The following is a 72089-nucleotide window of genomic DNA, read 5'->3' on the forward strand; positions in this document are numbered from 1 at the left end:
ATCATTAATCCATCAAGTACAACAGAGCTCCCTCTCCTAATTAGAGGGAGTTTAGCTACTCATAGCTTAGAGAAAAGTACAAGAGATGGAAGAAGATAAAGTGAAGTGTAAAAGTAAAACTAAACTATCAACCCAACTTTCTAACCTACTAGCCAACCCCCTTTTCAGTGCTCCTAGGGGATATTTATACTACTCCTAGCACTAGAAATTAAAAGTTACAAAAAGAAAAAGAAAATTACAATTGAAAATAAGAGGAAAAACTCATAAAATGAACCATGTGCCTGGCGTGTGAGCGGCGTGTCACACCCAGCTTCTCAACTTGGCTTGGCGTGCCAGGCCTGGCTTCCAAGTGGAATGCCCTTCTCATGAAACTAGCCTGGCATACCACGCCTTCGAGCTTAAGTGGCACGCCCATATAGCCTTCTTCTCTTCTTCCTCTCTGGATACTTGAACTGGCGTGGCACTCTCAGGTCTGACGTGCCATGCCCTCAATAAAGCATGATCATCTTCTTTTGGTAATTTGAACTAGTGTGGCACGCCCAAGTCTGGTGTGCCACGCCCTTAGTGAACTCTTCCACCTCTTCTCTGGAATGTTAAACTGGCATGCCACGCCCTTGATGAGGGCTTCATTCTCTTCTCTGGTCAACTATACTGGCATGCCATGCCTAGGTCCCAAGTGGCACGCCCTTGGTGAAAGTGATATTGGCGTGCCATGCCTCAATCATCAAGTGGCACACCCCTCTTCATGTTGCCTTGGCGTGCCATGCCTAAAGTCCAAAGTGGCACACCCAATCATCTTTTTCCATGGGGGCTTGTGCTGGCGTGTCACGCCTTCAATCTCAAGTGGCACGCCCCCTTGTAGAAGCTGCATTCTTCCTCTCTGGACTAATGAACTAGCATGCCACTCCTTCGATCTCTAGTGGCACGCCCATTATGAGGACGAGTTTCTTCAAGCTTTGGTGTGCCACGCCTAGAACCCAAGTGGCATGCCCATTCATTCTTGACTTGGCGTGCCACACCATAAGTCTCAAGTGGCACGCCCTTGTTGGTGCTTCCTCCATGCTCCTCTGCTCAAATGTATTGGCATGCCACGCCTTCGACCTCAAGTGGCACGCTCATTGTAGATGATGGAGTTGGCATGCCACGCCCAGCCTGGCGTGTCACGTCCCTTATGGACCTTCAAGAATGCTCTTTGGAATTTATGGTTGGCGTACCACGCCTGGCCTTGGCGTGCCACGCCCATACTAAAGCCCATTATCCCTTCTCTGGAGTTTATAACTGGCGTGCCACGCCTGGCCTTGGCGTGCCACGCCCATTGTGCGTCATCTCCCTGGCGTGCCACGCTTGGCCTTGGCCTGCCATGCCCATTGAAAGCTCCATGGACTTCTTCTCTAGATTTACTAACTAGCGTGTCACGCCCTTTGGCTGGCGTGCCACGCCCATACAATTTGGTGGCATTTGTACCAAGTGGCACGTCCTACTCACACGCCCAACTTCCCTTTCTTGCTTCCTTCTTCTTTTATTGCTCTTTTCACCTGTGATTCAACAGAAACTCATTTCAAATCAATGTACCATAATATTCACCATTTAACTCATGAAATTGCATTGATTGAACAAGATTACACTCTTTTTATGGTCCTTTTAGATAAGAGAAAGAGGTAGATGATGCAAGTCATCAATATCCATTTCCGATGTGAAGTTCTAGGATTGCCTTTGGCGTCCCGAAATGTTACATCTTATATATTGGGCACTGTTACCATACTGAGAACCTCCGGTTCTCATTCCATACTTTGTTGTTGTTTTTCAGATGCAGGTCATAACCCACCTCGGTGAGTTGTTTGATAATGATAGAGCGGAGGACTTTATTCCATTTTTGTTGCCATTTTGGGCACTTGACTAGTTCTCTCACTTTTGTGTTTATATTGCCTTAGAGGCTTACTTTGAGAGAGGTACTTTGTATAAGCTGCTTTACTTTTGAAAATTCTGTATGACTGTATATACTAGTCGGCTTAAACTCCGTGAGCTGCGGCTAGTTCCTTATAATTATTATACTCTTATATCTATGTATGTTCTATTCTCTTGCATCTATACCTTGTATCTTAAGCGTTAGCTTCGTGTGAACATTTTGCGCTTTTGTAATTCTATTTTTTAGCTTAATCCTTCATCGGTCTTCTAGAATATATTATTTCCTTCTATATAAATATGTATAAGCTTTAGAATTGTCGTAACCTTTGTTTAACCTTTGCTTTACGGCTAAAGGTAAGGCTTAGGATAATTAGGGTGTAACATATAGTGGTATTAGAGCGGTTTGTCCTCGTGAGCCTGAGGGATAGACCGATTGTGCTTTGTTGCACACTCTGGGTCGTTTTTCTTTCATGCTATTTAGGTTCTGCTTGATATGCATAGCATGCTTGTTTGTGAGTGCCTTTGGGGATAATTGAAGCACTGAGCTCAGAATATTGAGACTGATTACCTCAATATCGATTGTTTAGCTTGGGAAGACAACTCGAATGGCAACTCACAGATGAGGTCGATCACATTCACGGAGAGATAGTGAAGATGAATAACCTAGACAATGTGTTTCGAGCTCAACATGTTCAAGAGGACCAGTTCGTGGAGTTTACGGCATATCGGTTGATGGGTACGGCTTAGCACTAGTGGCAACGAAAGTAACGATTGATGCTTTTGTGGTTTTAACTATGATTTTCAGTTTCTAACTGGTATAGTCTTGAATCATGCTGAAAAAGTTTTTGAGGTTTAGAATGATTTTCAAATTTGGTTTGGACCTTTGGTTTAAATGATTTAGTTTTGAAACTAGGTCGGAACTTTTTGGTTAAATGATATGATTTAAAAGGGAAAGTAGGTTATATGATTTTGTTAACTTGTTGGTTTGTAATTTAACTTATCAAACCAAACGGGCGTTAATCTTAAAGGTTTTGGCCCAAAGTGGGCCAAATGGGCTAAAAATGCTAACGAGTTGGACTGGGCCTAAACCGGGCCCAAGGCCCAACATTTATATGCTATATTAATGAGCATTCAGCTCATTCTTGCCCTAATATGATGAGAAGGGCGCTAAAAGAAAGAAGAGAGGAAGAAGAGAGTGCACTATTCACCTCCTCCTTCTTTTGGCCATAACTTGAGCTACGGAGCTCCGATTGACGAGCTGTTTGTGGCCACGCGAAGCTCTCAATGAGCTCTTCATTTCTATTTAGGTTTTACTGGTAAGATTTCGAAACTCAAGCTCCAGTTTCCAGCCCTAAATTTCTGCGTTTTTGGGTTAGAGCTTTTGAGTATATTTTGTGATTTTGCTTGTTTAAGTGATCTCTAGTAGCGGGTAATTGTCGGGCTTTACCCCAATCACCATTGAATAAGGTAAGGAACCTCTATATCCTTGTAATTTGATGTAGTGTGAGCTTTAGTTGATAATGCATGGTTATGTTGTATGTATGAAGCTTGTTTTTGGAGTTGGTGGTGGCTTTTGGTTTGGCTTTGGTGGTTTGGAGCATGGTGTAAGCTTGTTGGATTCAAGTTTGGTCTTTGAGCATATTAGAAATTGGCCAAGGTATGATTTTGGTTTTCTTTATGTAATATTTAATGTTTCGTGAACCTTAGGCTAGTTGACCTTAAGATAGGATTGGATGTTTGGGTGTATGTCTAATTGTATGTAACTTTGATGTTTGAAGATAAGTTGTATGGTGGTGATGATGATATAGAGTTTTGAGATATGGAATATATTAATTTTGATGTTGATTGTTGGTATTTAATGACTATGAAGGTTGATGATGAATGTTGTGATTTATTATTGTTGATGTGGGTTTGTTGATATGGTTGATGATTAATGATGAATATTGATATTGTTGGTAATTGAAGGAGAGTGTTGATATTGTTGATAAATGATATGGATTATGAATTTTGGATGATGATAAATTGATGCTTGGTGTTGATAAGTATTGTTGGTGATTTTTTATATTGATGAATAATGAGGATTATAAGAATTCATGGTAATAAGTTAATGTCAAATATTTGTGATGGTTTGGATTAAAGGATATTGATGATTATGATGTGTTATGATATATGTTGACGATGATTTTGGATTTTAGGATCTTGTGGTTGATGTGGATATTAGATGGTGGTTGAGGAAATTTGATGTGAATTTAGGTTGAATTTTAAAGTTGGATGAGGTGAGTATTAAATGATTTAGATGATTGAATGGTTGATTTTTGAGAAATGAGTGGTAGGAACCTTTGTGTTGTTTTGGTATTGTTTGGACTATAAGTAGTTTGGTGTTGAATTGAGAGATTTAGTGAATTTGAGTTTTTAAGGTTTTTGGTAAAAATGAGTTTTGGGCTAACTTTGACGGATCATATCTTGAGCTACGATTTTCGAAATTGAATGATTTTTGTAACAAAATAAAGATAATGATTTTTGTAGAGAAATATATGATCATTGAAAGTTGGTGTCCAAAATTTGGTTTTTGTGCACGCACACTCTTGTGCGTCCGCACACATGGGGATATGGCTGCTGTTGGGAGCGCTAGCACGCTCTGTGTGTAACAACCCCAATTTTTGAGTACGCGATATCTTTTCTGAATGCACGAATTTCTCCTGAAGATCACTAAAGGGAACACCTCTGATATATTATCAATCATCTCAATCCTCATTATCATTATGTCATCCTTAAGCTAGAACCTCTCTTTTGAGGCAAGCTCGATGACATAGTCACGAAGAACTTAGTTTTTGAACCGTATCGTTTACGAGTTTTGATTCTAGTTTTCGTAAATAGTCTCTGTTTAACGAACCGGACTCGATTCATGAGAGAACAGAGATAATAGTATAATATTATCATTATATTAGTATTAGAAGATGGTTGAATGATATTATAAAGTTACCTGGTCTGTTTTAGTTAAAAACAGGAAATCGGTTTAACCGGGTTCACAGTTTACTGGTGCAGCTTAGCACCAACACTCTCTGATGACTTTAGCAATGCTAAGGCCTCATCATACATGTTCTATTCTCATATTAAATATGTTACTAGTGTCATTTATTCTAGTAGCTCAGAAAATAATTTTTAGAGATGTTTTTACAAGTGTTCCAATATATCTAGTTTTAGTAGTTATACACCTGAGATATTTTAATATTATTTTAACCCACCTCCAAGCCAACCAATCACAACTCACCCTACACCCCTAAAACCCCCAAGGCTGCCTCATTTGCTCATTGTGGCCAAAAGTCATCAAGAGAAAAAGGAGAGAAAGTTCTTAGTTCATAAAAATTGTAAGGAAGTAAATATTTTTTTTGTTTGGGGGTTATTTTGTAATTTCTGAAAGTTAGGGTGGTTAAAGTAGAAATATTAAAAGTTACGGGTGGTAAAAAGTGAATTTATATAACTTTTAGGGTAAGGAAAGGTAAATCTCGAAAATATATTAATAAAATAATAAAAAATAATAAAATATTAAATAATAATATTTAATTAAAAATAATATTATAATAAAAATAATAAAATAATGCGAAAAAAGCAGTTTTCTGTAAAAGCTTTAGAAAGACAACTTTAAGCGTAGAATCTCATAATTACCTTCATAAAACACTTAGGGAGTGGTAATAACATGATAGTGAGGTTTTAATGACAGAAACTAACAGAGACTAGTGAACGAACTAGGAGCAACATAGTTAGTTCTTGAGTTGCACCTAGGGTTAGGTATTATATGAAAAGTTAAACTGTTTCAGTATAGACTTAATGAACCTATACTTGGGACAGGCTAACTATTCATACCAAAATTTACATAAGCTTCAAATACATATGTTAAACAGAGTAATCAGAACAGAGTAAAGAGATACAGAGAAAAGAGTAACCAGAGCAGAGCAAAGAGGCAAAGAGAAAAGAGTAATATAAAAAAGAGAATAGAGGAAAAGAGTGTAAAAATAACGAGTTAAGCCTTGTGGCATAATATCCTATTATATATTCATCTGCTGCTTTTCTGTTGGCCCTAGAGGTCTTGTAGGCCCAAGTTCACCTACAGTGAATATCAATTGTGTATCTCAGGGTGTTGCTCTTGTAGGCCGAAGTTCACCTACAGAGAGTTGCTATTCCTGTAAGCCGAAGTTCACTTACGGGGTGCCATTTCTGTAAGCCGAAGTTCACTTACAGAGGTGCTATTTCTGTGGGCCGAAGTTCACCTACAGAAAGTTGTTGTGTTGTGTTTAGATTATTCCTGTAAGCCGAAGTTCTCTTACAGGGGTGCTATTTCTTTAGGCCGAAGTTCACCTACAGAGATAAAGCCATATCTAGGACTAGTTCCTGGGTAATGTCGGGATGCAGGGTGTAAACCGACACATGAGATCATGGCCTGCTTAGGACAGACATGCATCATACTTGGTTGCGCATTTCTTCTGTTATGATTGTTGTTTGAATGTATGCTTTCTTTGTTTGTATTCTATCCACTGTGTCTGTGTTTTATTTTCTTGTATTCTTCTGTTTGTGTTCTATTTTCTCTATTTTCTCTATTTATCTATATCTTCTATTTACTGCTTCTCCGTATTCTGCTATTTATCTGCTAAGCAACACAGAATTAATAAACTTAACTAATAACCCCGGCCCTACTAAGAACTCCCCAGTTCTTACCCCTTCTCCCTCTCTTTCCCCCTTCAGATGGAAGCATGAGTACCCCTCCATAGTTCGCTGACGATCATTCGCGAAAAGGATTCTGCTCTAGGTAGTCTTCTGAGTCTATGGTGAATCTCGTTCTCTATTTATATGTATATACTGTGAGACTAGCCAATGTCTGCACCCCGTATGTACGTGAACTTTAACCTAAATCCTGTGTACGAGACTTCTGTTGTGTGGCTACTTGATGAGGTACCAGAGAAATATCATTTGGCAATGTCTGATCGTGCAAAGGATTAGTAGATGATGTTCTACCTTTTGATGACGTTCCACCTGACTTGAGTTTTGAAGACTTAGAACGTACTTTCCTCGCTTTAGTAGTTTAGAGGGACTAGGTGAGTATAGAGTCTAGGCTAGCCTGGGCGCCAGCTTAGGGACTTCTTGAACAGGTCAAGGCCTGGGATGTTGTATATATATATATATATATATATATATATATATATATATATATATATATAGATATAGTTATTATCTAGCTATATCTTGGGGTGTTCTAACTAAAAGTCTATACTCTAATAAAGGCTGGATCACCGAATATTGTCAACTGCTTGTTATGTATTTATGTGTGGTTATTTATACCTGTTTTATCTGTTATTAATTTTGAATTGATTATGAATGATTCTATTTATTAATACAAATGTTTTAAAAAAAAGTACCTCGAAAAATAACTACGCCTTTAACAACGAACCAGGCTCATATAATAAATAATAGATAATAATTAGGAAGACAAGTTGGTAGCGCTCAGTTTCTAGTATGATCATGACGTACCAGAAATTGGGTCGTTAGACTGTGCGCGCACACAACCAATTAAGTTTTGCAAGCTGTGCGCACGCATAGCCTTGTGCGCACTCACACGTTGGAAGGTGCACTCTGTTGAGGGCGTTTGCACGCATTGTGCGAATGTGCAGAGTTGGAAATTTTTACTCCTGTTCATACTCACACCTCTATGCGTACGCACACTTAATGAAAATTCCTATGGGCGTGCGTGTGCACAACCTTATGCGTACGCACACTTACCTATTTTTCAACGAAAACCTTGTTTTTAACTGTTTTACCTTTCCGGCAAGCTTGCAAACTTCTGTAACACTTACTTAAAACCTTTTTAACAATTTTAGGCTTGGAATCAGGGGAGAAAATAATAAGTGAATAAAAAGAGGTATTTTAGTTATGAGTTTAGAAGACGGAGACTTAAGTTTCTGAAGTTGTGGGTAAACTAGCGAAGTGTTTTATTGGCAATGGCTTGAGAACTTATGAATGGATGGTAACTTGTGGAATTAAGAACTGATGATGGTTATTATGAGCTTGATGGATATCGAAGGAAAGTGTGCCAGGCACTATATCCTTGGAATGTTGAGAATTGTTAATTGAAAATGATTTGTGATGAGAAATGGTGATGACTGGTGATGATTTGAGGTCGATGGACTTGTTGGATGGGGATAATGTGCCAGGCACTATATCCTTGAAATGATAGTGTACCTATGATGAAATAGATGTTGTTGTTGTTTTCCTTCTCTTTCGCAAGAGTGTGCTAGGCACTATATCCTCAGAATGAATCCTTGGAATTTATTCATTTAAACAAGAGATGAAATTAGGCAAAGCAAACAAAACACATAGAAGATGCACATGATGAATGCCTGTCCTATTGGCTCGTGATATCACTTGTCGGTCTATAAATGCCAACCCGACACATCCTTTCGGATGTCGCCTTTCTGCCATGTCCGAGGGTATAGCGCCTGGCATGCTTTTATTCCAAGGATATAATGCCTGGCACACTATCGTTTTGAAGATATAGTGCCTGGCACATACACTTATTTCCTAGTTGTTTTACTTGCTATATATGTATATTACTTGTGTTTTACTTGCTTGTATTATCTGTGATTGTCTGGTGCTGAGGAGGTTAGGTAGGCAGTGGCGATGGGATCACACAGAGGTTAGGTTGGTGACGACTGTGGGATACAGCGGTGTGATTTAATATTAGTTAGAAATCCCCTAAAATAACCCTATTTATGATTTATGGTTTAAGTTATTTATTTTGTTAAGCATGAATATCCATTTTCGATGAGAAGTTCTAGGATTGCTGACGAACTGATTTTCTGCCAGTAAAGAATTTTATAAAAATAATCACGTTGTAAGTATAGTTTCTAAACCAACAAAGTTACAAAAACTTTGGTTGTCACAAGTAACAAAACCCAATAAAATTTATAACCGAAGTATTTAAACCTCGAGTCGTCTCTCATGGAATTGCAGGGAAGTATGATTTATTATAGGTTATGAAAAAGGATATATTTTTGGGTTTTTGAAATAGAGAACAGGAAAATAAATTGGCAAAAAATTAAATTAATAACTAGAAAAACTTTTGGCAAGGTATGAGAACTGGAAATCCCATCCTAGTTAACCTTATCAGGTGTGATGAGAATTGTTATCGCTCCCACTTAGTTAACCCTTACTAAATAAAGGAAAGTCAAGTGGACTAATTAACTTGATTTCCCAAGTCCTAGTCAACTCCTGTGGAAAGACTAGCTTTAGAGGGATCCAAATCAATCAGCAATTTCTAATTTTCAATCAATAGCTGAGTTTGACAACTCAAGTGTCACCAATTACTTAACCAAAGCCAAAAGGGGAAAAATCCAAATTATTTATATCATAAATAGAAGAAAGCAATCATAATTCTAAAATAACTCAAATTGCATTAAATAAAGAAATCAAATCTAACATGGAGAGTTCATAAATCAAATTGGGAAAATAAACAAACTAAAGTAATAGAACAAATAAAAGTAGAAGAGAAACTAAATTAAAGGAACATTGAACCTGGAATGAAGAAAACGAAGAAATCCTAATCCTAAACCTAAGAGATATCCTAAATCTAAAACCTAAGAGAGAGAAGAGAGCCTCTCCCTCTAGAAAACTACATCTAAAACCTAAAATTATGAATTATAAAAGTTGTATTGATAAATGAATTGATTCCCCCACTTTATAGCCTCTAATCTGTGTTTTTTGGGCCAAAAACTGGGTCAGAAACAGCCTAGAAATTGCCCCCAACGATTTCTGATACGTACAGGTCGCTGCAAAGTCACGCGTGAGCGTCATCCACGCGTGAGCGTCGTCCACGCGTGAGCGTGGATTAGATTTTTGCCAGGTCACGTGTGCTCGTGATCCACGTGTGTGCATCACCTATATTTGGAACAGCTACGGAAAATTATATATCATTGTGAAGCCCCGGATGTTAGCTTTTGAACACAATTGGAACCGCATAATTTGGACCTCTGTAGCTCAAGTTATGGTCGATTTAGTACCAGAAGGTAAGGCTGGACAGCTTTAGCAGTTCTTTCAGTTTCTTGTATTCCTTCCACTTTTGCATGCTTCCTTTCCATCCTCTAAGGCATTCCTGCCCTATAAACTCTGAAATTACTTAACACACATATCAAGTCATCGAATGGTAATAAGAGAGGATTTTTAATTAGCAATTTAAGGCCAAAGAAGCATGTTTTCAATCATAGCACAAAATCAAGAAGGAAAATGTAAAACATGCAATTTACATGAATAAGTGTGAGAATAATGGATAAAATCCACTAGATTAAGCATAGGATAAACCCTAAAAATGGGGTTTATCAACCTCCCCACACTTAAACATTAGCATGTCCTCATGTTAAGTTCAAGAGAACTAAAAGAGTGAAGAGGAATGGTAGATAGAGAGTATGAAATGCAACCTATCTATGTGAATGAGATAAGCTCAAGGATTGTTGTCGGTCTAGATTTTCTTCTTAGAGAAAGGAATTACTTCGTTGCAAGCATAGCTCCAAACCAACAAACAACTCTCGCATCAAATTAAGATATGGTTTTGTCACAAGTACAAACCCCAATAAAAATTTACCGAAGTATTTAGACTCCGGATCATCTCACGAGGATGGCAATGCGGTGGTCAATTATTGGCTTTGAGAATGCAAGGGGAGTTTGATTAATAAGAGGGCAAGAAATTAAATGAGCAAGAATTTAATTGACCAAACGTGTAAATCAAGCAAGTAATTAAGGGAAGCAAGATAACGGACTCTTGGCTGAGACGTAGGTAATTGAGATCACTATCCTGGTCAACAATTCAAATATTTATAATTATAAGGAACCGAGCTTATTAGGTCTACTCACTAAAGCCTTAAGTACGTAATGTCTACTCCTAGGCTTGGAGTACGTCAAATGGCTTGATCAACATCAATCCATAAGTCCCAACCTAGCTACTAATTGACTTAGTAGTAGGCTAGAGTCAACGGTTATCAAATTGATCCCCAAGGGTTCTAGAATTACCAATTCAATGAAGCCCAAGGACTCAAGATCACTCAATCCCCTTAGCCTCGGCCAAGGTTCAAGAGAACTACTCAAAAACTATAGGAAGCATTATATCAAACACCTAATGTGCAATAAAAGTAAACATCACAAAATGCTAAAATTAAATAGACCCATAACTTTCATAAGTGAGAAACCAATAATAACAAGCAAGATCAACATAAAAGAAACATAGAAACATGGAATTGCATTAAAATAAAATTGGATCTAACAATGTTCATCAACATACAAGAGAGCAAAATGAGAAATTAACATTACAACTAAGAAAATCAAGATGTAGACATGAGAAATTATAAAAGAAACAAGATGAAAGCAAGGAATTAAACAAGGATCTATGATAATTTAACCTAATCCTAACCTAATTCTAGAGAGAAGAGGGAGCTTCTCTCTCTAGAAAACTAACTAAAGGCTCATGTTGACTAACTAATTGCTCCCTCTTTGCTTGGACTTTAATTCTGCATGAAATACACTCAGAAACAAGTTGGAATTGGGCCTGGGCAGCTCAGAAATTGCCCCCAGGGTTTTGCCTTTAAGTGGGTCACGTGAGAGTATCGGCGCGTACGCGACATGTGCGCGTGCGCGTCAATTGGCTATTTCTTCACCCGTGCGTATGCGGCATGTGCGCGTGCGCGTCTCTATGCAAAATCACTTCTGCGCATGCGCGCCTTGTATGCGAGCGCGCCGATTGATGCATTTCTAATTTTTGTTTCTTCATGCATTCTCCACTTTGTATGCTTTTCTCCCCATTTCTTCCATCCAATACTTGCCTTATGAACCTGAAATCACTCAACAAACACATCAAGGCATCGAATGGAATTAAAGTAAATTAAAATCATCAATTTAAGGGCCTAAAAAGCATGTTTTTATACTTAAGTACAATTCAAGGGAGGATTACAAAACCATTCTATTTCATTTGAATAAATATGGGAAAAGGTGGTAAAATCCCTTAAAATAAGCACAAGATAAACCACGAAAAGACAATGGTCTTATTCTGACGCTAGCGGGAACCGACAGATGATTAGCCGTGCGGTGACAGCGCATATGGATTGTTTTCATCCGAGAGGATCATACAACTTGCCATGGAAGGAGGTAACGCATGATTGGAAGAACGCAGTAGGAAAGTAGACGTTCAGAAGCAACAAAGCATCTCCAAACACTTATCTGAAATTCCCACCAATGAATTACATAAGTAACTTTATCTTATTTTATATTTTATTTATATTTTAATTATCAAAACTTCATAACCATTTGAATCTGCCTGACTGAGATTTACAAGGATGACCATAGTTTGCTTCAAGCCGACAATCTCCGTGGGATCGACCCTTACTCACGTAAGGTTTATTACTTGAACGACCCAGTACACTTGCTGGTTTATTACTTGGACGACCCGGGGGATTGTTCGAGTTTGGACAACTGACGGTTCATCTTGTTGCTCAGATTAGGTAATTTTATTTTAATTTTAAGCTTTTTGTTTTTATTTTTTTATTTTCGAAAAAAATCATTCAAAAAAAAATAAATAAACTTTTTTTTCTGAAGAACAAAATAAAATATGTTTAGTTTTCAAAAAAAAATTCTTCAGAATTTTTAAGAATGAATTCTAGAGTTTCAGATGATGCTTTTTTCATCACAGGAGCTAGTTGATTCCCATCAATTTGGCTGTTGTATGTAATGTTCTACTGAAGCTTGGCTAGCCATGTCTAATCTTTTTTAGACTGAAGCTTTAGACTAACATTGCATGATTCCTGGAATTTCTATTAAAATTTTTGAATTTATTTATTCTCTCTTTTTCCAATTAATTTTCGAAAAATTAAAAAAAAAATTAATAAAATCATAAAAACAAAAAAAAATTTATGTTTCTTGTTTGAGTCTAGTGTCAAATTTTAAGTTTGGTGTCTTGCATGTTTTTCTTTTCTTAAAAATTTTCAAAAATAAGTTCTTGATGTTCATCATGATCTTCAAAGTGTTCTTGGTGTTCAACTTGACATTCAAAGTGTTCTTGCATGCATTATTAGTTTTGATCTTAATTTCTTGTGTTTTGCATCATTTTTTTATGTTTTTCTCTCTCCTCATAAAAATTCATGGATTTGGATCCTCTAAAGTTTGAATTTTACTTTAGAGAGTAAAGTGTGATCTTCTATCCTTGAATAGTTTTTCTTTCATATTTATTTTTGGTCCCACCTATGAAATCAATGGTGAGATATCACACTTTACTCTCTAAAGTGAAATCCAAACTTTAGAGGATCCAAATCCAAAATTCATAAATCAAAAAAATATCTTTCCCTTATTTCACTCATAAATTTCGAAAATTTGAATTGATTTAGTCATAAAATTTTAAAATTTAATTGTTTCTTATTAGTCAAGTCAAATTTTCAATTTAAAAATTCTATCTTTTCAAATATTTTAAAAAAATCAAATCTTTTTCAATTCCCTTCTTAATATTTTCGAAAATTTTAAAATTTGATTTTCAAAATCTTTTTCTTATTTTTATTTCATATTTTCGAAATTAATACTAACATTTAATATTTTGATTCCAAAATTTTTCAAGTTGTTACTTGCCTATTAAGAAAGGATCAATCTTAAAATTCTAAAATCATATCTTTTAGTTTCTTGTTAGTCAAGTAATCAAATTTAATTTCAAAAATCAAATCTTTTTAATTTCCTTTTCAAATCTTTTTCAAAATGATTTTTAATCATATCTTTTTCAAAATTTAATTTCAAAATCTTTTCTAACTTCTTATCTTTTCAAAATTGATTTTCAAATCTTTTTCAGTTAACTACTTGACTTTTTGTTTGATTTTAAAAGTTTTCTATTTCAATTATATATTTTCTCTAAAATTTGAAAACTAAATAAATTAATTACTATTTCTTATCTTTTTCAAATTTTATTTTATTTCTTCTCTTAATTTTCGAATACTAACCAATAATTAAAATAAAAACAAAAATATTTTCCTTTTATTTTAATTTAAAATTTGAATTCTCTCTCTCATCTCTTTCTATTTATTTATTTAATTACTAACACTTCTCTTCTTCATATAATTCAAACCCTCTCTCCCTCACTGTGTTCGAATTCTTTATCTTCTCTCTTCTTTATTCTACTCTTCTATTCTTCTACTCACATAAAGAAATCTCTATACTGTGATATAGAGGATTCCTGTTCTTTTCTATTCTCTTCTTTTTCATATGAGCAAGAGGAAGGATAAGAACATTCTTGTTGAACCTGATCCTGAACATGAAAGGACTCTAAAGAGGAAACTAAGAGAAGCTAAAGCACAACACTCTGGAGAGGACCTGGCAGAATTTTTCAAAAAAGAAGAAGAGATGACCGAACCCAACAACAATGGTGGAGATGCAAGGAAGATGCTTGGTGACTTTATTACACCCTCTTCTGACTTCTGTGGAAGGAGCATCTCAATCCCATCAATTGGAGCAAACAACTTTGAGCTTAAGCCTCAATTAGTTTCTCTGATGAAGAAGAATTGCAAGTTTCATGGACTTCAATTGGAAGATCCTTATCAGTTTTTAGCTGAATTCTTGTAAATCCGTGACACTGTTAAGACCAATGGGGTTAATCCTGAGGTTTACATACTTATGCTTTTCCCCTTTGCTGTAAGAGACAGAGCTAGGACACGGTTGGACTCACAACCTAAAGATAGCCTGAACTCTTGGGAAAAGTTGGTCAATGCCTTCTTGGCCAAATTCTTTCCACCTCAGAAGTTGAGCAAGCTTAGAGTGGAAGTCTAAACCTTCAGACTGAAGGAAGGTGAATCCCTTTATGAATATTGGGAATGATACAAGAAATTGATCAGAAGGTATCCTTCTGACATGTTTTCAGAATGGAGCATCATATGTATATTCTATGATGGTCTGTCTAAACTGTCCAAGATGTCATTGGACCACTCTGCTAGAGGATCTCTTCATCTGAAGAAGATGCCTGTAGAAGCCTAGGAACTCATTGAAATGGTTACAAATAACCAGTTCATGTATACTTCTGAAAGGAATCCTGTAAATAATGGGACAACTCAGAAGAAAAGAGTTCTTGAGATTGATACTCTGAATGCCATATTGGCTTAGAATAAAATATTGACTCAGCAAGTCAATATGATTTCTTAGAGTCTAACTGAAATGCAAGCTGCATCAGGCAGTACTAAAGAAGCCTCCCCTGAAGGAAAAGCTTATGATCCTGAGAATCCTGCAATGGAAGAGGTGAATTACATGGGAGAATTCTATGGAAACACCTATAATCCTTCATGGAGGAATCATCCTAATCTCTCATGGAAGGATCAACAGAAGCCTAATCAAGGCTTCAATAATAATAATGGTGGAAGAAATAGGTTTGGTAATAGCAAACCTTTTCCATCATCTTCTCAGCAACAGATAGAGAATTCTAAGCAGAGCCACTCTGACTTAGCAGCTATAGTCTCTGATCTATCTAAGACCACTCTCAATTTTATGACTGAAGTAAGGTCTTCCATTAGAAATTTGGAGGCACAAGTGGGTTAGCTGAGTAAGAAAGTTACTGAACTCCCTCCTAGTACTCTCCCAAGGAATACAGAAGAGAATCAAAAAAAGAGAGTGTAAGGCCATAAACATGTCCCACATGGCCGAACCTGTAGATGAGGGAAAGATAGTAATTTCCAATGAGGAAGACCTCAATGGATGTCCACTGGCCTCCAAGGAGTTCCCTAATGAGGAACCAAAGGAATCTGAGGCTCATATAGAGACCATAGAGATTCCACTAAACTTACTGTTGCCATTCATGAGCTCTGATGAGTATTCTTCCTCTAAAGAGGTTGAAGATACTGCTGAAGAGCAAGTTGCTCAATATCCAAGAGCAATCATGAAGCTGAATGCCAAGTTATTTGGTAATGAGACTTGGGAGGATGAACCCCCATTGCTCATCAATGAACTAAATGATCTGGTTCAACTGAAATTACCTCAGAAGAAACAGGATCCTGGAAAGTTCTTAATACCTTGTACCATAGGCACCATGACCTTTGAGAAGGCTCTGTGTGACCTGGGATCAGGGATAAACCTCATGCCCTTCTCTGTAATGGAGAAACTAGGGATCTTTGAGGTGCAAGATGCAAGAATCTCACTAGAGATGGCAGATAATTCAAGGAAACAGGCTTATGGACTTGTAGAGGATGTCTTGGTGGAGGTTGAAGGCTATTACATCACTGCTGATTTTATAATCCTAGAGGATCATACAGCTTGCCATGGAAGGAGGTAACGCATGATTGGAAGAAGGCAGTAGGAAAGCAGACATTCAGAAGCAACAAAGCATCTCCAAACGCTTATCTGAAATTCCCACCAATGAATTACATAAGTAACTTTATCTTATTTTATATTTTATTTATATTTTAATTATCAAAACTTCATAACCATTTGAATCTTCCTTACTGAGATTTACAAGGATGACCATAGCTTGCTTCAAGCCGACAATCTCCGTGGGATCGACCCTTACTCACGTAAGGTTTATTACTTGGACGACCCAGTGCACTTACTAGTTAGTTGTGCAAAGTTGTAAAAAAGATTTGAGATTACAATTGTGCGTACCAAGTTGTTGGCGCCATTGAAATTAGAATTTCGTGCACCACTCATGCACCTCACGTATAGGTCCTTGCAAGTCACGCATGGAGCCTTTGTGCTTCACGTGGCTGGCTCTGCGTCTCACTCATAGGCTTCCCTCCAAAGGCCCCACAACCAAACCTAAGTTTGGTGTGGCACATGCCCTCCTCACACACCTAAGCTCATGCATGCATGAATCCATTTAAGTTGTATGTGGTTGCATGCACCTTTTTCCCTTAGGTTTACAATGTTTCTATTTCTCATATATCTATTCTCCTTTTTGGTTAACTTGTTTGCTCTGCATGCTTTAATTACATATGGTTTCATTATTTGTGTGATTCTTGCATTCTTCGTCTCTATTCTCATGTTATTTTGCATGCATTCATACTAATTCTCTTTCGATATTCTTGCTTGCATTAATCTTATTTTATTTTGCTACACATTCATAATATTCTAGTTTTCATTTAGGATTATTTTATTTTGCATGCATTCTTCATATTTAGTTCTATTTGTTTGTTTTGCATGCATACATATACATTCTTACCATTTTTGCTATTTCATTTTCATTTTGCTTTCATATTTTTTTCCCTCCTAATGTTTGTTTGAATTTTGAAAAGTGATTCCCGTAATCACCCAAAGGAATCTCATTCCTGTTGACCCTTATCATGAATAAGTCTTTCAAAGCACTACTCAAGAGTCCTGATGAGCGGATATTTTATACGCTTTTTGGCATTGTTTCCTTAGTACTTTTATTACATTTGATTAAGTTTTATAATGTTTTAGTAGGTTTTAGTGCAAAAATCACTTTTTGGATGCTACTTTGAGTTTTTTTGGCTTTCTTATGATTTTAGGTGATTTTTGGGTGATTCTGGCAAGTTTTGGAAAAGCCTGATTCAGAGAGAAAGGATTGCAGATGCTGTCAAATTCTGACTACTGTGCATTCAAATGAGCATATCTGGAGCTACAGAGATCTAAATGATGCGCTCTCAATGGCATTGGAAAGCTAACATTCAGGGTTTTTCAGCAATATATAATGGTCCATACTTTTCGTTGGAATTGATGGCCCAAAACGGGGGTTGAACACTCATCTGACCCCCTGCCTGGTGTTTGGACGCCCCAAAAGGACCAAGATGGCGTTTGGATGCCCAAAAGGGAGAAAGCCTGGCGTCCAACGGCCCAAGAGGAGTCTAAGCACATGGATTCACCCAGAGCTTAGCCAAAACACTCACCAAGTGGGCCCAGAAGTGGATTTTCGCACCCATTAGCTTAGTTTATCACATTTTTTGTAATTTTTAATTAATAGTAACATCTTTTAGGTCTAGTATTTTGATTATAAATAAGAAACTTCTTTCCTCCTGAGGATCATGCCTTCCAGGAGGGGAGAAGCATAGACATATTACTACTATTGTTTTCTGTAAGCTGTGAGCAACTAAACCTCCTAGGTTAAGGTTAGGAGGTTGACAAACCCCAATTTGACGGTTTGTTTTGTATTGATTTTTGGGGATTTTATCACCTTTTACCCACATTTATTCAATGAAATAGCATGGTTTTATAACTTCTCCCTTAATTGTGCTTAAGAGTGAAAACATGCTTTTTAGGACTCAAAATAGCTAAATTTAATTCACCTTGATTCTATTAGATGCCTTGATATGTTTGTTAAGTGATTTAAGGTTTAGGAGGCAAAGATTGGATCAAGGGAATGAAGAAAGAAAGCATGAAAAGTTGGAGAACTCATGAAGAAATGAAAGAACCGGAAAGCTGTCAAGCCGACCTCTTTGCACTTAAACGACCATAACTTGAGCTACAGAGGTCCAATTGATGCGGTTCCAGTTGGGTTGGAAAGCTAACATCCGGGGCTTCGAAACGATATAAGATTTGCCATAGTTGCTACACGTATGGTGGCGCCCACGCGCAAAGTACGCGCATGCGCCGTTGCTGCCACCTAGTTCACTTAAAGCAAAACGTGGCCAACGAATTCTAAAGCCTTGTGGGCCCAATCCAACTCATTTCTGATGCTATTTAACCCAAGGAGTGAAGAGGGAAACATGTGTTAGTTACCAATTAGTTTAGTTTAGTAGTGAGAGTTAGTTTCTAGAGAGAGAAGCTCTCACTTCTCTCTAGAATTAGGATTAGGTTTAGTTCAATAACCTTAGATCTAGATTTTAATTCATGCTTTCATCTCCTTCTACCTTTCAATTCCTTGTTGTTACATTCATTCTTCTTCTATTCTTTTGTTGTAATTTCCTTTATGTTGTTCTTATGTTTTGTTGTAGATCTACTTTTGCTCCTTCTATTTTCTTTCAATTCAATTAGAGGTAATTCATAATAATTGTGTTCCTTTTGATTGTTGTTGTTAATTCATTGCCATAATTGTTGTTAGATTCTATTTTTGTTATCAATTTACTTTGCTTTTCTTTTATGCCTTCCAAGTGTTTGATAAAATGCTTGGTTGGATTTTAGTATAGATTTTGTTCCTCTTGGCTATGGTAGAGTAATTAGTGATGCTTGAGTTATCTAATGTCTTTGTTGATTGATAATTAGAAGTTGCTAATTGATTTAGATACCACTAAAGCTAGTCTTTCCCTTGGGAGTTGGCTAGGACTTGTGGAATCAAGTTGATTCATCCACTTGACTTTCCTCCATTATTAGAGGTTAACTAAGTGGTAGCAATGGACAATTGTGGTCACAATCGAGGAGGATAACTAGGATAGGACTTCTAATTCTCACAACCTTGCCAAGTCCTTTTTAGTTGTTAGTTTATTTTCATTGTCATTTACATTTCATGTCTCTTATCCCAAAACCCCAAAATACAATCCATAACCAATAACAAGACACTTCATTGTAATTCCTAGGGAGAACAACCCGAGGTTTGAATACTTCGGTTTATAAATTTTAGGGGTTTGTTTTAGTGACAAACAACTTTTTGTATGAAAGGATTAGTGATTGGTTTAGAAACTATACTTGCAACGAGATTTCAATTGTGAATTCTAAGCCACACAAAAATCCATTCGTCAAAATGGCGCCGTTGCCGGGGAATTGCAATGGTGTTATGTTATTGGTTATTGTACATATGTGAATAGTGTGAATATCTTGCTTTTTGCTTTAATTGCTAGTTGTAGAATTTTGTTTCTTTTGTTTTCTATTAGCTTTTGTTTTTATTTTATCTTTTCACCATGAATTCTCATTTTGGCTATGAGTGTGATTACAACTATGCTGTAGGTGATGGGAGCTACAATGAAGATGTGTGTCAAGGATGGGATAACCAAAGGTGGGAGGAGCCATATGCTTATGATCAATCCTCTTGGCAACAACCTCCACCAATGCACTATGAAGAAGAGCCATTCTATGATGCATATCAATCCAATGGCTATGGTGAATCTCCTTGTGACTTTCAAGAACCACCACCATATGCCTATGAGTCATATCCTCAACATGAACCTCAACCACACTCACAAGCCTATTTTCAACAAACACCTCCATATGACCATGATCCTTACCTACCATACCAACCTCCTTTTGAACCATATGAGCCATACATGGAACCACAATTCCAAGATTACTACTCCCAAGAACCACCTCAATACACACCACCACCTTACCAAGAAGAACCACCTTCCTATAATGAACTCTTTCTCCAAGACAATGAACCCTCTTATCCACCCCAATTCTCAATGGATGAAACCCTTAGCCTTATACTTCAAGGGCAAGGAGAAATGCAAAGGGAGACACTAGAATTTATGGCTACCTTGACCAAGGTAGTAAGCATTTTAGCCTCCCAATGCTTGAGCACTCAAAGCACTCCCATGGTCACATGTGGAGAACCAATTAAAGAGCATAGCATGAAGGAAAGATTGGAAACTCCGGTGGAAAAGGAGGAATGCTACTTTGTGTTAGAACAATTGGAGGAGCCTATGATTATTAAAGAAAAGGAAGAAGTGGTTGAAGACTTAGGAGATGCGGAACTTCCATGGGAAGCTAAAATCAAAGAAAATCCCTCCAAGAAGAGTAAATTTGATGTTGAGGAGGAATGTGCACAACCTCCGAGGCATATTCTATATGAAGACTTGGAGAGAATGAAGCAAGAATTGAGTTCCCTTGGTGATGAAGATCATGCACCCAATCTTCTTGGTGAAGAATCCTTTGAATTTGAAGAACCTTCTCCCAATGAATTTAAAAGTGATGTGGAGGTAGATTTCTCTCAACCTCCCATTTATGACTTGAGTGATGTTGAAGAGTTAGAGGAAGTTGATGAACAAAGGATTGAAAATGAAGAAGTTTATGAAGAGGTGGAGATTGACAAGGAAGCAAACAAGGGAGTAGAGCTTGCAAGCACATTGGAGATACCTCTCCCCAAGCCACCACCATCCATTCTCTCATTCAAGTGGGTAAATTCCTTATACTTAAGCTTTGTTATTCCCTTTGAATATGGTTTGCTTGAGACGGATGGTCAACTTAGAAAAATTAGTGGCTTTAGGAGTAAAAAGGAGATGGTTAGTGGTTGGAAGCATCCTTCTAGGTTCATTATGGTCACATGTCCAAAGCTTGATAGCAAAGGTTGGTGTATAACTAGAGTACATGGGTCTAGAAGGATGTTTAGTCACTTTGTTGAGAATTCACCTTGCTCACCACCCACATGGATTAATGATAATCAACTTGGAGATGGGTGTGAAGACAAAATATGGGATCCGGGAACACATGAGGATCAACATTGGGAGCCCATGGTTTGTGAAGAACTCCATCAAAGCTTGGAGATATTAATCTTGAATGATGGAGCTTATTGGAAGTCCAAGCATTGGTGGAAGTTCCAAGATGAGTACAAGCACAAGCCACCTTGAGAGAAGCTCCCCATAAGTCCAACTTAAGGATAATAAACAAAAGTGCTAGGTGGGAGACAACCCACCATGGTAAAATCCTTTCATTTTCTCTTTTGTATATATTGGTAGAATTAGCTTAATTTCATGTTTTGTTTAGTTAGTTGAGTATGTTTGGTAGTTTAAGTATGTTAAATAAGGTTTTATGGTGTTTTGGTAGCTGTTTGGAGGTTTGGAATGCTTGGATTGGTGCAAAAACATAGAAAAAATTTTGAAAAACAGAGCACCATCCACGCGTACGCGTACATGGCGCGTACGCGCACTTACAGCATTTTCGACCATCCACGCGCGCGCGCCATGCGTGCGTACGCGTGGATTGAGAAGTTCCACCATCCATGCATTTTTCCAGAGAGTTGTGCCTGCGCCGCGCCAACATTGTGCCTTTGGCACAAACCTATTTGCGCGCTCGCGCACATGACGCGTACGCGTCACTCTCGAAATAAGCCATCCGCGCGCGCGCGGCATGCGCGTGTACACGCGGATTTCCCTCCTTCACCACATTTCTTTTCTTCTCCTCTTTCTATTTCTTTCCTTCTCCTTTCTCCTACCCCTCATCCAACACTTCCAAACACCATTGATAACCATTTATTTTAGTTAGTTAATTAGTTAGTCGGTTAGTTAATTCGTTAGTTTTAGTTTAGTTTTCATTTTATTTTCTCTCTTTTCATCATAAGTGTTGGTGTATTGACTTTGTTTACTATACATTGCTATATCCCTTATTGCCTAAATGCTATTTTAGCATGAATGTTTTTAGATAATCTTTGTTGGATTCTATGATTGAGGTTATATTTTGTTACTTGGTTTTGAGTTCTTCATGCTTACCTTTTGAAAAAATACCAAGTGATGAGAATTGTCTTCGAGCTTATAACTCTTTTGAATTGCATGTTGTAGCTAGCCACCATGTGATTTGGATCCTTTTTCCTCGATTAGGCAATCTCTTGATGGATGATGTTGTGCATTTACCTTAATGCATTGTGTTCATGATTATATCCATCCATATGTTTGACTTGAATGCTTTCATGCTTCTCTAATGCTTGTCTTACCTTACAAGCTTACTTAAAGCATCTCAAGCACACTAGGATAAGTGAAGTGCATGCTTCTTTTGTGAAATAGCTTTTATGCTAATGTGTATTCTAAACCGCGCAATTTAGAATTCACACACCTAATATTTCTTAATGTCACACTAATTCACTCACCTCATTCTAGTGATTTACCTCATTCCAACAATGTATGCTTCCTTGCTTTTATATCTTCTCATCTTATGGTGTTATATTTTTGTTTTTCATAACGAATGCACCACAAGCAACCATGGAAGCGGAAGAAAGAACACATAGCAATCCGGAGAGTCGCCGTACCCCCTTGCTCATCTTTGAGTGCACCGAGGACGGTGCAAACTTTTAAGTGTGGGGAGGTCGTCCGACCGGTCGGCGATTTTGGGTGACAAATTTCTAATCCCAACACTTTTGCATTTCATTTTAGGTTTTTTGGATTCTTGTTGCATTTTCTTATTTTTGCATATATATACACAATAAGCTTAGTCAAAATAATGAAATTTTCCAAGGATTTCTATCTATAGGGCACCAATTGATTTGAGTGGAAAACTTTTCATAGAACTTGCTTGAATTATATATTTTGTGGAACATGATTTATGAGCTAAGAACACAAGCTTGTGAGATTTGAGCCCAACGGTGTGGTTACATCTTATAACCACTTATTTTTCCTTCTTGTGTGCATTATTCTCTTTCTATGATTGTAATCTTTGATTTGCTTGATTCTTTATGTCCATTATTTTGTGTATTCATGCATTTATGTGATTGAGGCCATCATTTCATTTAGCTCACTTACCCAAATAGCCTACCTTTTATCTTCCTTTGTTAGCCAAATTTGAGCCTACGCTTAACCCATTTATTCTTTAATTTAGCACATTACAAGCCTTAAAGCGAAAAACAATAAATGTCCTTAATTTGGATCTTTGATTAGCTTAGGCTAGTGTGTGTGAGTATCATTCAAGTGTGGGAACCTTGGGACATTGGGTGAATAAAAGGGTAGTTTTGTAATGTTATTGGAAATATTGGGAATTGGGTACATACTCATGTATTGATCAAATGTAAAACCTTATGCATTGAGGTTCTTGTATATAAAAAGAAAAAAATAAGAAAAACAAAAGAAAAAGAAATAAAAGTGAAAAAGAAAAATAATATGGAAAAGAAAAAAAAATAGAAAAAGAAAGAAAAAAAGAATAAAAATAATAAAAAGGGGGCAAAATGCCCCAAAGTGAAGCTCAATAAGATCAATGCATAAGTGCTGTGAAATGAAAAGAAAATGCATGAGTATGTGAAAAAGTGAGAAATGGGTAGTTAGGTTAGAACTTAATTGTATAGGATGTCATAGGTTAGGTGAGAAGTTTAAGCTTATCAAAGATTCAAATTTCAAGCTCACTTGACCAAATATGCATCCTACCTTGACCCTAGCCCCATTACAACCAATGAAAAGACCTCATGATACTTGTATGCATGCATGAAATAAATGTTAATTGTTAGAAGAAAAACAAATCTTGGAAAGCATGAAATAGAGGAGAATTGAGTGAATCAACCCTAAACACTTGAGCGAATAGAGTGCGAACACATCCGTTGAGGGTTCGATGCTCAATTACATGTTTTCACCTATGATCATCATTCTTCATGCAAGTTTGTAAAAATATTTAATAACTCAATTCAATTGTGGATTAGACTTGCTAGTCCTTAGCCCTTGTGCATATATGTTTCTTGGGAATTGATTTATTTTGACCAAGCACTTGCATTCATTTAGATAGTTGCATATAGGAAGATTGCATTTAGTTAGTTTCCATTGAATAAATGCCATACCCTTACTTCATTCTTGGTTTAAGCATGAGGACATGCTTGGTTTAAGTGTGGGGAGGTTGACAAACCCCAATTTGACGGTTTGTTTTGTATTGATTTTTGGGGATTTTATCACCTTTTACCCACATTTATTCAATGAAATAGCATGGTTTTATAACTTCTCCCTTAATTGTGCTTAAGAGTGAAAACATGCTTTTTAGGACTCAAAATAGCTAAATTTAATTCACCTTGATTCTATTAGATGCCTTGATATGTTTGTTAAGTGATTTAAGGTTTAGGAGGCAAAGATTGGATCAAGGGAATGAAGAAAGAAAGCATGAAAAGTTGGAGAACTCATGAAGAAATGAAAGAACCGGAAAGCTGTCAAGCCGACCTCTTTGCACTTAAACGACCATAACTTGAGCTACAGAGGTCCAATTGATGCGGTTCTAGTTGGGTTGGAAAGCTAACATCCGGGGCTTCGAAACGATATAAGATTTGCCATAGTTGCTACACGTATGGTGGCGCGCACGCGCCGTTGCTGCCACCTAGTTCACTTAAAGCAAAACGTGGCCAACGAATTCTAAAGCCTTGTGGGCCCAATCCAACTCATTTCTGATGGTATTTAACCCAAGGAGTGAAGAGGGAAACATGTGTTAGTTACCAATTAGTTTAGTTTAGTAGTGAGAGTTAGTTTCTAGAGAGAGAAGCTCTCACTTCTCTCTAGAATTAGGATTAGGTTTAGTTCAATAACCTTAGATCTAGATTTTAATTCATGCTTTCATCTCCTTCTACCTTTCAATTCCTTGTTGTTACATTCATTCTTCTTCTATTCTTTTGTTGTAATTTCCTTTATGTTGTTCTTATGTTTTGTTGTAGATCTACTTTTGCTCCTTCTATTTTCTTTCAATTCAATTAGAGGTAATTCATAATAATTGTGTTCCTTTTGATTGTTGTTGTTAATTCATTGCCATAATTGTTGTTAGATTCTATTTTTGTTATCAATTTACTTTGCTTTTCTTTTATGCCTTCCAAGTGTTTGATAAAATACTTGGTTGGATTTTAGTATAGATTTTGTTCCTCTTGGCTATGGTAGAGTAATTAGTGACGCTTGAGTTATCTAATGTCTTTGTTGATTGATAATTAGAAGTTGCTAATTGATTTAGATACCACTAAAGCTAGTCTTTCCCTTGGGAGTTGGCTAGGACTTGTGGAATCAAGTTGATTCATCCACTTGACTTTCCTCCATTATTAGAGGTTAACTAAGTGGTAGCAATGGACAATTGTGGTCACAATCGAGGAGGATAACTAGGATAGGACTTCTAATTCTCACAACCTTGCCAAGTGCTTTTTAGGTGTTAGTTTATTTTCATTGTCATTTACATTTCATGTCTCTTATCCCAAAACCCCAAAATACAATCCATAACCAATAACAAGACACTTCATTGTAATTCCTAGGGAGAACGACCCAAGGTTTGAATACTTCGGTTTATAAATTTTAGGGGTTTGTTTTAGTGACAAACAACTTTTTGTATGAAAGGATTAGTGATTGGTTTAGAAACTATACTTGCAACGAGATTTCAATTGTGAATTCTAAGCCACACAAAAATCCATTCGTCAGAGCTCTGCTAATTCTCATGGATTAATAATATTATTGTTTCGGCCATGGATTCCTTGCTCCTACATTTTTGTACCCCGTTTTTTTTTTTTGAAAAATTTATTAAATAGATATTGATCCCTTTAACTTTTGTTATTTACACTTTTTCCCTTTATCTTTTAGTTTCAGATTCAAAGAAGAAGAGAGGTATGCTAGGGTTTATAGAATTAATTTCAATCAACGCCATTTTCTCATCTTCTTCCTCTGCTCTATCTCTGGTTCGCCTACCTTTGCCGCCACAACACGCATCAGACGCCGCCGCTCCCTGCCTCCGCAGCCGCTCCCTGCGTCCGCCGCCGCTCCCTGCGTCTGCCGCCCCTCCCCACATTCTCGGAGGAACAAACTATCAGTATCACCACCCTGTTAAATTTCACAGAGAAAGAACGAGAACCAGAGCGACCCTTGATGACACTGAAATAGTACAACTTTCCTCAACCCCACTTCTTGTTGAGGACGACAAACCCAGCAAGGTATACTTTTTCCTCTACCTTCTTTTCAGTTTAGTTTGATTTTTTTAGAATAGTTAAGATGATGAATTTTGAATCCTTAGGGTAGCTTTTCAGGCAATGATTTTTGCCCTGCTTCGAGTGTCCTTGGTGTTTTGATTTGAATTATTATTATTATTATTATTATTATTATTATTATTATTATTATTATTATTACTAGATGGTTTTAAATTAATAATATAATTACATGGGACCTAAGTTTATTTACTACATGTCTCTTAATAGAAGGAAGTCAAATTCCATTATATTTAGGATAAAGTTATCATAGCTGGATGTCCTTGGCTTTTCCAAATGATGGTAGTAATTTAATCAATAGAAATTTCTAACAGAGATCTGGTTGTGCAGCTAATGGAGAGGTAGGGATATGGAGAAGAGTACATTAATCGTTATAAAATGATGACAAGGTTAGTATGCAATCTTTCTATTGGAGATAATTTTTGTTTCTACAACATGTACCTGTGTTAATATCATAGCTTCTTTTGATTGTTTGTTGATTCCTACTATGTGCTGAATGTACATCATATCTGTTTCATCGTATGTGTGTGTGTGTGGAAGAAAATTTACTTGATAATGCTTTTAAAAGATATGTAAAAACAAAAAAAGAAGACTCTTGAGGGTGATATTTTATAGTTCTAGTAATAATGAAGCATATTTCTGCTTTTATCTTCCTTTAAGGTTTCATCATCAAAGAGTTCCATTGGTAATCCTTTTTTGTGGAACTGCTTGTGTTGGGAAGTCTACTATTGCCACCCAGCTTGCGCAGAGGTTAAATCTACCAAATGTGTTGCAGGTAGCAATCGTGTCTATAACCCTGAATCTTCCTGTCATATAAAATAAGGACAGTTTTAGGCTTTCAATTGAGGGTAGCTGACTGGAATTATATACAACTGATTTTGACATTCCTTTTGTTGTTGACTCTAATAGACAGATATGGTTTACAAATTGTTGCGCACATCAACAGAGTATGTCCTGAATTTCTTTGTTTCATTCTTAAGCTGACTAGTATTTAGCTTTGATTTTAAGCTCCTGTTAGTCAAACCTAGTATTTGTTCATAATGATATCATAAGAGACCTGGTTAAGAGTAATCAAGTTAACATCAAAGAGGACCTAAACCCTATAAATTTGTATATCTTATCTGAATGATTATTTTCTTATGTTTGATAGTGCACCATTGGCGTCAACTCCTGTATGGACGCGAGACTTTAATTCATCGGAGGAGTTAATAACTGAATTTTGCAGAGAATGCAGAGTTGTTCGCAAAGGTTTTCTCAGTTCTTTGTAGCTTGAGATCTCATACATTTTTTAAATTCTCATCTTTCAAACTTATTTTAGGTTTGGCTGTTCATTTGAAAAAAGCAATGAAGGATAGAAACCCAATTATAATTGAGGTATGTATGGATATGTATTTTGGGGATGTTTCCCTGTATATGTTGTATTAGATAATTGAAGCTTTTATACTGGTCAATGTATATTTTATTGATATACAGCTTTTCAAGTTTACTGTGAAGTAATAAATGTTTCTCCTATGGACTTGTTGTGAGCTCATTTTCTTTGTTTTTATTTTGATGATGAAAGTGAATTCATTTGGACCCTAGCATTTATTTAGTAGACGATGAGAAATCACCTGCTTCTATACAAGCTGAAAATAAAAGGGATGAATTCAACATCTGCGGCACCAGACGATAGTGCTACAGTTCAAACGGAAAATTCTAATGAAGGTAGTCATGATGAGAATCATGGTGGTTCCAGGACTCTGAGTTCAAATGAAGGAATATCTATGGACCAAGTTGATGCAGTATCAAATAATGTCGCATCCATTAATCTAGCTGGAAGCACATCTGGGCATGAAGGTTGGTCTTTATTATTTGCAATACTTTGAAGCTGTTTAGTTCCTCTTGGAGTCACATGCACTGAGGAAGTTATAATATTTGCATGAGTAGGTATTGTGTTTTACTTGAATACTAAAGTGGGAAATTATATGTCTACCAAGTTTCTCATGCAGGTGCTGTTTCTCTCAAAGAAATAGAGGCAGACAAAAAAAATTGTTACTAAAAAGTCAGGTCCTAAGCCAATAATTGCGCCTATTGTTCTGAAGATGGCTGAATTTGATCATAAGGTTTGTCTCATTGTCCATAGCTTTTATGAAAGTAACAATTATCCTCATAATTGGTTATTTTCTTAGTTTGTAGTATGTATAACTTTGGGATTTTTTAGTCAAAGAGTTGACCTGCATGTATTTCTATGTTCCCAGTCATGCATGGTGGGAAGGTATTTTCATCATATTCCATTGTTTAGTCGTATAAATCGCATGAAATAATGTAGTGAGACTTCTTACCATATTTTTAGGCATTACTTGAGGAGTAGATCTGCTCTCGCACGTTTACCGAGAAATGCCCAGACAAGGTACTCTAACTTTTGAAAGAACTCAGATATATACACTTGGCACTCTTGAGGCAAAGGTGGTTAACCAACCATATTTCTCCTTGGAAAAAGAACCATAAGAGCAACCTACATCTGTTCAATTGGATTTTTATCTATCAGAGCTGGTTTCTGAATTTTGTTGTTCAATTTACAGGATAAAGATAAGCTTATAGAAAATTTGAAAACCATACGAGATTACCTGTGCTCTTTCACCTCACAAGTATGTCTATACTTTACATTTTTTGCGATGTTATTTATTTTATTGATTTCCATGGCCATTACAGTTTCTATGATCTATATATAGCAAATCGCTCCAATTCATTAACTAGTTAATATGAAGTTGATAGGAAAGCAGATTCACTGGTTGCAGTATATAAAACTTTTAACCATCTAAGTTTAATTATTATATGCTATGAATGCTTGTAAGATGTTTTCTGTTTCAGGGGTTGACTGTGGTGAATGTATCAGCAACAACATTTCCTAAAACATTGGATTGGCTCCATAATCACCTTCTTCAGGTATATAATTTGATCGTAAATATTTGCTTGCATATTTTTGTGTTTATCAATTCTGATCAATGCTTGATGAAAGAAGGTTTACAAGTGATGCAGAGAGAGGAATATATGACATCTTTGTTAACAGAATGAAACAATGAAAACAATCAGACATTTTTTTCTAGAAAAATGTATCATAGTTATTTTTTGAAAATGATAGCAAGGAAAGATCGAAAACTGGCCTGAATTTTACTACTCTTATTCTACTGAAAATATGCTACATTTTATCTTTGCTTAGTAAATTTTGTCTCTCTTTGACATTGCACAAGTTAGTCACTGATATTTCAAAAGTTTCTGAAAGCATTTCCTTGACATCATAAATTACTTGTTTTCCTTTTCATCAGTAAGGTCTTATAATTTGATGTCTTCCAATGTATTGAGCAAGGTACTTCATTAGGATCAATTGAACATGTTACACAAGCTGGTGCAGAATAGTTGTAATTATCCAATTCTGACAGGTATAATATTAAATATTAACTTCCTTTAAGCATTATATATATTTTTTTATCTAAAAATTTACAAATGTACTTTGAAAGTCAATGGCCAACAAGTTAATGGTTCATGTTTTTAGTTAGCCATGTGCTTTCAACACACTCTGTAGAACAATTTTTTGCCATAGTTCTTGGTTGGCCATGAATTGATCTTAATCTTCTGTTGGCATATAAATTAAGTATTCAGCACCAGGAGCTCCGCAACTTGCAAGGAAGGTAAGAGATCTACTTCAAAAATCTGGCTTCAGCGCGGTGGAAGAAGACAGAAGGACGGGGCTAGATCATGGTGCTTGGGTTCCATTGATGTTGGTGTACCATTGTTTTATTTAATTTAATTTATACAGTTCTTACCTAGTGAGATAAGATTTCGGTGTTGTTAACGTTATCTCATGTAAGTTTGATAAAGAAATCTTCTTATTTGTTTTCTTCTCCTTGTTATGTACTGTTGTTGATATTTTGACATGTATTTTCCTTTACTCATTCGAAGAAGCTAAATATAAGTTTTTCATTATTGCACAAATAATAATTCATTCCAATACATAAGGCTACCATAATGTTCAAAACCGAAGTCTCTTGGGTCATGTGACTGGTTTCATCGTTATTTACGGAAATATATAGGTTATGAATAATTTATATTAACCGATAAAGTAAAAGAAATTAGTAATATAGAATTGTAATATAATGAAGGATAAATTAGTGTAAAAATAAATGAAACATAGCTTAGTACTTTGTCTTTCAAAGAAACTATTAAAAATATCTAAAAAGATAATTCCTCATTCCCAATTGTCTTCATGCTTTGTTTCCACCTTGGTCCTATATTGCCAAGCATTTTCTTGTATTACGAGGCACAAATCATTGTACTCATCTAAAACCAGATCCACGGCAAGTCTCATTCATGTGGAGTCGTTAATCTGCTTAGAGCACCAACAATATAATTCTAATTAGAAGTGTGTTAGAAAAATTATGTTAAAAATACTTTCTTATAAATATGACCTGAATATTAAAGTCATCTTGTAAAGTACATTCTCTCATCTAACTGGTCACCCAAACTCTGCTATCATTCCTATGATAAAAAGCATTCAACAAATAGTTATTATATACATATAAGATATAATCCATTGAACGAGTTATGATATTTTAAAAAAAAAATTTAATATTAGACTTATAATCTATTTTTTGAGTGGGTAGGCCAAAAGGTGTCATAGGCCAAAAAGTGGAGCAATCTACAAATTTAGACTTATCATCATCAAAAATATGATCATCTAACATCACTTCTAAATAAGTTGCCTTTACAAGAGTGAATTCATGACAAAAAAAATTGTGAATTGTAAATGATTTAAATTGACTAAGAGTACTAGTTACAACAAATGGTTATTTAAATTGTTAAGTGTTTATAGATGATTGAGTACTGATTTAGAACAAATAATTACCACTTTAATTGCGTTCCTTTTGCTTTGTTGATGTTTTTCGACACAAGGCAGTGAATCCAATATAATTAGACGACGACTCGTAAAGTCAACAATAACCAGATACCAATGTAGTTCCTCACAGACAGGGATAAAAACCTGTAAAAAACCTTAAATCATTATAAACACTAAAAACAATTTAACAGTATATTAATGGGAATAAATTGGTCACTTGTACCCTAGCGACATGGCTAATTTTCAGTGAAATATATGCTCCAAGGAAATCAGTGATAACCTCAGCAGGTGTGTATTTGTCGCTTAAAGCATATCGCTGCATACAAAAAAAATTGTTAAATGAAAATATGTCTTCAATTTAACAGCTATTTTTGAATTGATAATTTAATTATACAAATTACTCGTGTGAGTACATAGCATGGTTTAGTCTAGAAAAAAGAACTTCCTTATAAATTAGTATATCCACTCAAACTATTAGCCACAAAAAATTAACTTATAATTTTGAGATATTATAGGGATAACTTTACTGCAAAATGTTCAGGCATGAACCAGCAAATCGGATCTTCATTCCTACGTCAAAATACACGTGTCATCATAAGTGCCACCAGATTTATAACCTACAATATGTTAAAATTATATGTAAAACATGTTTATAGGTAAATAGAGGCTTAAATATATAATTACAAGAAATTGTATAACATGCATTGACCTCTATACTTACTCATGATTCGACACATATCTCCGACACAAGACATCTAAATGTACTTCTATAACCTTTTTCATCTGAGATTACCAACTCTTCAGAACTGCCAAATTCATAAAGTGGTTAGCTGGGAGAATCATAGAATTTTTACACCATTACATTATACACAATCATTAACCACACGTACGGATCTAACGTATCCGAAAAAATATAGGCTGCAATAGCAGCTTGAGAATCGGTTAACATCATCAAAGCAGTAGGCTCAAATGCAATAAGTGTCCACCACTGCAGATAAAAAATTATTTTTAAGGTTACACTAAAAAATAAAGAAAAAAGAAAAAATAAACGAAAGAAGAAAAAACTTAAGGTTACCTTTGGCAGTACAGCTCCTACTCTAACATGTGGTTGTCCATTAGGTGGAGTTGTAGCTTTACGAGTAATATCCAAGTGGAATAACTTCTTGGGTTGAATTGGCATGATACCAGTAAGATCACTAGTTTTTATACTTTCCGAAGAATGCACAACAATAGTAGGATCCAACATCAAACTACTATTTGTGGAAGTTTTCTGTTGTGCCATGATCAAATCAATTTTTTGGTGTAGAACATGAAGGACTGATTCTAAATTTTCTATCCTTTTTGTTATATCGTTAAAAATACTCTTGAACTGCATATTTTTCATTGGAGCCATCTTCTACTACTCACTCAGATAGTATCAGAGTCTTGTACGGTACCATATAACCCCTTATGATGAATATATAGCATATTCGGTTATAAAAGATAAGATAAGATAAAAATAATACAAATTCTAAGATATTTTATTCTTATCATTATTTTTTAAAAAAATTATCTAATTAGAGTAAGAAGATAAGAAGTTAAGAATATTAAGATTACATATAAAAATCTAATATTATCTTTTTCAAAAAGATAATATTAGAATTATAAAACAAAAATTTATTATTCATTTCATACAAGATAAAATTAGGGTACTTTATGCCGTGGAAACTATTTTAATTTTGGATATATATTTTTTTAAATTAAAGTATAATAACTAATTTTTGGTTATCATATTTAAATTTAAATTTTAAAAGAGAATTAGTTGTGGGAAACATAATCTTATTCCTATATATAAATGCTCAAGTATATAACACTATTAACTATCTCTACTAAAACTAAAATTACAATCTAATAGAGCAATGGAAGAAAAATTAATAGATGATCACATTGGATCTTCTTCGATGAAAATTATTGAAAATTCTCCGTTGAAACAAATACTACAAGCCATAGAGGTAATATATCCAACTCATGATAATATTGCAATGTTATTTATATATACCAATGCTAATTTTCTATTTTATAATGTAGTCTTTATCCAAGAGAGTTAATGAGATGGAGAAGGCAATGTGGATGGTGAAGAAGTCTCTTGATAAATTAACCGCCCTTCAATGTAACACTGATGAGAAGCATGAGAAATTTGACAATACAGACCTATATGAGATAAAGAATAAATCATGTGATGATGTAACAAAGAAAAACTCTAGCCCGTTGGAAGTAAAGTCCGACAATTGTGTGTTTACGGATTTATCCGACGAGAATAAGGACTTTGAGATTTTGCACAATCTACCCTCATCATTCTACAAAGGGACGCAAACATACCTGGATGGAGAAGAAAAATCGAAGCCAACGTCAAGATTCGGTGTTCAAAGAAATACCAAAAATAATAAAACTGTGCAAGAACTTCCGAGTACGTTTGTAAGGTAAAAGGACAAATTGGCAAGAGTCAATAATCCACCATCTCTCCAAAACAAGGCGTTTGCATGACCAGCTAAAATGCCAAAAATTGAGCACAAAGGTCAACTATCAAGTAAGATGGCGGAAACTATAGTACGCAATGGGCCTCTAACATTCACCAAAGACAAAGCACGGTTAACGACCTCTGTGAAACAAAAAAAAATGGCTTTCAAGAACACTTCTATCCCAAAGGTATTTGATTTAGTTAAAAGAAATTCATTGGCATAGCTTTCAAGTATGTATATTATGGATTACCTTTATGTTTTGTGTAGAATCTTAACTGTTCATTCAAACCACCACAAGATATGAGGTTGAGTGAGGATTTAGTCAACATGGCTATATACATCTTTAATGCTGATATTGACATAGCATGAGCATTTTTTTTATCTTTTATTTTTAATTTTAATTCTCCCTGTGGCTAACGTGTTGGCTTTGTGTTAGTGAGGATTTGGTTCATATACAAGATACAACTGCAACTAGAGGGGATCTGTTCTGTCTTGTACCTGGCAAGCAAGTATCTGAACTGGTAATAAAGTTGATGGCATTGAAGATAACATCAAATATTACCATGACCAAATTAAAAAATATTTGGTCCCTTCCACCATCATTTACGGTAAATCAAAATCTTGCTTTTTTTCTTTTAACTAACCAAAATAAATAACCATTGTCCTCAAACATTCCTAGGATGACATGTCGTTACATATGGAGGATCATGACCTACTGGAAAAATATGCATATTATATGCCACCAACCCGAGACCTTCAATTCGTACGTTGAAGATAATTATTGGAGTAATTTTATTATAATAAAAAGTACTCAAACTATGACTTATACATATTACATCCTATTTGTGATACATATATATGTCCCAATCAAGGAGAATGATCACCGGTATCTGATGGTAATGAGCATTCTTAACAAAATACTTTATCACTTAGACTCTCACTGTAAGGTTGAAGATGATGAACCACGCAAGCATCATATTAGAAATATAGTAAGTACTCCTACTATAGAAACAAAGTTAATAATATCATTACTTCAAATAGTAAAGCACACTATTATTACAGGGAGTGACTCTTTCTGAAATAATATCATCAGAGAAGTACGCAGAATGTGGTATACAAGACATAGTGAATTTCGAGGGTTGGGAAGTCCGTAATGCAATAGGTATTCCTAGGTGCATAAATAGGTAATTATTCAAATTGTTGGTTATTTAATTTTATATATATGTTGTATTCGACTTCCTTATGTTGTATTGCATGATACGTTTTCACACAGCAATGATCCAGCTATATGGGTTATGCAATGGATGGATGTGCAACAGGAATTCACTCCTGTGGTCCCTCTGAAGGTAACTCTTAACATAGACAATTTCGCTCTTTAATTACATATAATACATGCGTTAACATTTGGTAAAATAAATAACAGCTGCATGCGGAAAGTAGTAGAATGTATTTAGCATTGGATTTCGTCACCGGAGATTGGAATAAGATACGGGCAGATGTTAACGAGAGGTTTCAATTATGGTGGCTTATGATACACCCATAACATCTTTAGTTAGACTTACAAAAATAGACGAAGAGAGGGTGCCCCATCTTGCAAGAAATCCATTGATGATGGGTACTCTACAGATTACATTATCTATTAGATAGGATTTTGTATTGTTTTCTTCTTTCCTTGTCCTTTTTTCTATTTATCCTGAACCTGAATTATGGCTTATGAGTGACATGGAAAATTTTTAAATCAAACAATGCACGGGTTCAACCAAAAGACAAATTTCACACGTTTGGGCATATATATCTTCTTTATTATGTTTTCTTTCTATATTTCTTTCAAGTGAATAATAACTATTTATATTTTTTGTGATGTTTTGGTTGAATCAATCAAACTAAAAAATGTTTGATGAAGAATGTTATTAACCTAATCGATGATATTATGTGATCAAGTCATTTTGATAATTAAGTTCAACAAAATTGTTCCAATAGCTTATTAGCACAATAAAAATTAGTTCAAAAATAAAGACGAGATGCATAAAGCAAAAAAAAAAAAAAAAGAAAAGAAAAAATTATACTTAATCATAAAAATAACTTATTTACCTAATATTTTTCTAATTTAATATGTATCCTCATTTCTTGAACCTATATTTTATCCGATAGAAGTAAAAACAGATATTTGGTTATGTATTTTTATAGTAAAAATTACATTTTACACATGCTATTTAAATATTCATTAAGAAAATTATATTGTATCAAAATTAAAATTATCTTTTTTAAAATAATTAAGCACGTGAAAATTAAATAAGATTTTAATCCTTATAAAATACTAGTATTTTGATTTTGAGTTTTATTAATTCACTTTTTTGTTTTTGGACAAGCAACCTTTGAAAGGTTTTTATTTTAAACTATGATGTTAGTTTGCTCCATTAGGTACTGACGAGTCAGATTAAATACTAACTTAGTAATATGCTGAAATGTTGATGTTGTTAGACATATCGCACCAACACTTAAGAGAATAAAGTCTTGAAAATAATTAAAATAGGGATTATTTAAATTTTATTTTAACCAAAATAAAAAGACTTTAGAAATCAGAAATTATTTAAGCCGAAAATATTTAATAAATCATTAATGTTAGGATAATTTACATCTATTCGAAGGCCACCATTCCTAAAAAGACGGGAAAAAAATAATTTTTTCTAAAATTATTTATTTACCAAAGTTAAAATACGCGCACAAAAAAATATGAATTAATAAAAATATAAATTATGTATAAAATTTAATCAAAGAATAAATTAAAAGATTTTAAAAAAAGAAGGAATTAAATTATCCAAACTAATAGGCTAAAAATAATTATTCTAACTAATATTAATTCAAACGCATTGAATTTCTCAAATCAATACAAAATGTATCCAACTAATTTTCTAACTTAATCTATGCAAAAAGATAGATCCAGAGGAACAAACGCATAATATAGGCTGCATAGCAAGTATATTGCAATAAAATAAAGGTTTCACTCCAAGTTTTCTAACTTTGGTCCCCAATCTTGATATCCACTATCAGAAGTAGAAAAAGCAAAGCAGGACTTCAAACTTTGGTTCATAATAGTAAATAGCAGTAGCCTAACATGTAAGGAACATAATATTTGAATAGATCAATGTGACAACGAACACAACAAACACAATAACAAATAAAGGAAAGCAAATTTTTCTTTTTTCATTTCTATGATGGAACAAAAAAGCAATAGCTTCACATTTCTATGATGCCATAAAAAAGGGTACAAACCTCAACCTTTAGTCATAATCATGAACAACAATAACCATCGCAAAAGCTGAATTCTAAGAATATTAAATATAACAAAAAAATTAAAAAAGAAACACCAATCCCAAATAGAATAAAAATTAGAGAATACCAGAAACTTAAACCATTAACCATACCTTATTACAGCACTTCATTGCTGCTGCACGAAGCATTCTCATCATATACCTACAATATCAGTAATATAAAATCATTAGTACAAGCTAATAAGCAGCAATTAAAACTTAGTCATACCTCATTGGTAAAAGTACTTACCAATGAGTCATCTTCAATTTTCATGTGATCATCTGAGTCATTATCAAATGTGTCATTTCCACGGCCTTCTAACTGTGAAATGCCACGACGAACACGACAAGTTTTTCGATTGTGGCCCTCCATGCCACACTGTCTACATCGATGTTTTCTTTTATTGGACTGCAAAGCCCCCCTTTTGTCCTACATTTTCTTGGGTCCCTTGGCATGCTATGTCCGAGATCATTGGTTGCAAGCCCAGCTCTTGAAGCATCCACTTGCACATCATCTCTTACACTATCTGCATCATTGACCAACCCTTATTGTCCAGCATCTTCCTCCTTAAATTGTTTCAACAAATTCAAAGCCATTTCCCGTGTAGAGATAAATCTCTTGTTATCTCGGCAAGCAAAGTTGGCTAGTTGTCTAAACCAATCCATCAAACAACCGTATTGACTAAGCATAAAAAAATCCCAATGAAATCCGACTGCATTTTGCAAACCAACTTTGGCAGTCTTGGTCCACCTAGGCAAGACTAATGACCCTGGCAACTCTTCTATATCTTCATGCACTAAGACGTAAACTATGTGTTCACAAGGTATGCCAAATGATTCTATTCTCATACATGAACAATTGAATTCCATCTCAATGTCACAACAGAATACATGCCACATCTCATTTGGCGTTCGGTCCAAACCGACAGAGTAAATCACATAAGAGCATGTTTGCCTCATATTTATTACCTTCATTGATGCAGCCCGTACAAGGATTGGTTGGAACATATAAAAATTGATAGGGTGTAAACATTGGCAGCACTCCTCTCTAACTGTTGAAAACAGGTTTGCATACTGGGTCTCCCATTCACAGAGGCGAGGTCAGCCTGGACCTCTTTCCACCTTATATGGTCGACACAACAATTAAAGTGTTGAATAAACTCAACCAGATTGTACCTTGAGTTGACATACTTTGCAATGATCGAGTTTAATCCCTCGCACCGAGAAGTAGTCTGAAAACCAGCAAAAAACTTCCCTCTTATATGTGCAGTTGCCCATGAATGTCTCTTTTTATACATATCTAGGACCCAATTCTTGTTTTCGACACCAAATCCCTCAACCATTTCAAACCACTTTTGACGAAATACATCAATTTCATAGTCGCCTAGCATACACTTTTTAAACATGGAGGTAAACTGGGGCTTGCCAATGTTACTTGTTGCATTGCGAATCAGATGCCATGCACATAATCTATGATGTGCATTAGGAAACTCTTTCTCAATGGCGAACTTCATTGATAGATCATCATCCGTGATCACCGAAACAGGTGCTTTCCAATTCATTGCCGCCTTCAGTTGTTGTAGCAACCACCTATATGTGTCTTTTTTCTCATCGCAAATTAAAGCAGCAGCAAAGATAATTGTTTGATTATGATGATTGATACCAGAAAATACCACCAGTGGACACATATATTTATTTCTCTTATAGGTAGCATCAAAAGCCAGCACGTCGCCAAATAATGAGTAGTCTGCCCTATTGAGACCATCGCACCAGAATAAATTGCGCAAAGTACAATCGGCATCCATGTGATGATTATAATAGAGAGAAGGGTCATTTGTTGCTTGATCTTCTAGATACTTCAAAGCTGCATATGCATCACCGGATAATTGGCACCTCTGCTTTGCTATTTTATTGTACATGTCCCTTTGCGTGAAAGAGAGATACTCGTAGCCACCTGCCTGATTTGCTAATGCCCGATATATCTGCCCAACACTAATCCCACCCTTTTTCATGTTAACCATGTGGCCAATATCAGCCTCGGACATGAATCTATGCCCAGGGAACAATCCAGTCAACCGAGGATCCAGAAGCGGATGATTGTGTTCATCTGAAAAATATGAAAAAAATTAACGACCACTAGGTGCATCTACGCGAATCTCCATCATTGCACTGCAGCCACACCTTGTCTTGGGTGTAGGTTTTCTCTTAAGGTTTCCGATGCCGTAATTATTTGGCGGTCTAAATCCTTCATGATGACATACAAAATTCTTCAACTTAAGTGCGCCCGCATGACTCTTCCTAGTCCTATTCTTCCGAGCACTAAAGCCTCTTTTACTTGCATATCTATTGTAGAACTCAAATGCAATGTCGACATCAGAAAAGTGAAAATGACATACATCTTCATCCCTGATGTTCCAAAATTTAATCATCCCAATGTCTTCGAGTGAGTCAATGTTATACCCTTCATCGAAGCCGTGATAATCGAACATTGGTTCCACATTTGTGTCATCCTCATCCATATAATCCACGTCAACTTCCTCATGTTTTTCTTCCTCCTGCTTATATTGATCATATGATGTATGCTCGCTATTAACCCCTTCATGAGAAAATTCCTGACCCATAACTTCCTAAACACCAATACACAATTCAAAATGAAACTTAAGTTTGTATATAAATTACCAAACACCGAGTACCAGTCATCACAAATCACAATCTTTTAAAATTAAAATCAATCTAATAGTGTCAATCTTAGGAATCATGGAATTGGACACGAGTTTCATTTATTGTATTAAGGGGAAATGAAGAAGCGTGAATCCAAAATCTAATGGTGAAAATATAAGAGTAAAAATAGAAAGATAAGAACAATTGGCAATGCCAGCTATGCATGCGGTGGGTGTAAAGGACAACAAAATATTAAAGAGTATATATCCTCTATCTATAATCTATCTATATTTCTGATCCCATGTCATAAAATCCCCGCCGCTCGCGACCACTAAAGAATACATCGTTTCCCCTTTGAGAACCCTGCAAAGTTTGCTTGGCTGCCACCTCAATCCATAGAAATAGATTGCTCGCAAGATTAGATATGCATATGCCATTCCTGCTGAAATGAACCTATTTTAAACACACTGCTTTCTTTGAGTTGATTGATGAGGTGTTTAATTTTCTCTTTATATATTGTGAAAGGCACTTTCCTGTGCCAGCTACTGCATCAGCACATAGAAGTGGTTTTGGCAATTTGTATAGAGTGGTGGTAAATTTACAGAGAGAGAGGTACTCAAATCCATAGAACATGGATGTAAGGAAATTTATTCATTAAAAGTATTGTGTTTGGAATCGTAGGGTTCTTAATTGCTAATGACTTGGAACAACATGACAACTATTTTGGACAAACCATGTTCAGTGGCGCCATTAAATACAACAACATTACAAGCCTTATGATAATTAATAACTATTCATTATTTCAATCCTTTCATTCAAACTGTAAAATCTGCATAACATTTAAGTTTTCAAACTTGTATCATGTCATTAAGATACAAGGTCAGAGGACCATTTTGTGACACATGATTTTCTCTATAAGTATACGTATGGATTTAGCTAGATTGTTTGTAACTATACATTTTAAGAATACTGGGCCAAGTTGAATGAATAATATAAAATAATGGTGAGGTCAATTTTACATTAATCTACATATATGCTTACAAATTACAAGAACATAAGAAAAACACCTACTTGTAACATAGGATGGTAGTGAAGTCACAAGATATGGAAGCTGTGATATGTTTAAGAACTAATAACCAGATCAGAAATGAACTAGATATGTCACATATATGGTATACAATAAATCAAGTGCTACTTCATCCTAACCTTTTGATGTTATCAAATAGTGATCTGCTAGATTGAAGACTCAAAGAATCCAGATGAAGAATGATTGGCCCTGATTCATCACCTTTATCCGGCATACAAATAATGATCAAGCTCCAATTAAGACTGAATACATGAAACATTACAGGAAAAAAATCCAGAAATGAGAGAATAGACAAGAGAGATTAAAATATAACAATAAAAATGACCATGCTGCCAATATAAAATTGAGCATGAAGTGCATTCATAGGAGCACAGAAAACATAACTATAAAAATTTACAGTTAAATAACCCATTCTTCATTTGTTTTTTCTTACCAGTTTTTCTTCTCCCACTATTTCTTCTAATATAAAAAACTCATAAGGCAGAAGAGACTTAAAATATATCAAAGAAAAAACTTATTAAATAAGCTAAAAGTTCTGACTATTTATGATGTGTTTTTATGTTCAACTTGGCACAAATAGTACTGGGAACCTGGGAGGTGAATTAGCCATCCTTACCATTCTCCCCGGTTTCTGGTTTGTGGCATAAAGGGTTCATGTTTTGGGCATTCTGAAAGGTTGGGGTTGTGTTGGTGCAAGAGGGTGTTATGGAGGAGTAAGAAAGTAAGACCAATAGCTTGCAAGAGTTTTGGGAAAGATGAGTATAAAGATGGATTAAAAGACGTGGTGCATGCCACTATTGAAAAGAGGAATAATGTTCTTGCTTTGAAAAGGGACCTACTTCAACAGGTATATTCTGCTTTATCCTAAAGTAGTGTTGTATTTACTCTATCCGTTTCAAAATATCTGTCACCTTAAAAACTCAGTACATTCACAATTCATTGTATCTAGATATATTTAGTATGGATGTACCAAGAGTACTATATATGCTTGTTTATTCATCTAGAAGGCTACTGTAACTATGCTTATGTTGTGCTTCATAGCAAATGTTTACATGGCCAATCTCAACTCATCAATTGCAGATTTCAGAAAGAAAGAAACTAATTTCTTCCATAGACAGTGACAATATTAGTAAACCAGAAGGGGGCAGTATTTCTTATGAACATGGCACCAATGGCAGAAGCCATTCTTTTGAGAACCAAAATGGTAACATTCTAGGCATTTATGGAGGCTTTGATGAATCTAACCAGGATGTTAGAGTCCCACCTCCTGAACCGGCTTCGTTGAGGCTGGATTCACTACCAGCCTTCTTTACAAATGGAACTAAGGTTAAGAATCAGGATGGTGTTATTGAATCAGGTTTGGAGAATATCACTGATGAATCTAATGAGATTGGGAGTGAAGGTGAAATACCGCAACCTTTGGCTAGGACCAACGTGATGAATGTTATAGTAGTTGCAGCAGAATGTGCTCCCTGGTCAAAAATAGGTAACTAAAATTCGAATCAAAACACTAAGGAAACTCGAAGCAGGGCAAAAATCATTGCCTGAAAAGCTACCCTAAGGATTCAAAATTCATCATCTTGACTATTCTAAAAGAATCAAACCGAACTGAAAAGAAGGCAGAGGAAAAAGCATACCTTGCTGGGTTTGTCGTCCTCAACAAGAAGTGGAGTTGAGGAAAGTTGTCCTATTTCAGTGTCATCAAGGGTCGCTCTGGTTCTCGTTCTTTCTCTGCGAAATTTAACAGGGTGGTGATACTGATAGTTTGTTCCTCCGAGAACGTGAGGAGGGGCGGCGGACGCAGGGAGCAGCGGCAGACGCAGGGAGCGACGGCGTCTGATGCGTGTTGTGGCGGCGAGGGTAGGCGAACCAGAGATAGAGCAGAGGAAGAAGATGAGAAAATGGCATTGATTGAAATTGATTCTATAAACCCTAGCAGACCTCTCTTCTTCGTTGAATCTGAAACTAAAAGATAAAGGGAAAAAGTGTACATAACAATAGTTAAAGGGGTCAATATCTATTTAATAAATTTTTCAAAAAAAAAAGGGGTACATTTTGTAATTATTTTTATGATGGTTAATGATAAACCTACAAAAATGTAGGAGCAATGAATCTTTGGCCTATTGTTTCTATTTCAATCTATGTTTGATTCCATTCTAAAATGTATCTTCGTTCTTCAAACTAATGAAACCGGGTGGAACGAGAGTATGACTCATTTTCTACATGGGTTCTTGCGAGTCTCTAGTAGGATAGCATTGAATCACAAGCTTGATTATACATCTCTTAGACGGCTAATCCACGACTTTGTTGGGGACATGGGAACATCTGTTCAGCCGAGGTACGGGGTGATTAGGGCTTTTGTGGTATAGACTAGAATCATAAAGCTTCATTCTCCGATCCGGAAGATTCGACCTTGTTTGTGGCATTTTGAGTAGGATCACCAAGGATTAAATTTCTAGAGTTTCACCCTCATTCAGATTGGATGACCATTAGCACCGGCATGTGATATGAAGCAGAGGAGATTAATGACCACTAGCCTCGGCGTTAATCACTTACAGTTTGCCATGGAATGATTCATCCATTGTTGGAGTAGACAATAAGAAAAGTTGATTCAAAAAGAAGAAGCATCTCCGAAGCCTCAACCGATTTCTTATCACTGTTTTCACACCAATTCAGTAATTCTTTCCTTATTCTGTTTTTATGCGTTTTTCACAACCACTATCTTTTCTGTCTGCCTGGCTAAGATTTACAAGATAGCCATTGCTTGCTCAATCCAACAATCTCCATGGGATTCGACCCTCACTCACCTGAGGTATTACTTGGATGACCTGGTGCACTTACCAGTTCATCTGTGTGAAGTTTGCGGAGATCAACTTCGCGCACCAAGTTTTTGGCGCCGTTGCTGAGGATTGTTCCAGATTGACAAACTACCAGACTATCTTGTTGCTTAGATTAAGTATTGTTAAGGTTTTATTACTCTTTTAATTCTGTTTCTTATTTTTCTTCTTTTTAAAAAAAAAACTTTTCAAAAACTTTTTATCTTTAATCATCTTTTTCTTTTCTTTTCTTTGAGTCTTGTGTCAGTTTTTATGTTTGGTGTCCCTTTTTGTGTTCATATTTTTCTTTGAATGTTCGAAATTATTCTTGTTTTCCTTCTTGATGTTTGAAATTTTTTCGATAATTTTTCTTGTTTGATTTTAAAATCTTTAAGTTTTGGTGTCATTTAGTTTTTTGAAAATCTTGCTTGAGTGTTCTTTATAGTATTCAAACTGTTCTTGTTATTTTCTTTTGTTTGATCTTAAAATTTTTAAGTTTGGTGTCTGTTTGTGTTTTTCTTTCCAAATTTTTGAAATCCTAGTCAATTGATTTCTAAATTTTTAGGTTTGGTGTCTTTTAGTGTTTGTCTTTTTAATTTTTCAAAATTCAAAAATTCAAAATTCAAATTTTAAACTTTCTTGTTATCTTTTCAAATCTTTGTCTTATCTTTTCCTTTAAAATTCAAAATTTTATCTTATCTTGTTTTAAATTTAAATTTTAGAATTCAAATTTCAAATTCTTATGTTATCTTAATTCAAGTTCAATTTTCAAACTTCAAGATTTCGAAATTCAAAATTTCAAAATTCAAGTTTTAAAATTCAGTTTTCAAATTTCAAATTTCAAATTTCAAATTTCAAATTTCAAAATTTTCAAAATTCAATTTTCAATTTTTAAAATCAAATCTTTTCAAATCTTTCAAATGTTATCTTTCCTAATCTGTGTTTGACTTTTTCTTTCCAAATTTAAATTTCAAGATCTTCTTTTAACTTCTCTTTTTAATTTCAAATTTTCAAAATCAAATCTTTTATTCTATTTTCAAATCTTGTTAGTTAGTTAGTTACTTATTTTATCTTATTTTAATTTTAAAAGTTTGGTGTCTCTTTAATTCTTTCCTCTTTCCTCTTTTTCAAAACCTCCTAACTACTTTCTCTTTCCTCTTTTTCGAAAATCTTCTACCCTCTTTCTCTCTCATCTTTTTCGAAATTCCTTAACCTAATTCTCTGTTTATTTTCGAAAAAAAATTCTTTCTTTTCTCTTTTTAAAATCAAATCTTCTGTCTTAATTTTAAAATATTATCTTATCTTGTTTGACTTTTTCTTTTCAAATTTAATTTTTCAAATCTTTGATTGACTCTTTTTAAATTTCAAATTTTCAAAATCAAATCTTTTATCTCATTTTCAAATCTTTTTAATTAATTGTTTTTTTTATCTTATTTTAATTTTAAGTTTGGTGTTTCATTGGTCTTTCTTTCTTTCAATTTTGAATTTCAAAAATCATTAATAGAATTTTTCATTTTAATTTTCAAAATTTCTAGTTAATTCTTTTCCATTTTTTTGTTATTTTTGATATTTCAAAAAAAATATTTTTATTTTATTTCTTGTTACTTTTTGGGTATCTCATTGGGAGCTCTCTATACTCTGACATAGAGACTCCCACTTTTATTTGTCTCTTGTCTGTGTATGCAGGAACAAGAAGAGTGCACTATAGATCTAGAGGGAGAGGCACAACCAAGAGGAACCTTGGGGTCTTATGCAGCCCCCACTCCCAACTTCTATGGAAGCAACAGTAGTATACCTCCTATTTGAGTAGCTCATTTTGAGCTCAACCCAAAGTTAATAACTCTAGTGCAGCAAAACTGCCAGTTTCAGGGACTTTCACAAGAAGAGCCCACAGAATTCCTTGCTGAATTCTCGCAGATAGCTGACACAGTAAGAGCTAGCGGAGTAGACCAGGATGTCTATAGGCTATTGCTCTTTCCATTCACTGTAAAAGGCCAAGCAAAGAGTGGTTGGATACTCAGCCCAATTTAGGCTTGAAAACATGGAATAAGCTGGTGGAGAAGTATTTTCAGAATGGGTAAAGTTAGAAAATAATTGATGAGCAGATAATTTATACCTTTTTTGACATTGTTTTTACATAATTTTTAGTATGTTTTAGTCACTTTTTATTATATTTTTATTAGTTTTTATTCAAAAATCACATTTCTAGATTTTACTATGAGTTTGTGTGTTTTTCTGTAATTTCAGGTAAATTCTGGCTGAAATTGAGGGACCTGAGCAAAAATCTGATTCAGAGGCTAAAAAAGGACTGCAAATGCTGTTGGATTCTGACCTCCCTGCACTCGAAGTGGATTTTCTAGAGCTACAGAAGCCCAATTGGCGCGCTCTCAATTGCGTTAGAAAGTAGACATCCTGAGCTTTCCATCAATATATAATAGTTCATACTTGACTCGAGTTTTGATAACGCAAACTGGCGTTTAAACACAAACTTTCTACCCTTTTCTGGCGTTAAATGCCAGAACTGGCATAAAAGCTGGAGTTAAACTCCCAAACTGGCACCAAAGCTGGCGTTTAACTCCAAGAAAAGTCTCTACATGTGAAAGCTTCAATGCTCATCCCAAGCACACACCAGGTGGGCCCCGGAAGTGGATTTCTGCACTATCTATCTTAGCTTACTCATTTTCTATAAACCTAGGTTACTAGTTCATTATAAAAACCACTTTTAGTGATTTATTTTGTACCTCATGACATTTTTACATCTGAATTTTGTATCTTCTACGGCATGAGTCTCTAAACTCCATAGTTGGGGGTGAGGAGCTCTATTGTGTCTCGATAGATTAATGCAATTACTACTGTTTTCCATTCAATCACGCTTGTTTCTATTCTAAGATATTCACTCACATTTCAACATGATGAATGTAATGATCCGTGACACTCATCACTATTCTTAACCTATGAACACGTGTCAGACAACCACTTCCGTTCTATCTTAGATTAAGTGTGTATCTCTTTGGTTCCTGATTCACGAGTTTGAGTGCCTCTCCTAATAACAGAGCATTCGAATCTATGAAATCGGAGTCTTCGTGGTATAAGCTAGAATCAATTGGCAGCATCCTTGAGATCCGAAAAGTCTAAACCTTGTCTGTGATATTCGGAGTCGGATCCGGGAAAGGATGACTGTGATGAGGTTCAAACTCGCGAGTGTTGGGCGTAGTGACAGACGCAAAAAGATCACTGGATCCTATTCTAACATGAGTGAGAACTGATAGATGATTAACCGTGCGGTGACAGTGCATTTGGACCATTTGGACTGAGAGGACGGACGGTAGCCATTGACAACGGTGATCCCCCAACATACAGCTTGCCATGGAAGGAGCCTTGCGTGCGTGAAGAAGAAGACAGTATGAAAGCAGAGATTCAGAAGATAGAGCATCTCCAAAACTTCAACCTGTTCTCCATTACTGCATAACAAGTATTATTTAATTTATGTTCTTTTACTCATTCTAATTAAAACTAAGAATTGTTATTGATATCCTGACTAAGAGTTACAAGATAACCATAGCTTGCTTCAAGCCGACAATCTCCGTGGGATCGACCCTTAATCACATAAGGTATTACTTGGACGACCCAGTGCACTTGCTGGTTAGTTGTGCGAAATTACAAAAGTGTGATTGTGATTTCGTGCAGCAAGTTTTTGGCGCCGTTGCCGGGGATTGTTCGAGTTTGGACAACTAACAGTTTATTTTGTTGCTTAGATTAGGAAAAATTTTTCTTTTTGGTTTAGAGTCTTCTATTATTGTTTTTGGTTAAAATTTTAAAATCCTTATTTTATTTTTCTAAATTATTTTGGAAAATTTTCAAAACCAATAACTTCATAATTTATTCTTCTGTTTGAGTTTAGTTTCATGTTTTAAGTTTGGTGTCAATTGCATAAGTTTATTTTTCTTCCATTTTTTTTCGAATTATTAGTGCTCAGAGTATAAAAATTTTTAAGTTTTGTGTCCTTTGTGTTTCTATTTTCTTAAAAATTTTTCAAAAGCTGCTCCCAGTGTTCATCTTGATTTTCAAAGTTTTCCTGTTTATTTTCTTTGTTTTGATCTAAAAATTTTAAGTTTGGTGTCATTTGATTGTTTTTCTCTTTCCTCATTGAATTCAAAAATATCTTTCATAGTTATTTAATTGAATTTTTGAAAATCTCATTTAAAAATTCAGATTTTTATTTTAGAAATTTTTGTTCTATCTTATTTTAGTTTTGAAATTTCAATATTCAAAGTCCCTTTCAAAAACTCAAATCCAAAGTTTTTTAAATCTTCTTAATTAAGTAATTATTTTAGTTTTAGAATTTAATTTTCCTTTTTCTCTTAGTTTTCAAAATTTATATTTTAGATTCTAATTATTTTATTTCATCTTATATCTTTTTTTACTTATTCGGTTGTTTTTAATTAAATAAAATAAAATAAAAATATATTTTATTTACAATTCACATCAATTTCCTTTTTTTTTTCATCATGGACCAAAGTGGGAAGATATTTTCGAAAATTAGAGAGAGAGAGAGTTAGTTAGGTAGTTTTGAAAAAGTTAAGAAACAAACAAAAAGTTAGTTAGTTAGTTGAAACAAATTTTGAAAAGATAAGAAGTTAGGAAGTTGGAAAAGATATTTTGAAATTAGATTTTTGAAAATGATAAGATGAGAAGATATTTTTGAAAAGATATGATAGAAATTAGTTTTTGAAAAAAAAGATTTGATTTTTAAAATCACAATTAATGACTTGATTCATAAGAAATCACAAGATATGATTCTAGAACTCAAAGTTTGAATCTTTCTTAACAAGCAAGTAACAAACTTGAAATTTTTGAATCAAAACATTAATTGTTATGGTTATTTTCGAAAATTTGGTATAAAAATAAGAAAAAGATTTTTGAAAAATATTTTTGGAATTTTCGAAAATAACTAAGAATTTTGAAAAAGATTTGATTTTTGAAAAAGATTTTGAAAAAGATAAGATTTTCAAATTGAAAATTTGATTTGACTCATAAGAAACAACTTGATTTTAAAAAGATTTTGAAAAAGTCAACTCAAATTTTCGAATTTGATGAGAGAGAAAAAGGGAAAGATATTTTTTTGATTTTTGAATTTTTAATGAAAAGAGAGAAAAACAAGAAAAATGATGCAATGCATGAGAATTTTAGATCAAAACATGTGATGCATGCAAGAATGCTATGAATGTCAAGATGAACACCAAGAACACTTTGGATGTCAAGATGAACATCATAGACACAATTTTGAAAAATTTTTAATGCAAACATGCAAACTTAGAATTCTTTAATGCTTAGACACTAAGAATTCAAGAATGCATATGATAAACATGAAAAGACACAAAACAAAAAATCATCAAGATCAAACAAGAACACTTACCAAGAACAACTTGAAGATCATGAAGAACACTATGAATGCATGATATTTTCGAAAAAATGCAAGATGCATATGCAAGTGACACCAAACTTATAACATGACTCAAGACTCAAACAAGAAACACAAAAAATGTTTTTGATTTTTATGATTTTTTTAATTTTTTTGTATTTTTTTCGAAAAATTAATTGAAAAACAAAAATAAGGATTCCAAAATTTTTAATATGAATTCCAGGAATCTAGCATTCTTAGTCTAAAGCTTCAGTCCAGGAATTAGACATGGCTCACTCGCCAGCCAAGCTTTCAATGAAAGCTCCGGTCCAAAACACTAGACATGGCCAATGGCCAGCCAAGCTTCAGCATGTAATTCAGACATGACACGCATGACATACCCTACAGTCGTGTAACAGCTGATGGTTGGAAGCCTCAGTCCAAAAGAATTTAGACATGGCTTTTACAGCCAGCCAGGCTTCACATGCTTCATGAAACACTAGAATTCATTCTTAAAAATTTTGAATAAAATTTTTGAAAACATTTTTGTGTTATTTTCGAAAACAGATGAGAAAATTTTAGAAATATTTTTGAAAATTTTTCTTTGAAAATAAAATAAAAAGAAAATTACCTAATCTGAGCAACAAGATGAACCGTCAGTTGTCCAAACTCGAACAATCCCCGGCAACGGCGCCAAAAACTTAGTGCACGAAATTGTGATGTCCAGGCTCAAACAATCCCTGGCAACGTGAGCAACTTGGTACGCGCAATCGTGATTACACTTTGATTATATAAAATTCATGGCTCTTTCTTTCCCTGGCAATGGCGCCAAGAACATGGTGCCAATACCACGGTTCACAACTTCGATACAACTAACCAGCAAGTGCACTGGGTCATCCAAGTAATACCTTACATGAGTAAGGGTCGAATCCCACGGAGATTGTTGGTATGAAGCAAGCTATGGTCACCTTGCAAATCTTAGTTAGAGCGCCTCGAACGTTGTGTCATGCGACGTCTCGACCACATCGACCAGGTGTTTGTATCACAGGGCATCGAGCTACCTCCACTACCAGACTCTCCCGCCTCCGATAAGTAGGATCAAGAGGAGGAGCATGGTGAGGAGCATGACGAGAAGCCGACTCATCAGGATGCACCTCCAGAGACACAGGTCCCCACTGAGGGCCAGCACCCTCCTGAGGATCCACAGCCATAGCCAGTTCCACCACCAGAGCCACAGCCAGTTCCACCACGAAAGCCACAGCCAATCCCAGTCCCACAGCCTGAGCCTGAGCCACAGCCTGGCGCGATTATTGACCCACATCCCGAGCTTCAGCAGTAGAATCAAGGACAATGCTTGATTCTAAAGTGTGGGGAGGTCACCGTTCGTGACCGGTGTTTGCATTCATGTGGTGAACTTTCAGACATCTATTTCTATTTTCTGCTACTTTAGTTATTTTGCACTTTATGTTTTAGATCATTTTGGGATTTCTATACATATTTACTATTGTGGATACCCTTATCTTGGTTGATGCACACTTTTATTTACTTTTATTATATATATATATATATATATATATATATATATATATATATATATATATATTGCATTTTGGCTTTGATTGTGATTAGGAAAATGTTTTGGATTGTTAAAATATATATATATATTTTGCATTTTGGCTTTGATTGTGATTAGAAAAATGTTTTGGATTGTTAAAAATCTTGTTAACCCTTTTTATATAAGAATTGTGTTTTAATAGAAAAAGGGATAAACTAAGAAAATTTTAAAAATTTTCTAAATCACAACATTGCATTGGAATAAGTCTAGTCAATATGATGAAAATTTCCAAGAAATTCATTTTTAGGGCACCACCCCAATTGGTTGAAATTTTTTTTTTAGAACTTGCTTGAATTCTACACTTGTGGATCATGTTTTGAGCAAAGAACACAAGCATGTGATATTTGAGCCTAATTGTGTAGTTACATCACATATAACCACTTACTTTCATTCTTGTGTGCATTATTCTCTTCCTATGAGTGTAATCTTTGATTTGTTTGATTCTCTATGTCCATTATTTTGTGTATACATACATTTATATGATTGAGGCCATTGTTCAAATAGCTCACTTACCCAAATAGATAACCTTTTATCTTCCATTGTTAACCAATCTTGAGCCTATGCTTAACCCATTTGTTCATAATTGTAGCACATTACAAGCTTAAGTGAAAAATAATAAATGTCCCTTGTTTGGATCTTTGATTAGCTTAGGCTAGTGCGAGTGTTTATCATTTGATTTTGGGAAAGTTGGGTACATTAGGTAGAAATAAAAGTGTATTTGTGTTTTAGTTGAAAATTTTTAGAAATTGGGTACATACTCATGTATTAATCATGTGTAACCCATATGCATTGATGTTCTTGTATATATTTTAGCTTATGAAAAAAAAATTGCAACAAAAAGGGAACAAAATGTCCCAAAGTTTATGGTTTCATAAATTCAATGCATATGTGTGAGAATCTAAAAAGAATACATGAGTGTGTGAAAAAGTGAAGAATGGATAGCTAGGTTTGTTTAGAATTGTTTAGGTTGTCATAGGTTAGGTGGGAAGTTTAAGTTAATCAAAGATTCGAATTTCAAGCTCACTTGACCATATGCATCCAACCTTGACCCTAGCCACGTTACAACCTATGAAAAGTCCTCATGATATTTGTATGCATGCATAAAGTAATTGTTGATTGTTAGATGAAAACAAGTCTTGGAAAGCATGATTAGGGGAGAATTGAGTGAATCAACCCCATATACTTGAGTGCATAGAGCGGTTACATATCCGGCAAGGGTTCGATCGCTCAATTATATGTTTCCACCCATGCTCATCTTTTCTTGCAAGTTTTTAAGATCTTTCAATGATTCAATCCAGTTGTGGTTTGCTTTGATTGCTAATACCTTAGCACTTATGATTGCATGTGTATTCTTGGAGATTGATTTATTTTGACTAAGCCATTGCATCATGTAAATAGGTTGCATATAAATAGATTGCATTTAGTTAGTTGCATTGAATAAATGTTAATACCCTTTGCTTCTTTCTTGATTTTAGCATGAGGACATGCTTAGTTTAAGTGTGGGGAGATTTGATAAACCCCGATTTTGTAATTTATCTTGTGCTTATTTTAGGGGATTTTACCACCTTTTTCCAAATTTATTCAATGAAATAGCATGGTTTTGTAATTCTCTCTTGAATTGTGCTTAAGTGTAAAAACATGCTTTTTAGGCCCTTAAATTGGATGGAAGAAATGAGGAGGAAAGCATGCAAAGTGGAGAATGCATGAAGAAACAAAGATTGGGAATGCACCAATGGACGCGCACGCGTACAAGGCGCGCACGTGCAAAAGTGGTTTTACATAGAGACGCGCACGCGAACATGCCGCGTCCGCACGGATGAAGAATTTACCAATCGACGCGCACGCGCACATGACACGCACGCGCCAATAATCTCATGTGGCCCACTTAAAGGCAAAACGCTGGGGGCGATTTCTGAGCTGCCCAGGCCCGAATCCAACTTGTTTCTGAGTGTATTTCATGCAGAATTGAAGTCCAAGCAAATGGGGAGCAATTAGTTTAGCCAACATGAGCCTTTAGTTAGTTTTCTAGAGAGAGAAGCTCCCTCTTCTCTCTAGAATTAGATTAGGATTAGATTAGATTGTCATAGATCCATGTTTAATTCCTTGATCTCATCTTGTTTCTTTTATAATTTCTCATTTTTACATCTTGATTCTCTTATTTGTGATGTTAATTTCTCATTTTGCTCTCTTTTATGATGATGAACTCATGTTGGATTTGATCTACATTTAATGCAATTTGATGTTAATGTTTCTTTTTATTGATGAATTGAGTTGTGATCTTACTCTCCTTGCAATAAGTAGTTGGTAGATTTTATTATTCTTGCAATTTATGGTGTTTATTTCAATTGCACTCTATGTGTTTGATGAAATGTTCTCTTTAGTTTTTGAGTAGTTTTGTTGACTCTTGGTCTAAGCCAAGGGAATTGGGTAAACTTGAGATATTGGATATAATGGATCCCTAGGTGATCAATGTGATACCCATTGACGCTAACCCTCTACTAAGTTAATTAGTAGGTAGGTTGGGACTTAAGGGTTGATGTGATCAAATCTATTTGATGTACTTCAAGCTTAGGAGTAGACATTACATACTTAAAGCATTTGGAAAGTAGACTTAATGGGTTGGCCTCTCATGATTATCAATATTTGGTTTGTTGACAAGGATGGTGATCACAGTTACCTAAGTCTTAGCCAAGAGTTCTTTATCTTGTTTTCTTTACTTACTTGCTTAATTTACTTTTCTTGCCCTCTTATGAACCAAAAACCCCCTTACCCCTTTTATAGCCAATAATTGAGCACTTTACTGTATCCTACGGAGACGACCCGGAATCCAAATACTTCGGTAAAATTTCATTGGGGTTCGTTATTCGTGACACAAAACCATAAATCTTAATTTGATTGCGAGGATTGTCTATTGGTTTGGACTATATTAACAAAGGATTTATTTTGTGGAATTCCGAACCGGTATAAATCCCTGCCATCACTCCGCCCATATTTCCAAGCCCACATCATCAAGATTCGGACCAACAAGCCCATAAAAAGCATTCTGCAGAAAACTGACTTATCAGGAAGAATCTTACAATATCTGGCAGACTTTATTGCAGAGCTTACGGACACCCCAGAAATACCTACAGAGTGGAATTTCTAAGTAGACGGTTCCTCAAACAAAACCGGAAGTGGCACGGGCGTGATAATTGAAAGCGACCAGGGAACCCAAATCAAACTTTCCCTCAAATTCGGGTTCCCTGCCTCAAACAACCAAGCTGAGTATGAGGCACTACTAGCTGGTTTGAAGCTGGCTAAGGAGGTTGGAGCTCAAAAGTTTATCATCTTCAGTGACTCACAGGTAGTCACCTTACAAATAGCAGGGAGTTACCAAGCCAAGGATCTTACCATGAAAAAGTACTTGGACAAAACCAAGGAACAGCTCGGACAACTTGGGGAATATGAGGTCCACCTCATACCCCGAGAACAGAATGCTCGAGCTGATGCTCTCTCAAAATTAGCCATCACCAAAACAGGGGGCAACAATAGAAGCCTCATCCAAGAGATGCTGCAGAACCCGTCAATCTCGGAAGAAGAAAAGGTCCTAGCCATAACAGGTCTGGATCAGGGATGGATGACTCCCATAATTAATTACCTCAAAACAGAAACACTCCCTATAGATAAGAAGGAGGTAAAGAGGTTAAAACGGGAAGCACAATACTACACTATCATAAATAATACTCTATACAAGAGAGGGATTTTAACACTACTGTTAAAATGCGTACCGACTTCCAACACAAAAGAAGTTTTAGAAGAAGTACACAGTGGCATCTATGGCAACCATCTTGGAACACAAGCCCTCACCAAAAAAGTGCTCCGGGCCAGATTCTATTGGCCAACTTTGCAAAAAGAAGCAAGGGAATTTGTAAAGACATGTTCGCCATGTCAGAAACATGCTAATTTTCACATAGCCCCACCAGAGGAGCTCATCAATGTAACCTCACCCTGGCCATTCGCAAAATGGAGACTCGACCTCCTCAGGCCATTCCCTCAGGGATCAGGACAGGTCAAGTTCCTCATCGTCGAGGTAGATTACTTTACAAAATGGATTGAAGCAGAGCCCCTAGCCAATACCACTGCTCAAAGAAGTCAAAAATTCCTATATAGAAACATTGTCACAAGGTTTGGGGTCCCATACTCCATCACCACAGATAATGACACTCAATTCACAGATGCAAGCCTCAGAAAATTGGTGGCCGACTTGAAAATAAAGCACCAATTTACATCCGTAGAACATCCCCAGGCTAACGAACAGGCAGAAGCCGCCAATACAGTTATATTAGCCGGGCTAAAATGGAGATTACAGGATACAAAGGGAGCCTGGGCTGAAGAACTCCCGCAAGTCCTATGGGCATATCAGACAACTCCACACTCTACCACAAAGGAATCACCTTTCTGATTAGCTTACGGAATGGAAGCAATAATCCCAGTGGAGGTCGAAGAAGAATCACCCAGAGTAATCCACTATAATGAAGAGGCCAATTCCCTACTTCAGAAGGAGGAACTCAACCTACTTCCAGAAATTCGAGAAAGAGCTCGGATCAAGGAAGAGGCATTAAAATGTCGGATGGCCTCAAGATATAACCAAAAAGTAGTACAGCGAGGTTTTGCCGAGAACGATCTCGTCTTAATCCGAATGATATCGGAACAAGTCAACCTGGAGAAGAAAAGCTGGCAGCAAACTGGAAAGGACCCTACCGAGTCGTAGAAGTGCTCGGAAAGTGATACTACAGGCTGACCGAACTCGAAGGGCGAGAGCTTCCAAGGTCATGGCACGCCTATAACTTAAGAAGGTTTAACAGTTAGGAGGTAATAAAAGTTCTTAGGATGAGGTGCACTCTTTTTCCTGAAAAAGGTTTTTTAACGAGGCACCAAGCCAAGATCCATGAACCGACTGACTTAGAATACCCACATGTATATATTTGCATTTTCTTTATTTTAAATAAAGTTCTTATATTTTCTACAAATCCTCAATACCATTAGTCTGAAACACAAAAATTTATTGCCCGATTATAAAGCTACAGATCAGCAAAAACTAAAAATCAAATTCACTGCTCGATCATGATAAAGACCAACGAAGATGAAAACCAGATTCATCAAAAGGTCGACCAAACAGGGATCAAACCCAATTTCTACGAAATCGGCAAAGTTGAAAAGGCGACAAAAATAGAATAATGCAAGAAGTTATCGAAAGTGATCCATGGAAAGGACCTGACGAGGTCTTAATAAAAATGGGTTGATAAAAATAACTTAAAGACAGGCCGACGTAAAGAAGTCGGACCAGTCGACCACAATAACCAAAGTTATAAAAAGTAAATCCCTAGAAAGAGGCCTGGCCAGCCCTAAAAAAGAGGATTACTAGAAATAACTTAGAAGGGACCGACGTGATGAAGTCGGCCCAAAACAAAAAAAAAGGAGTTATAAAAAGTAATCCCTAAAGGAGACCTAACAAAGGTCCAAAAAAGAGGATTACTAGAAATAACTTAGTAGGGACCGACGTGATGAAGTCAGCCCCAAAACAAAAAAGTTATAAAAAGTAATCCCTAAAAGAGACCTGACAAAGGTCAAAAAAAGAGGATTACTAGAAATAACTTAGAAGGACCGACGTGATGAAGTCGGTCCAAAACAAAAAGTTATAAAAAGTAATCCATAAAAAAGACCTGACCAAGGCCCAAAAAAATAGATTACCAGAAATAACTTAGAAAGGACAGACATAACAAAGTCAGCCCAACAAAACCACAAGATTATAAAAAGTAATCCATAAAAAGAGACCTGGCAAGTTCCAACTAAAAATGAATTACTAGAAATAACTTAAAAGAGGCCGACATGAAGAAGTCGGCCCGAGCAAATTAAAGCTACAACACGGACCGACAAGAAGAAGTCAGACCAACGAAAATACAAAAGGCAATCAAAAGAGATTGGACAACAAGGCTCCGACACCCTCAAGATTCCCTAAGTTTTCAGAAAGAGGCAGACAAAGCATATCACAAAAAGAAACAAGGTTGTTATCATAACAAAACTCAAGAGGCCACCTGAAGTCAACCCCAAAAGTCTGAGAAACTACTTTGTTTTTCCCAAAAACAAAGTTGCTAACAGAAAAGCAACTAAAAGTATCTACAGTCAGAAACCACAAAACTACAAAATAAAAGAGTTCAAAGCCCACAGGCCGGGCTATACACAAATGTATCTGAAATAATTAGAGAGGATCCACGGACTTCCCAGTAGCTGCATCCCGAGGTGAAGGAGGACGAGTCTGAAGAGGTACCGCATCCACCATCCCATCATCCCGATTCAGTATCTGGACATCGGGATCAGACTCAGGTTGGCCGACTTCAGTTGCCAGAGTTGAAGGAGACGGGGCAACAGAGATTTTGGTAGAAGGCACAAGAGGAGGTCGACATCATCATCATCATCAAGGTCATCTGCGACGATCTTACCATCTTTTACAATGTTGTCCAGGCTAAAAAGAGTGAGGTCAAGCTCGGGCGCAAGAACTCAAACTTGATCCTTCAAATTCTCATAAGCAGGATTTACACTGCCTACAAGATGACCCTGGAGCTCAGCGTAATCAGCTCGGGCAGACTCCAAATCCTCCCTAAGACCCATCATCTCCCTATAAGTCATGACATAATTCTCCTTATGCTTCAACGCCATGTCTTCAGAAAACTTGGCAGAAGCCGCCAAAATAATAGCCCGAGTCTTCTCCCCCTCCTACTCTTTCTCCAACTTAGCCACTTTTGCCTTAAGCTCTTCCTTCAAACCCTTCATCCGATCAAACTCTGATTTGGCCTCCTCCATAAAGGCCTTTGTTGTGTGGATAGGAAGATCCTGGGCAGTTCGATATAAAGCTGCTCCCATATGTGCCATTTTAATGCTGCTCCGAATAGTGAAATCTAAATGACGAAGAAGAGAGACAACGTCAGTAGGAATAACACCATAAGGAGCAATCTGTTGATCAACAAACCCGACAGCATTAAAGTCGGGGGCATCCATATTGAAGGGCTCAACAGTTCTTTGTCTCTTTGGAGGAGGAACGGCAGTAGGAGAAGAGGTAGCGGTAGAAGTCTGGGGAGGATCGATCACACGAACCCGAGGGGTAAGAATCATCCTCCTCAGTCCTGGAGAGCTCGGTACTGGCTGATTTGGCAGAGCATGAGAGGATCCTTCCCCAGCCACTTTGGCGGGGATGTTTTGGGCAGCTATAGCCTTCCTCGCCTTCTTAAAGGCCCTCATGAAGTCATTATTTTTAACCATCTCTGAAAATACACAAAGAAAACCAAGTCATCAACCAGAAAGAAAGAATAATGAACTCGACAAAATAAACAAATATGACAAATATCAAGGAAGTCGACCCTACCCAACTCAGTTCGGAGAAGTAAAGGATTTCCTAAAAATTTCTTAGTATCAAGATTGGAAGGTTGCCCCCAGTTTTCTTCCAATATAGTTACAAAATCTTGCTCAACTTCATCCAACATCTCCCAAGTATACCTAGAAACCACTACATTCCTCTACCATTCTAAGGGAAAGCTGGGCTCGCCATTCTCATCCAAAAAGAAAAGACGAGCTCCTTTAACAGCTCAGATCTTAAAAAGTAATTCTTAAAATCCCTGAAAGACTCATCATACATGGAAAAAACTTTGTGTCCCTGGGCAGACCTAAAAGAAATCCAAGAAGCTTTCTTTTTGGTAGTCTCAGGCTTAGTCAACACAAAGAGGTACAGAAAGAGAGTTTGAGAAGGTTTGACATCAAATTCTTGACAAACCAATTGAAAAATTTTGATAAATCCCCATGAGTTCGGATGAAGCTGAGATGGAGCTACGTTACACGACCACAACAGGTCGGTCTCAAAAGGAGTGAAAGGAAGGGTGATGTTCATCTGGATAAAAAAGAAGTCGTATGCATAAAAAAAGGGATGCTACCCCTAGGTCGGAACAGGGAAGCAAACCCTTTCATCAGAATCAGGTGCTACCAATTCATAGTTGTTCTCTTGATCTCTACTACTATAGATTCGATGATGTTTACTAAGCTCCGCACAGAATTTAGAGTTAGCTAGAGAAACACACAGCAACACAAGGGAGTCCAACCAGTCAGACATCCCCTCAGGAAACCTAGAAGACGTCTCAACAATATTTTTGTGAGAAGACATGGCCAACTAGTCCTACAACAAGAAAAAGAAAATGGATTACTAACTAAAACAGCTCGGGCAAAATCAAAACAACTCGGACAAATATGACTCAGAGCAATGCAAACAGTAAAAGGAAAACCCCAAGACATACACCAAGGTCTAGGGGCATCCTTTGGAGGCAGGGATAGAGTAAGGACTCAGAAAAGAGCCTACAAGGCTACACCCTAACAAAAACTCTTAGCGAAGAAAAATAATCTCTTCTAAACAAGCAATGACATGAAGAAAATCAAAATAAGCCACCAGAAAAAGAGTTATTTTCTACGAAGTTCATCAGCAAAACTACCAACATGACGAAAGTCATCAAAGGAGCAATCTATTGAGGAAGAAAACAGGTTCATAAGCCTCAGTAATAACATGCAGTCCATAGAAGAGGAGCACAAACAAGAAAACAAATAAAACGGCACGTAGAAGCCCTAAAAGGACCATTTCAAAACTAAAAGATACTCCCAAAGCAGTAACAAGCAAACGCACGACGATATAAAAAGGTTCAAACTTTCCAACACAAAGTTAAGCCAGATCAAAACTTTACCAAGAATAGAACAATGCAAGCATAAAGGAAGAACAACGAAAGAAGTCAAAGAAAGAAGAACCAACCTGAAAAAGGAGGAAGCGCCGAAAAAGTTGAAGGCGAAGAGGCAAAATCCAGAAAAGCCTTTCGAACAAGGAAAGCCCTAGTAACCACCAATGACACCACGAAAAGAAGCGTGAAAAAAGGGCTCAGGCAAAGACAGAAAAACGAAGAAGACTGGAGTTATAGTGAGCAAAGGAGAAGAAGAAACGGAAGCCAAACCTTTGAAAAAACTAAATTTAAAATGAAGAAAGGGGAAAAAATAGCAAAGGAAAGAATTAATGGGTTATTAAACCCTCGCACGTTCCTAAGGAAGAGAGACGTGCATTTCAAAAGAATAAAGGAATGCCTGTTTCAAAAAAATTAAAGAAAACGTTCCGCATTCAAAGGGAAACTCTACAAAGAAGAAGTCAACAAAATGCTCGAGTTCGGCTTCACCAGAGAAGGATCGAAGTCCTAAAACTAAGGACTCAACCTCAAAAGGAAGACCACACTCGAGCAGGGACACTGTTCATACCTTGGGTCGAGCTGTCCGACCCGGGATGTTTTACGACAAGTCGACCGACCTCTTTAGGTCAGGACTACCCGACCTCTTCTCAAAGAGCTCGGCCAAATCACCTGAAAAGCCCAATAAGGGGCCAAACAAAGGAACACGACCGAAATCCAAAGGCAGCACAAGCCTATAGAGATAAGGGCGGTTCCCTTGAAGATAAGATGACTTCACTCAAATATAAGATAAGATAAGATAACTATCTTATCTCCAGAAAGGTCATTCCTCAGCATTATAAATACACTGGTGCACCTAGGTATAACTCATACTTTGATTCTACTAAAAACCTGCTTAATACCCTTGCTAACTTAAGCATCGGAGTCCCTTGCAGGTACCACCACCCTCCGGTGACAAAGGATCAGTAGCATCGCCAGTTCAACAAGTTGGACACGACAGCTCTGGCCACCGCCTACAAGCCGGCACGTCATCTTCGACCAGCATAGAAGATCTCGTCCGAGATGGACCAACAGTTTCAGATAACCCTCAGAACGGCGGATATAGTAGGCATCAGCCCTCAAGTCTGTGAGCACTGCATATTTTTAGAAGAGGGAGCAAGGCCTATCCATCAACCTCAAAGGCGATTGAACCCCACCATCTTAGAAGTTGTCAAGAAGGAAGTGACCAGACTACTTGAAGCTGACATCATCTATCCCATCTCGGATAGTGAATGGGTTAGCCCAGTACATATGGTACCAAAGAAGTCTGGCGTTACAACAGTGAAGAATGAGCATGGGAAACTCATGGCAACTAGAGTGTAGAACTCCTAGAGGGTGTACATTAATTATAGGCACCTCAACCAGGCTACTTGCAAGTATCACTACCCGTTACCGTTCATCGATCAAATGCTTGATCGCCTGTTAGGTAAATCACACTACTGTTTTCTAGATGGTTACACTGGCTATTTTCAAATTCATATAGCTCCTGAAGATCAGGAGAAAACTACTTTTACATGTCCCTTTGGAATGTATGCATACAAGAGGATGCCTTTTGGCTTATGTAATGCATCGGCTACGTTTCAAAGATGCATGATGAGTATTTTCTCAGATCTTCTTGAGAGCTATATGGAAGTTTTTATGGATGACTTTAGTGTGTATGGTGATTCATTCGTCCTTTGCTTGGATAGTTTAGCTAGAGTATTAGAAAGGTGTGTTAGTTCAAACCTTGTATTAAATTTTGAAAAATATCATTTTATGGTAAAACAAGGTATTATTCTAGGACATGTTGTTTCTAATACTGGTATTTCAGTTGATCCAGCAAAGGTAGATGTGATTTCTGGTTTACCTTACCCCTCCTCCGTGAGGAAAGTCCGTTCGTTTCTTGGTCATGCAGGTTTCTACCGCCGATTTATCAAGGACTTCAGTAAGGTAGAATTTCCTTTATCCCGACTGCTGCAGAAGGACGTTGAATTCGAGCTGAGTGAGGACTGCATGGAAGCGTTTGATAAGTTGAAGATTGCCTTGACTCAAGCTCCTATTGTGAGAGGGCCCGACTTGAGTCAGCTGTTTGAGATAATGTGTAACACCTCCAACTATGCAGTAGGAGCGGCGCTGGCTCAGCGCAAAGGTAAGGACCCTTATATAATTGCATATGCTTCTAAGACCTTAGACACTACTCAATATAATTATACTACCACTGAAAAAGAGCTTCTGGCTATTATTTTTTCTCTGGATAAATTTCGAGCCTACTTACTTGGTACTAAGGTGGTAGTATACTCAGACCATGCAACTTTAAAATATTTGTTAGCTAAAAAAGAGTCCAAACAAGGTTAATACGTTGGATATTGTTGCTGCAAGAATTTGATTTAGAAATCAAAGATAGGAGTGGTTCCCAAAATTTAGTGGTGGACCACTTGAGTCGCCTAGAGCACATTAAGGGTGACTCCACTCCTATCAATGATGTTTTTCCATTTGATAGCTTGCATGCAATATCTGAGATGGTTCCTTGGTACGCACGTATAGCTAATTATTTGGTTAGTCGTACCTTTCCTCCTAATTTTACTAAGCATCAAAGGGACAAGCTTAAAAACAAGTCCAAATATTATATATGGGATGACCCATATTTATGGAGATGTGATGATGACCAAATAAATAAAACGTGTGTGCCACAATCAGAATTTCAGTCCATTTTAGAGGCCTGCCACTCCTCTGAGAGTGGTGGACAATTTGGACCTCAGAGAACTGCTAGAAAAATTTTAGACTGTGGATTCTAGTGGCCTACACTTTTTAAGGATGAGACTGCTTTCTGTGAATCTTGCTCCCCATGCCAAAGGTTTGGGAATATATCCAAGAGGGATGAGATGCCCCAACAACTTATGTTGTTCTGTGAAATTTTTTATGTTTGGGATATTGACTTCATGGGTCCATAGAATGAGGCTTCCACTTATCAGCATAGAATGAAGTTGGATGAAGTATTAGCTGTTGTATGCCTGATTTGTATGCTGAAGCTTGGCTGGCTATTGGCCATGTCTAGTGTTTTGGACCGGAGCTTTCACTGAAAGCTTGGCTGGCTAGTAAGCCATGTCTAATTCCTAGACTGGAGCTTTAGACTAACACTGCAAGATTCCTGGAATTCCTATTAAAAATTTTGAAATCCTTATCTTGCTTTTTCCAAATAATTTTCAAAAAAATCCAAAAAAAAATTTAATAAAATCATAAAACCAAAAATATTTTATGTTTCTTGTTTGAGTCTTGTGTCAGTTTTTAAGTTTGGTGTCAATTGCATGTTTATCTCTTTTTTGCATTTTTCGAAAATCCATGCATTGCATTCTTCATGATCTTCAAGTTGTTCTTCGTAAGTCTTCTTGTTTGATCTTTAAATTTTCTTGTCTTGTGTCTTTTCTTGTTTCTTATATGCATTTTCAATTTGTTAGTGTCCATACATGAAAAATTTCTAAGTTTGGTGTCCTGCATGTTTTTCTTTTCTTGAAAAAATTTTCAAAAATAAGTTCTTGGTATTCATCTTGACATTCAAAGTGTTCTTGGTGTTCATCGTGACATTCAAAGTGTTCTTGCATGCATTAGTTGTTTTGATTCATAATTTTTTATGTCTTGTGTCATTTTTGTGTTTTTCTCTCTCCTCATAAAAATTCAAAAATAAAAAAAATATCTTTTTCTTTTTCTCTCATAAATTTTCAAAAATTTGAGTTGACCTTTTCAAAATTTAGTTGTTTCTTATGAGTCAAATCAAATTTTCAATTTTAAAATTCTATCTTTTTCAAATCTTTTTCAAAAATCAAATCTTTTTCATTTTCCTTTATGATTTTCGAAAATTTAAAAAATTATTTTCAAAATCTTTTTCTTATTTTTATTTCATATTTTCGAAATTAATGCTAACAATTAATGTGATTGATTCAAAATTTTTAAGTTTGTTACTTGCCTAGTGTTCATACCCTGGGTCGAGATATCCGACCTGGGATGATTGGCGACAAAGCGACCGACCTCTTCAGGTCAGGCTACCCGACCTCTTCTCAAAGACGTCGGCCAAATTGACAGGAAAGCCCAATAAAGGGCCCAAATAGAGGAACACGACCCAAATCCAAAGGCAACCCAAGCCTACAGAGATAATGGCGGTTCCCTTGAAGATAAGCTGACTTCACCTAAAATAAGATAAGATAAGATAAGATAACTAACTTATCTTATCGGAAAGGTCAGCCCATACTACTATAAATACACTGGAGCACCCAGGTATAACTCATACTCTGATTCTACAATAAACCTGCTAATACCCGTGCTAACTTAAGCATCGGAGTCTCTTGCAGGTACCCCCCACTCTCCGGTGGCCAAGGATCAGCAGTGCAGTAAGTCCAACAAGTCAGACACAACAGCTCCGACCGTCACCAGCCAGCCGGACACGTTATCTCCGACCAGTATAGAAGATCTCATCCGAGAACGACCTCTAGTTTCAGGTAACCCTCGGAACATTGGCGCCGTTGCCGAGGAACCTGGAAGTCATCCCAACACCATGGCGGACGGCCATGACAACGACCACGACTCAGATCTAGAAAACAGAATACCGCACAAGAACGTGGACACTACATTGAAGGATGCTCCGGAATCCAACGGAGACAAAAACTCACCAAATCCGAGAGCAATAGAAGCGCTTCAAGATCGCTTAAAGCAACTTGAGAAAGAAACCCAACAACAACGGGAGATTGGAAAGGATCTGCAAAGAGAGGTACGGCGACGTCGAGAATTGGAAGAAAAACTACAGCAATTAGAAGCCGATCTCAAATCAAAAGCTCCTCGGACCACTCCTGAGAAAAATTCACGCAAAAAACAAGATCCATTCACCAGGGAAATCATGAAGATCAAAATTCCAAAAGACTTCAAGCTCCCAGATATGATTTTGTATGATGGCACCACAGATCCCAACCATCATCTCAGCAATTTCAGAAGCAGAATGTACCTTACCGACGCCTCAGATGCCGTTCGCTGCAAAGCTTTTCCAACAACTCTCACGAAGACAGCAATTAGATGGTTCGACAACTTACCTCCAAAGTCCATCTCAAACTTTGACGACATGGCCAAAAAGTTCCTGGCCAGATTCTCCATCCAGAAAGATAAGGCCAAGCACGCCCCCAGTCTACTAGGGATCAAGCAAGGAGAACGGGAGAGCCTCCACAACTACATGGAGAGATTCAACAAAACATGCATGGACATTTAAAGCTTACCAACAGAGGCCGCCATCATGGGACTCATCAACGGCCTACGAGAGGAACCTTTTAGCCAATCTATATCAAAGAAGTACCCTACCTCCTTAGACGAAGTACAGGAGCGAGCAGAAAAATACATCAACATGGAAGAAAACGCTCGGTTGGGAGAAACCTCCAAATCTGGGGTCCCCTACCGAGATGAAGACAAGGAATCCAAAAGGAAAGAAGATCGGCCAGGGGAGAAAATCAAAAAATACCACAATTACACTTCTCTCAAGGTATCCCTAGTTGACGTATACAAAGAAGTCTGTCACACGGAGAAAATACCTCCAGCTCAGCCACTCAAAGGCAAAAGAGGCGGAGGAAATCGGAAGGAGTATTGTGAATACCATCGAGTACGAGGTCACTCCACCAATGAATGCTTCGATTTAAAAAACATCATAGAAAAGTTGGTGAGGGAAGGAAAACTAGATCGGTTTCTAGCAACCCGGGATGATGATCAAAGAAAGAGACGAAGGGACGAAGATACCGGACGAACCGCGCGATCACCTTGTACACCAGAAAGACACGTTCACATGATACATGGCGGATTCGCAGGGGGAGGAATCTCCAAATTATCTCGTAAAAGATATCTCAAAGAAGTATATCATGTCGAAGGAAAGGAAGAAGCACCCGACATCCCTGCAATCACGTTCACTAAAGAGGACGCATCTGGAATTATCTCGGGACACGACGACCCCATGGTCATTACCATCATACTAGCAAACGCCAATCTCCATCACACACTAATAGATCAAGGAAGCTCCGCCGACATCTTATTCAAAACAACTTTCGACAAACTTGGTTTAGAAGACAAGGAGCTTAAGGCATACCCGAACAGTCTGTTCGGACTGGGAGATACCCCGGTACAACCATCAGGATACATATCACTACATACAACCTTCGGAAAAGGGAACCAATCCAGGACCCTCAAAATAGACTACATTGTAGTCAACGTAAGTTCAGCCTACAATGCTCTAATAGGTCGGACAACACTCAATCAACTCGGCGCTATAGTCTCGACCCCACATCTATGCATGAAATTCCCAACTACAGAAGGGATAGCTACAATAAAAGCATATCAAAAGATGGCGTGCCGCTGTTATAACGAAAGTCTAAACCTCAGAGGCAGAGGAGAAGAGTTTCATACAATTGAGCTTGGCGGAGTGCAGCGACGAGAGGAACTCCATCCGCAGCCAGAAGGCGAGATAGAGAAGGTTCAGATCGGAGATACCTCGGACAAAACAACTAATATCGGGACAATCCTAAGAGGAGACTCAAAAGAATTACTGATACAATTCTTACGCGATAATGTCGATCCATTCGCATGGAAAGCCGCAGACATGCCAGGCATAGACCCCAAGCTAATATGCCACAAGTTAGCGGTCTATCCAGGATCTCGGCCGGTGCAGCAGAGACAAAGAAAACTTGGAACAGAGTGATCCCAAGCTGTGGAAGAGCAGGTACAGGCACTACTAGAGGCAGGATTTCATAAGAGAAGTCAAGTATCCACTATGGTTAGCCAACGTCGTCTTGGTGAAAAAATCAAATGGGAAGTGGCGAATGTGTACTGACTACACCGATCTCAACAAAGCCTGCCCAAAAGATCCTTACCCACTCCCAAGTATTGACGCTCTGGTAGATGCCTCCTCCAGATATAGATACCTCTCGTTTATGGACGCATACTCGGGATACAACCAAATCCCCATGTATCCACCAGATCAAGAAAAGACCTCATTTTTAACGCCAAAAGCAAATTACTGCTACATCGTGATGCCCTTCGGTCTCAAGAATGCGGGTGCTACTCATCAAAGGCTGATGAACAAAGTCTTCTCAGACCACATCGGAAAAATCATGGAAGTCTATGTTAACGACATGTTGATAAAGACACAAAGCGAAGACACATTACTGTCCGACCTGACTCAAGTGTTCGACACTATAAGGAAGCACGACATGCGCTCAATCCTGCAAAATGCACCTTTGCGGTAGAAGCAGGAAAATTCCTAGGTTTCATGCTCACACAAAGAAGAATTGAAGCAAACCCAGATAAATACCAAGCCATACTCAACATGAAGAGCCCCACCTATGTCAAAGAAGTGCAGCAACTCAACGGGAGATTGGCTGCCCTATCCAGATTCTTAGCAGGGGCAGCGATAAGATCTCTCCCCCTCTATACTACTTTAAGGAAGGGAAAGCAGTTCGAATGGACGACAGAATGTGAACACGCCTTCCAAGACTTCAAGGAGTTCTTAGGACGGCTGCCTATCTTATCTCGACCACGAAAAGGAGAACCGCTCATATTATATCTCGCAGTAGAAAGCCGGGCAATAACCTCAACACTAGTCAGAGAAGACGAAAGTGGGCAACAACCCGTCTACTTCATTAGCAAAGCGCTACAGGGATCCGAGCTGAACTACCAGAAGATAGAAAAGTTTGCCTATGCTCTCATTCTAACATCTCGACGACTTCGCCCATACTTCCAGGCTCACACCATTAAGGTTCGAACCAACCAGCCCATAAAAGGAATATTGCAAAAAACAGATTTAGCAGGCAGAATTTTACAATGGGCAGTCGAGTTATCAGAATTCGACCTCCAATATGAAGCTCGGATGGCTATTAAGTCACAGTATCTGGCCGACTTTATCGCAGAATTCACAGATGCCTCGGAAACCCCCACAGAATGAAATCTCTACGTGGACGGTTCTTCAAATAAGACTGGAAGCGGCGCGGGCGTGATAATAGAAAGCAACCAAGGAACCCAAGTTGAGCTCTCCCTCAAGTTCAGGTTCCCGGCCGCAAACAACCAGGCGGAATATGAAGAATTATTAGCCGGTTTGAAGCTGGCTACAGAGGTTGGAGCTCAAAAACTCAACATTTACAGCGATTCACAAGTAGTCACCTCGCAGACAACAGGGAGCTATCAAGCCAAAGATCCCACCATGAGAAAAAATTTGGATAAAACCAAAGAACAGCTCGGACAACTCGGGGAATATAAGATCTGCCACATACCCCGCGAACAAAATGCCTGAGCTGACGCACTCTCAAAACTAGCCAGCACCAAACTAGGGGGCAACAATAAAAGCCTCATCCAGGAAATACTACAGAACCCATCAATTTCGGAAGAGAAAATCCTAGCCATAACAAGTCAGGACCAAGGATGGATGACCCCCATAATTAACTACCTCAAAACAGAGACGCTCCCCACGGAGGAAAAAGAGGTGAAAAGATTAAAAAGGGAGGCACAGTACTACACTATTATAAACAACATCTTGTACAAAAGAGGGATCTCAATACCGCTATTAAAATGTGTGCCGACCAACAACACAAAGAAAGTGCTAGAAAAAGTACACGGCGGCGTGTGCGGCAACCATCTCGGAGCACGAGCTCTCGCCAAAAAAGTACTCCGAGCGGGATTTTATTGGCCAACCCTACAGAAAGAAGCTATAGAATTTGTAAAGCCATGTCCACCATGTCAGAAACATGCCAACTTCCACATCGCCCCGCCAGAAGAGCTCATCAGTGTAACCTCGCCTTGGCCATTTGCAAAATGGGGACTTGATCTTCTCGGACCCTTTTCCCAGGGATCAGGACAAGTAAAATTCCTCATAGTCGGAGTAGACTATTTTACAAAATGGATTGAGGCAGAGCCCCTAGCCAATGCCACTGCTCAAAGAAGCCGGAAATTCCTATACAGGAACATTGTCACGAGGTTCGGGGTTCCATACTCCATCACCACAGACAACGGCACTCAATTCACAGACGCAGGCTTCAGGAGACTAGTAGCCGACTTGAATATAAAGAACCAGTTCACCTCCGTCGAACACCCTCAAGCCAATGGACAGGCCGAAGCTGCCAACAAAGTCATATTGGCTGGGTTAAAATGGAGACTACAAGATGCAAAGGGAGCTTGGGCCGAAGAACTTCCACAAGTCCTATGGGCATATCGAGCAACGCCACACTCCACGACAAATGAATCACCTTTTCGACTAGCATACAGAGTGGAGGCAATGATCCCAGTAAAGATCGAGGAAGGGTCACCCAGAGTAGTCCACTACAATGAAGAGGCCAACTCTCAACTTCAGAAGGAAGAACTCGACTTACTACCTGAAATCCAAGAAAAAGCTCGGATCAGAGAAGAAGCACTAAAATGTCGAATGGCTTCCAGATATAATCAAAAGGTAGTGCCAAGAAGTTTCACGGAGAACGATCTCATCCTAATCCGAAAGGATATTGGAACAACTCGACCAGGAGAAGGAAAGTTGGCAGCAAACTGGAAAGGACCCTACCGAGTTGTAAAAGTACTTGGGAAGGGCTACTACAGACTGTCCAAACTCGATGGACGAGAGCTCCCCAGATCATGGCACGTCTACAACCTAAGAAGGTACTACAGCTAGAAAAGAAAAAGATCTCACTATTGGATGCACTCTTTTTCTTGAAAAGGTTTTTTAATGAGGCACCAAGGTGAGACTCATACACTATTCGACATAAAGGGATGAAAAATTCCCACATGTATATATTTGCACTTTCCTTTAAATAAAATATATATTAAGATATTCTACAAGATTTCAAGACGCATTAATCTGAAGCATTCATCGTCCGATTATAAAGCAACAGATCGGCAGAAAGTGAAAAACAATTTCACTGCACGATCACAATAAAGATAACTGTCCGATAAAGGTGAAAACGCGATTCACCCAAAAGACGATCTAGAGATGACAACCACTTTCTACAAATCGGCAAAGATGAACACAGAATAATGTAAGAAGTTATCGAAAGTGATCTAAAAAAGAACCTGACGAGGTCTTACAGATTGCTAAAATAATAACTTAAAGACTGGCCGACGTTAAGAAGTTGGACCAAGTCAACCCAAGTTATAAGTAAACCCTGGAAAGAGGTCTGGCCAACCCTATTAAAGAGGATTACTTTAACTTAGAAGGGCCCGACATAACAAAGTCAGCCCAAAATGAAAAAGTTATACAAGTAGTCCCTGAAAGAGACCTGACAAAGGTCCAAAAAAGAGGACTACAAAGATAACTTAAAGGAGACCGACATAACGAAGTCGGACTTCTACTACTAAGAAGTTATAAAGTAATCCCTGAAAGAGATCTGACAAAGGTCCAAAAAAGAGGACTACAAAAATAACTTAAAGGAGACCGACATAACGAAGTCGGACTCCTACTACTAAGAAGTTATAAAAGTAATCCCTGAAAGAGATCTGACAAAGATCCAAGAAAGAGGATTACAAAAATAACTTAAAGGAGACCGACATAACGAAGTCGGACTCCTACTACTAAAAAGTTATAAAAGCAATCCCTGAAAGAGATCTGACAAAGATCCAAGAAAGAGGATTACAAAAATAACTTAGAAAAGGACGACGTAAAGAAGTCGCCCTACTACAAAGCAAGGTAACCCCTGAGAAAGACGGGACAAAGGACTACCAAAACAACTTGGAGGACCAACTTGAAGAAATCGGTTATAAATCATCAGAAATAAAAGCAAGAGCGAGAAAACCGAAAAACAAGTCGGACCCACATAGCCATAACCTCAAAAGATCCAAGTTACAAACAATAAAGCAAATCCGAAGAGGATGAGCGGCAGGGTTCCAACATCCTCAGAAAACAAAAAGATACCAAGTTAAATGCAAAAGCATGATATAATCTACAAAGTTATAAAGCTTCAGAGGCCACTAGAATCTACCTCAAAAGGCTGGAAAGATACTTTTGTTTGTCAAAAACAAAAAGTTGCTAGGCAAGCAACGAGAAAGTACCAGCAGTTAACAAAACATAAAGAGTTTAAAAAGCCCACAAGCCGGGCCAACTACGTAAATATCCAGAATAAATGGGCTAAGGGTCAGAAGACTTTCTAGCAGCATCAGTCCGAGGAGACGGAGGGCGAGTCTGGAGAGGAACAGCATCTACAGTACCATCATCCCGGTTTAAGATCTGACAGTCAGGATCAGAAGCGGGAGGGCCGACCTCGGCAGGAACAGCAGGAGTTGAAACCTTGGTAGAGGACACAGGGGGAGGTTCAACATCATCATCATCCTCGTCATCAGGGACAATCCTGCCATCCCTAACAACGTTATCTAGGCTAAAGAGGGTCAGGTCGGCCTCGGGAGCAATAACCCGAACTTGTTCCTTCAGGTTCTCATAGGCAGCAGTTAAACTACCTACAAGATGACCTTGGAGTTCGGAGTAATTAGCTCGGGCACTCTCCAACTCCTCCCTCAGGTGCAACACCTCCCGGTAAGATATCACATAACTATCCTTATGTCTCATAGCCGTGTCCTTGGCCAGCCTCACAAAAGCCGCCAGAGAGATGGAACTCGCCTTCTCATTCTCTAAATCTTTTTCCAACTTGGCCACCTTCACTTCAAGCTCCTCCTTCAAGCCTTTCATCCGATCAAACTCCTGTTTGGCCTCCTCCATAAAAGCTTTAGTGGCATGGAGAGGAAGACTTTGAGCAGTTCGATATAGGGCTGCTCCCATGTGTGCCATCTTGATACTACTCCGAGTTATATAATCAAAATGATGAAGAAGCGACACGTTGTCCATAGGAAGGATACCATAAGGACCGATTTGTTGATCTACAAAGTCGACCGCATCAAAGTTAGGAGCATCAAGGTTGAAAGGCTCAAGTGTTTTTTACTTCTTACTAGGAGGGGCACCAGAAGCTACAGCAGAAGATTGTGGATGATCGACCAGACAAACCCGAGGAATAGGAATTGCTTTCCTCGGTCCGGGAGAACTCGGCACAGGAGGCATCACTGGAACCTGAGAAAATCCCTCTCTGGCCGCCTTGGCCGAGATGTTTAGAGCAGCAGTTGCTTTCTTCGCCTTCTTGTAGGCCTTCATAGAATCATTATTTTTCGACATCTCTGAAAATACAGAATCAACCACAAAAGACAAGTTACAACATAGGAGAAGAAAGGCTCAGAAGAAAGTATAAAAACAAGTCAGATAGTACCCAAAGCAGTTCGAACCAAAGATACATCACTTAAGAATCTCTTCGCATCCAGATGGGGAGGTTTTCCCCACAAATCTTCAAGAATAACTACAAAGACCCGCTCAACCTCATTAAGCATCTCCCATGTATAACGTGGCACTCTCACATTCTTTTGCCACTCTAGAGGAGAAGCGGGCTCACCATTTTCATCAAGAAAAAAGGGACGAACCCCCTCAACAGCACGAACTCGGAAGAAATAGTTCTTAAAATCTTTAAACGACTCATCATACATGGCAAAAACTTTATGCCCCTGGGCCGATCTGAAAGAGACCCAGGAAGCTTTCTTTTTGGAGGAACCTCCGGGCTTGGCCGAGACGAAAAGATAAAGGAAAAGA

The 72089-nt window shown here is 37.0% G+C and overlaps 1 protein-coding gene and 2 pseudogenes across 1 annotated transcript; 2 read left to right on the forward strand and 1 right to left on the reverse strand.

Moving 5' to 3' along the window:
- Nucleotides 1-19736: 19736 nt before the first annotated feature.
- On the forward strand, nt 19737-21398 carry LOC148553609 (uncharacterized). The gene has a single exon (XM_088494844.1). The coding sequence runs from the start codon at nt 19737-19739 to the stop codon at nt 21396-21398; it is 1662 nt and encodes a 553-aa protein (XP_088350970.1).
- Nucleotides 21399-26080: 4682 nt separating this feature from the next.
- LOC107607421 (uncharacterized) lies at nt 26081-30529 on the forward strand (annotated as a pseudogene).
- Nucleotides 30530-37404: 6875 nt separating this feature from the next.
- LOC107607423 (protein FAR1-RELATED SEQUENCE 5-like) lies at nt 37405-39755 on the reverse strand (annotated as a pseudogene).
- Between the last annotated feature and the right edge of the window lie 32334 nt (nt 39756-72089).

Source organism: Arachis ipaensis, chromosome B7, assembly GCF_059453495.1.
Source record: "Arachis ipaensis isolate K30076 ecotype BB chromosome B7, ASM5945349v1, whole genome shotgun sequence".
Lineage (NCBI taxonomy): Eukaryota > Viridiplantae > Streptophyta > Magnoliopsida > Fabales > Fabaceae > Arachis > Arachis ipaensis.

Excerpts from the sequence above, each read along its gene's own strand:
- LOC148553609 (XM_088494844.1), top strand. The coding sequence starts at position 19,737 with ATGAATTCTCATTTTGGCTATGAGTGTGATTACAACTATGCTGTAGGT.